The 70,272-nt window shown below is 36.6% G+C and overlaps 5 protein-coding genes across 6 annotated transcripts; 2 read left to right on the top strand and 3 right to left on the bottom strand.

Moving 5' to 3' along the window:
• Nucleotides 1-19,171: 19,171 nt before the first annotated feature.
• Nucleotides 19,172-23,766, bottom strand: LOC149393982 (ubiquitin carboxyl-terminal hydrolase 2-like). 2 transcript variants are annotated; one of them, XM_089616934.1, is made up of 3 exons: nucleotides 23,488-23,766; nucleotides 20,449-23,171; nucleotides 19,172-19,708 (listed from the first exon to the last, which is right to left on the bottom strand). In XM_089616934.1, exons 2-3 carry the CDS (start codon nucleotides 23,154-23,156, stop codon nucleotides 19,486-19,488), a joined length of 2,931 nt encoding a protein of 976 aa, XP_089473060.1. In that variant the 5' UTR covers nucleotides 23,157-23,171; nucleotides 23,488-23,766; the 3' UTR covers nucleotides 19,172-19,485. The 2 variants fall into 2 exon arrangements, with proteins under 2 accessions (XP_089473060.1, XP_089473059.1); XM_089616933.1 differs by having other exon boundaries at nucleotides 20,449-23,162.
• Nucleotides 23,767-30,548: 6,782 nt separating this feature from the next.
• Nucleotides 30,549-31,896, top strand: LOC149393981 (uncharacterized). The gene is made up of 3 exons (XM_089616311.1): nucleotides 30,549-30,666; nucleotides 30,876-30,978; nucleotides 31,568-31,896. The coding sequence occupies exons 1-3, from the start codon at nucleotides 30,660-30,662 to the stop codon at nucleotides 31,656-31,658; spliced, it is 201 nt and encodes a 66-aa protein (XP_089472437.1). The 5' UTR covers nucleotides 30,549-30,659; the 3' UTR covers nucleotides 31,659-31,896.
• Nucleotides 31,897-42,058: 10,162 nt separating this feature from the next.
• LOC149393980 (uncharacterized) lies at nucleotides 42,059-42,451 on the bottom strand. The gene has a single exon (XM_089618229.1). It carries the CDS (start codon nucleotides 42,449-42,451, stop codon nucleotides 42,059-42,061), a length of 393 nt encoding a protein of 130 aa, XP_089474355.1.
• Nucleotides 42,452-52,016: 9,565 nt separating this feature from the next.
• On the top strand, nucleotides 52,017-53,376 carry LOC149393979 (Integrase-type DNA-binding superfamily protein). The gene has a single exon (XM_089617259.1). The coding sequence runs from the start codon at nucleotides 52,077-52,079 to the stop codon at nucleotides 53,223-53,225; it is 1,149 nt and encodes a 382-aa protein (XP_089473385.1). The 5' UTR covers nucleotides 52,017-52,076; the 3' UTR covers nucleotides 53,226-53,376.
• An 11,256-nt stretch (nucleotides 53,377-64,632) lies between these two features.
• Nucleotides 64,633-68,272, bottom strand: LOC149393978 (E3 ubiquitin-protein ligase RSL1-like). Its single transcript, XM_089616345.1, has 3 exons — nucleotides 67,453-68,272; nucleotides 66,233-66,598; nucleotides 64,633-64,928 (listed from the first exon to the last, which is right to left on the bottom strand). The coding sequence occupies exons 1-3, from the start codon at nucleotides 68,064-68,066 to the stop codon at nucleotides 64,856-64,858; spliced, it is 1,053 nt and encodes a 350-aa protein (XP_089472471.1). The 5' UTR covers nucleotides 68,067-68,272; the 3' UTR covers nucleotides 64,633-64,855.
• Between the last annotated feature and the right edge of the window lie 2,000 nt (nucleotides 68,273-70,272).

Genomic DNA, 70,272 nt, shown 5'->3' with positions numbered 1-70,272 from the left:
CAAAGACTCGTCTTCGCGATTGGAGGCATACCTTGCGGTCATGGTTCGACATCGACTGCAATGGCAGCGTACAGGTGGCGCGGTCGCTGAAACCGAGGACCGTTAAGCTTGACACCGAATGGGAGACGCTGATACAACGAAGTCTACGGTAGTTCGGAGGCTAGGACATCGCATCCAGGATATATCTCCCAGGAGGTGTTCACGTCGACCCTCGCCTCGTTCGCAGAGGCAATACAGAGTAAGGTGTCCGGCCTCAACCTGAGCTCGTTTATGCCTCAATTTCCGCATAGTTCGCAACAGGCTCCGTCGACCCACAGCCAGCAAACTCCGACGGCCGGTGTCCAGACTCCGACGCCTGACGTCCACACTCCGACGGGCGGCCAACAGAGGACTCTCGATGGTAGCCAGCAGACGACGCCCGACGGTCCGAGTCAGTCGGCTGATGAGCAAATTGTAATCCAGTCGCACCATGCAGAGTTTCAGCGCCAGCAGAAGAGCGTTTCACGTCGAGACGGGGGAAAACGAGCGGCGGGACGACAAAGCAAAGGTCGCGACTAGTGTTTTATTACATATTTTGTATATAGTAGATTTTTATTTACATATTTGTCGATAATCGAAATCGGTAACCGTATTTTATATATAAGTTCATTTCGATAATATAATTTGATTTTTATTTGATTTTTCATTTTAGAATTTCATAAACGAAAAAAAATAAATAAATAATTAACGACGATAAAAACTATTAATTTAAAAAATCGAAAAAAAATTAATAATTAGCGACGACAAAGTCGTCGCTAATTATTAAAAAATTAACTTATTAGCGACGACTTTATCGTCGCTAATTCGCGCGCGAAATTAACCCGCGCAAATTAGCGACGATAAAGTCGTCGCTAAATAATTAAAAAAAAAACTCATCATTTAAACATTTAGGGACGAAAAAATCATCGCTAATATCGTCGGTAAATATTTAGCGACGACTATTTCGTCGCTGAATATATTTAGGCACGGACATTTAGCAACGATAAAAATCGTCGCTAAAATCGTCGCTAAATATATTTAGCGACGTTTATGGGGTTATTAGCGACGAAAAAAATCGTCGGTAATGGTGAGATTTGTTGTAGTGCCACCACAAGCAACGACACGATTGACCCTTTCTAAAGAACTTTGAAATTTTTTGATTCTCGGGTCTCGACCCCATAGCTTCATTTTTTTGGAACTAAGGGAAGACAATCGCTCCCTACACAGCGTGCGTAAGACTACTTGACGATACGTACGGCGGAAATGTTGTGCGAAAAACCTCATCAGCAAGATTTACTTAAATTACTAGTCCCTTGGCAAAATTCGAAGAAGTTCGGATTGTCGCCAACTTGAACATCAAGTTTTTTGGATTCCTAACCTGATAAAAGTAATTTCTAAAGTCCTAAAATCCCTTTCTAAAACTCATTTGTGGGTGACAAAAAATGTTTCTAAGAGTCCACTTAAAAAAAATTTAGAAGCGACATGTAGCTCATAAAAGTGAGTGGGAGACCAATTAAAAACGCCTAGTCGATTCTAAAACCTTTCACTTCTAATTAGTCGTTCCCGTGATATGCTAAAATATTTAGAAGCTATGAATCACATCTAAATATTTTTTATTATTAATTTTGTAACTAATATTATTTATTTTTATTCATTTGAAATCAAAATTGAATATAAGGAATGACTCAAAATTGATTATTTATGTATTTATAACACGGCGTGCGTAGCCGGATTCATCCACAATACGTACGTCGCAAATGTAAGAATAAACTAAACTGATACACATAACAGTGTCATATGATAACGTAAGAATAAATAGTAAACTAAACTTCCATTTATTTACATAAACTAAACCGATACACGTAATAATGTCAGAGTATGCTTGATCTTCTGCACCTAGACCCGAGCTATTTTCCTCTGCAATTACTGCTTGGTCGAACCCTTTGGTGTTATGCTAATGTTGGTGTAATAATCCCGGGTCATGAACAACTTGAAATATTCCGATAGGCTTACATTTAATATTGTTTATTTCTCAAATCAACCTTTTCTAGTTTCTTGCTACTTAAACTACAATTATTCAGTGAAATTTTAGTATTTAAATTTCAGTTTTATTACAAATTAACATGTAAGTTTATATTTCAAAGTAACCATTTTTTTACTATATTTTAGACCACTTAAAACTGATTCACTTAGTTTAATTTGCGATATTTTTGTATATAAGTTTGTATTAGTTATGTAAACTAAAATCAAATGCACGTACTGCAAATACTATCATGAAATATATCAAAATTTATACACGCGCGTTAAAAATTTTATTTTTTGCAACAAAGAATAGTAAATAAATAATAAAAAAAAAAAGAAACAAAAGAGTGGAAGTCTAAGACTAATTTGCGATATTTTTGTATATAAGTTTGTATTAGTTATGTAAACTAAAATCAAATGCACGTACTACAAATACTATCATGAAATATATCAAAATTTATACACGCGCGTTAAAAATTTTATTTTGCAACAAAGAATAATAAATAAATAATAAAAAAAAAGGAAACAAAAGAGTGGAAGTCTAAGACTATTGACCTCCAAGCGTACGGCACGAGTGGCTACTTATATGTCCTAATACTATGGGTTAGTCTCTAAGAGGGGCGCGTGTGATCTATCACAATTTCAGTCACGCGCGCACCCATATCCTCCTCACGCCGTACACGTGGCACTGCCTTATGCCTTATCCATTTGCCGCCTTATTGCCCCGCTAGGTCACAGGCTCACGCTACTTAGCCCGGCAATACCCATACTCGCTCATGCCATATATTAACACACTAATACGCTTCCATTTTTGCGATGTGGGACTAATTAATTACTAAATATTCGCTACGGTTTTGGAAACAAGACTTTTGGCTAGCGAATGTATAAAAATGTATAAAACGCACTCTTAAATGCATTCATACTCATATGAACACGTGTTAATATACCGTCTAACTAATTTAACAATTCTATTTCTTTTTTTCTTATTTTTTTTTATGTTTCAGCTATTTGTTTGGTGTTACACCGAATTCTTGCTTCGCGGCAACAAAAATAAGACTTCTATAATTCACGGCCTACCACTAAATTTTAAAATAATTTTAAATAAAGAAAAACCACACAATACTGTTATAAATTCACAATAGGGACTAAGACTGACGTTCAAAAAAATTCCAACTCTTAAGACTCTATTTTGAAATTATACCAAAACTAAATATAACCAAAGCACATTAATTAATTGCTTCTAAACTAAAAATTATAATTATTTATTGACATAATTGACAATAAATTAATGTATTTATTGATAAAATATCAATAAACAGTTATTGAAAAGTTCCGATCATAAATTTAAAATTAGGAGCAAGTAATATATTTTAGTCAAAAAAATTTTATATGATCATAATAAATTCAAAAAATTAGCTATATAAGCCACTTAAACCGTAGGAATTGTGAATTAACCAATCTTTAGTAAATACTCCGTAAATAGCCTTTGTGCATACGTGGCAGCTTATTAACTGCTTAATTTTTACATTTTTGCCCTTATTAATTTCGGCCACCTGTTTTTTATTAGGCAGTTTTTTTAAAAAAAAAATTGAATCAAATATGTCACCGATTGGGATGTTTCAATTTGAATAACCAGCGATATTCAAAAATTTAACCGCTTGCTTAATTTGAATTAGTTTCTATTTTCGGAAATTAGGTGTAAATGGAGTTCCCGAATATTTTCCCATTTATTAGCAATCTGTTATTTATTTTCGGAATATTTATTGATACCTTTTGAAATTCAAATTGAATTCCTTTTCAGCGTTCTTCCTAAAATTCCAGAATTTTAGGACGTCCAAAACAATCTACTTTATTTTACGACTTATTTACAACTTATTTACTATAATTTTACTATAAAGTATCCTAAATAGGAGGAGTATATGTTGAGCATTCTTGTTAATTGCTATAATTTCCTGATTTACATCTACCCAGACATAACGATTGCAAGTTGTTATGTTCTTTAAATAATAGATTTACTGAGCATAATGTCATATTTCAACCAACAAAAAATACACCATTCCTCCATACATGTTAATCTATGCATCCAAAAAATTTCTACACGCTCGTGTCGGCCGATCTTTTGACGGGGTGTAGAATCGGCACCTTCTTTGGTATCTTTTTTGGCAGAGTAGGATCAACTTCGGGCCTGTCAAGGGTCTGTCAATTTACAATTTATTAACAGTTAATAACTGGAAAAAAATTTCAAGACCAACAATTTTTCATAATTACAAACCCATACCGAAACAAAATTTATAAACCCATTTCAATCTTTCACTCGAAACCCATTTTCACACTTTTAAACGACAACCATTTCTATTTTCTATTTCGTCCCGAAATAAAGCAAATGGTTTTCCGATGAAAAAAAAATCTCAGAACAACCAAAATTCTTAAAAATTGTTGTCGCATATAAGTAAATCGTTCATGCATACCTTCTTCTGAGCCGTCTGGTTTGAACTCGGTCTTAGATCTTCAAACGCCGGTCAGATTTTTCCTTTGATTTCGAATCGCCGCTTAGGGTTTGTCTCCAGGGTTTTTTTTGTAGAGATTCGGGTTACGTGTGATGGTTTATTTCTGGTGTAAATGAATATCCCTCGATATCCACGCGAGCAGTTAAGGCCGAAATTTGATTTCTTTTTTAATTAATGGGCTAATAAATATCGGGCGGGAAATGGCTGGGATATAAGTGTCTTTTCGTCTACTGTAAATAAGCGGCTCTGGCTATTTACAGCATATTAACGAAAGTGGGCTATTTTAGAAAACCACTATAGCGCTATGGCTATATAGCTTAATAACCCTAATAAACTACTAAAAATTTGAAATCCCTAATCAAACCACGATTTTAATGTTTCATATTTAAATAAAGTATAGCTACGTGAAAGCCCCAATCTTCTCTAAATTTAGACACAATTCTAAACTATTTCACAAACCACATTCTCTCTTAGCACAATTACACAATTAAAATTACATTAACTACTTAACAAACCAAGATTCATAAGTAAGTCACTTTCAAAATTATATCAAACCATAATCAAAATTCTATCAGTTCTATCTAACCTAATTACGATTCAAACAAATCGATTTCACAATAAGCGTCAACATATCTACAAAACGATTTCACAAACCAAATTCATAATTCAATCAAATCAAATTCACAATTATTCAATAAAATCATGATCAATTCAACCATAAACTAAGATACAGTATATTCTCACACTCATAAATATCTCTAATCCCAAATTTCAAACAAACTTCACCAAAAACACAACTTAAGCAAGGAATTTGAAATTGAATATGTAATTCATAATCGGAATACTAAAAAACCAAGAACCAAATACCAATTTTAATATTCAAGCTTAAACAACATAAAAACCACAAATTAAAACCTAATTCGGCCAAAAACATCCCCATTTCAGATCTTGTAACTTAGAAATAAATTCAAACCAAATAAATCACATCCAACAACCATTAATCACATCCTAATTTCAAAAAACTAAACAAATCGAGTGAAAAAGTTTTTGGGTTCTTACCTTTGTAGAGAGAGACGTAGAGAAAGAAGGAGACAGAGAGAGAGAGAGAGAGAGAGAGAGAGAGATAGAGATGAGGTGACCATGGTGGAGACGAGCACAAAGGAGGACCGGAAGAGAGACACGAAGACAGATGGAGAAAACCTGAAAGAGAGATGACGGAGGCACTCGAGCACGGAGAGAAAGGGCAGAAACACTCGAGCACAAAGGAGAGGATGAAGGCGGAACACTCGAACACGGAGAGAGAATGAAGAGGTAGAGGAGCGGTGAGAGAGAGAGAGAGAGAGCTGGCCAGAAAAATGAGAGGTTTTTTGGGTGGTCACAGCAGAAAACTCGAGGGTTGTGAAAAAGTATAAAACCTTAATTTGTTTTTTTTTAAAATATAGTGTATACTTGACGTAGGCGGACTTGGCCACGTGCCTTGCTTCCCTGGAATTAGGAGTGTGGTGGTGTTTGCTCTTCGCTCAACTTCATGCCGAAAGTGAGTTTGCTCCTCTCTCGACTCCATGCCGAGAGTGAGTTTACTCTTCTCTCGACTCCACGCAGGGAGTGAGTTAGCTCTCGTAGTTTACTAAGAAAAGAGAAAACGGGAACCGAATGAGCGCAAAGGGTTTCTCATCGGCGCGTCCTCTAACGCTCAATATTTTTATTGGTGACATTTGTGCGAGTGGAGATGGTCTTGATTCTCTTGATTTTGAGTCTTAAACGTGTATGAATGAGAGAATTAATTTAGTAGAAAATTTGATATATTTTAGCCTAGAGAGAGAGAGAGACTTACCTTGAATGTTGTGAAGTGAAGGTGTATTTATAGTGAATTTGGGATATGTGGATGAGGTGAGGGTTGTTTATGTGGAACTCGGCCGAAAGTAGCTTTTGGAGGTCATTTATATGGATTTTGATCGTGTAAGACTTGTATTGGGCGAGGAGGCCACGTCGATAGACGATGAGCATTTTGGGAGATGAGCTTATTGTGGCAAGCAGGGCCAAAATGTCAAAAAGCCCATATTGGGCGAAGAGCTCATATTGGGTGAGGAGGCCACGTCAACGGGTGATGAACATTTTGGCTATGTATGCTTGGCTTTGGGCAAGGAGGCCACGACAACGGACGAGGAGCATTTTAGGCGAGGCGATATTTCCTTTGGGCGAGAAGGCTTTGGTATTCACTTATGTTGTCCTCGTCGTGCATGCTGTTTGGGCGATGAGCATTTGCATGTGGACGAGCCTCTCCGCTTTTTAGGCGAATAACTCATTGTGGCAGGTCGGGCCAAAATGGCGAGCTCATTGTGACAGGCTTGGCCAAAATGGCAAGGAGAGTCTTCTTTGGGCCAAGAGTATTTGGGCGAGGAGAGTCATCTGTGGGCTAGGAGTATTTGTATTTTGATAAGTATGCCCGCATCATTGGCCCAACTAGTGAGAAAAAGCAACCAAGCGCGCATCAACAATGAGGAGAGCACTCATGTAGGTGCGTAGAGGAAACTGGTAGGCTGGGCTGGCGGCCATTAAACCACGAATTACAAATTTCTGGAAAAGTCGTTGGGTGGGCCTTTTGGAATAGGCCCAAGTTTTTAGGATTGATGAAAAATTTGACCAAACATTAACGTCTCAGTTTCTTGTGCGATTTGTCGTGCGAGAAATTTAATTACTCATGGAGAGACTTTTCTTTATCGTTGGTACTAGTGCATTCTCGTCCAAACCTCGAGGAGTCTGACTTGGAACGTTTTGGGGATGTGTCGTCCAGATCGTGAGTGATCTCACTTTGAGTTGTTCGATTTGCTTGTCCAGACAATGAGGGATCTGACTATGAGCTTTTATGGTGTCGTGCTCGTCCAGACTACGTGGGGTCTGAATATGAGCTATTTGGCTTGCTCGTACGGATCACGAATAATCTGACTTTGAGATTTTTTATGTCGTGGTTGTCCGATTCGAGGGGTCTAATTTTGAGCTTTCGGCGAGTTCGTCCGGACCAGGAGGGGTATGACTTTGAATTATTAGGTTGAGTTGTCTCTAAATCGTTGGAGTTGATCCGGTATGGCTCTCGCCGGACTCGACTGTTTCTCTTCCGTTATATTGGGCCTTAACCCTTCCTACATCGCGAGATGTGGTTTGGCTATCGTCGGATCTAATTGGTCTCTCTTGCGTTCTGTCGGGGCTTAGCCTCTCCCGTGTTGTGGGGGATATCATTCGTCTCCTACCGGATTTTGACTATCTCGTTCGCGTAATGTTGGACTTTAGTCTCTCGCGCGTAGTGAAATGTCTTGTGAGTATTGTGGGGTTAGTCCTTTTAAATGTTGAGGTCTACGTGTTTGTTTTCTTGGCTGCTGTGGGCCATGAGCGAATGGCGAGCATGGTTCTTGCGCGATGTGAGCCTGAGCAAAGCTTCTAGCGAGCATTTAACGTGTTTGAGACACGCGTAGTGTCCTTCGCGACGTACCGAGCAAGTGATAGTTGAATGACTGCATTGATCTCATTTTGTGTCTTGACCCGTAGTATTTTTGCAGGTCTCGCTTTTGGATAGATGGAATATTTTTTTAAGATATTTGAGTGATTTTCTTTTCTCTCTCTTTCGGTTTGCTTGTATGTATGATTTGGCGTCTTGCGCGAGGTTTTTGATAACTTAAGCTTTTTCTCGTGCCTTACGGAGGCTTCGAGGTAAGTCGGGGTCTCGAATGTGCAAGTCCCTCACATCGCGTTTTCAATGTTTTGCGTCAAAGCTCTGTAAATAGAGTAAAAACTCTCAAATGGTAAAACTCTATATTTTGTGTAACTTTTATATCAAATGAACAGTGGTGCACTAAATTTTGTGTAACATTGTTCATTTCGTATAAAGAGTACACTAAATATTTAAGCATTATTTTAATCTAATTAATTCATAATCTTTAATTAAAAGTATATATTAATTAATCTAATTTTAATCAATATATTTTTAATTGTTCGGAGTTTTGTTTATAATCCAAATTAATTTTTTCAATACCACTTACATTAAGTCAATAATTAAAAAAATGGTGTATTGTTTAAGTAATGAAATTATTTAAGTTTCTATTAGTTATGCAACCTAAAATCAGATTCACGTACTACAAAAACTATTGCGATATATATCAAAATTTATATACGAACATTAAAAAAAATTATTGAGCAACAAAGAATTATAATAAAAAGAAACAAAAGAGTGGAAGTCTAAGACTATTGACCTCCAAGCGTACGGCACGAGTGGCTACTTATTATGTCCTAATACTATGGGTTAGTCTCTAAGAGGGGCGCGTGTGATCTATCACAATTTCAGTCACGCGCGCACCCATATCCTCCTCACGCCGTACACGTGGCACTGCCTTACGCCTTATCCATTTGCCGCCTTATTGCCCCGCTAGGTCACAGGCTCACGCTACTTAGCCCGGCAATACACATACTCGCTTATGCCATATATTAACACACTAATATGCTTCCATTTTTGCGATGTGGGACTAATTAATTACTTTATTGGAAACAAGCATTTTGGCAAGCGAATGTATAAAACACTTGCACATTCATACTCGTATATGAAGTATGAACACGTGTTAGTAGAACGTACAACTCGCTGACAGTTTATTTCTTTCCTTTTTAACAATTTCAGCTATTTATTTTGGGGCCGTTTGGTTTAGTTTTCTAAACTCATTTTCTGTTTTTAAATTCTATTTTCTGATTCTAATTTTTAAATTTAAAAAAACAGATTTAGAATTACGTTTCGGAATATTTTAAATGTTGTTTGGTTATGTTTTCCATTCAATTGTATAGAGATAAAATAGAAAACAACTTTTCATTGTTTTCTGTTTTCTAAACAAATTTCAAAGTAAACAGAAACATGATTCTAAATCTGTTTTCTAAATTTATAACCAAACAGTTTTTCTAAAACTGTTTTCTATAATTTAGAATCAGAAAACAAAAAACAGGAATGAAAAACTTAACCAAACGGGGTTGTGTTTTCACCGAATCATTTGCTTCATGGCAACAAAAATAATACTTCTATAATCCACGGCTTTTCACTAAATTTAAAAATAAAATAAAGCAAAACCATGCAACACCGTTTTAAATTCACAATAAGGACTGAAGATCAACAAAACAACCAACTCCTAAGTTTCTGTTTTTGGATTATACCAAAACTATAATTATTTATTAAAAAAATAATTAAGAAAGAAATTAATTTATTGACAAGGTTATCAATAAATAATTGTAATTACTGACAAATATGTCCGGGCATTGAGAAGGAAGGACGCTTTGCCATTGCAAAAGGCCATGGAGAGACACCGTCTGTGATCCATGGATCTCCTATCGGGAAACCGTATCCACTACTACAAATATAGGCACGCACCCGATGCCCAAAATGTCGCACCCAAAAGTTCTTCGTGTTGCATCCAAAAGTCCGTCGCTAAAGACTTCGGGGGCGACATGTCGCACCTAAAAGTGTCACATATTAGGTGCGACATTTTTTCGGTGCGACATGTCGCACCTATTTGGCTTCTAAAAAATCTAAAAAAATGAGTATTAGTTGCGACATGTCGCACCTAATACGTTATTTTAATTAAAATAAATAAATTTATATGCCGCTCATCCTCCCCCTCCTCTTTCGCCGGTCTCCCCCTCATCCCTCGTCAGGCCTCAGCCATCGCCGCCCCTTCACCCTCGCCTTCGACAGGCGAGGGAGGAGGCGTTGTGCTCTGTTGGAGGGCGGATAGCAAAAGATGACGGCCCTCGCGGTCTTGGACGGCGGAGGTGCGAAGGCCAGGACTGAGGTCGTCGGCCGAATGAGAGAGCTTACATAGGCTCGGCAGCGAGGAGGAGAGGTGTCGGCGAGGAGGACGGGCAGCGAGGAGGACGGGGGCGGCGGGGAGGAAGGGAGCACAGAGGCGAGGAGGAGGGGCGGCGAGCAGAGAGAGAGAGAGAGAGAGAGAGAGAGAGAGAGAGAGAGAGAGAGAGGCATGAAGAAGAAGGATTAGTGTTTTATAATTTTAACATAATACATGTCGCACCTGTTGCCCATATTGGGTGCGACATGTCGCACCTAAAGCAGCATCAGGTGCGACATGTTGCACTGGATACTACAACAAAAAAAAAATTCAATTCAGGTCAGTAAAAGTAAGAGGAGAGATTTTAACCCGCCTAAATTTTTTAAAACTTTTAGGTGCGTGATGCGTGTCGTTCCGCGACCAAAAATAAATTTCTTAATTGAATACCAAGTATAGCAGCAAATAAGGGTCGAACCCACAAGGACCTAGATTAATTAAATGACTAACTAATTTCAGGAAAAATAATTGTAATACAAAGAATCGGGGTTTTTTTTTTGGAAATTATAAATTTAGCAAAGAAAACCAAATGGCAAAAAGGCACGGTTAAGGTTTCATTCGCTCCCGCAACAATCCTATTCAATCTTGGTTTGACAATACTCGCACAACTCGTATAAAATCAACATCCACAAAAAATCGACACGCGCGGTCAATAATCTCCGCAATCCTTTGATATTAGCTAATCATGACGTTGCGCCGATAAAGAGCCCTAATTGTTAAACAACCTAATGAACACGCGCCTAGATTTAATCTAACAACAACAATGAATTCAGAAAGCGAGACGAACAGAACAATATAAATTCAACACGCGTGATTCAATTAATTCCGGTTACTCTTTTCACTACGTGCAGAAGATCCTTGCGAAACCCGTACCCGTAGTCGCACCACTAATTACTAGCAATTCTAACAATTACGGATTAAAATTGCAAGTATGGCTATGAATAATTATATTCCTATCTAGGTGATCAATCCAAACAGAAACACAACAATTCATGAACACTAAACAATTGGAAAAGAAATAACAACTTCAATATACGAAGTAAAAAGCAAAGTCTACACCAAGATCTTCAATTCATGTTTTGGGATTGAAGTTCCCCTTAACCGTTCAAAACCTAACTAGACATAATTAAATAAAAAACAATACAAGCAATAGAAAAAAGAAAGAAGATAGAACGAGTTTTGGAGTCGGGACGGTCTCCACGGGGAAACCGTCCGTACTCGCCGAAAGTCCTCTTCTCTCTTCGTAGTCTTTGCGGCTCTTCTTTTGCTCTGAAAATCGTAGTCTCCCTGTGCTAGGTCAAAATTCCGAAATCCCTCTTTTTAATTGGACTCTGAATGGGCTTTACTTGAGTCGTATTGGGCTTTTAAACTGTACCGCGGTACCCGTGTGCTGTACCGCGGTACTGCCACTGATTCTTACTCATGTACCTAGGTACTAGACTGCTGTACCGCGGTACAGCTACTATTTTGCTCCTCTTCAGTGCGCTGATCCGTTTGCCTCCAAAAATTTACATTTTAGCTCCAAACTCCCCCGGATTCACCTAAACACATGTACACACTCAAATCATAAGATGTTCAATTGTAAACGTGATTTTAAGTGATTACGATGAATAACGTGGTGAAGAATGATCACAAAATAACAAGAATTATGCACTTATCAGTGCGACATGTCGCACCCGATACCACTTAAAATTAGCGAAATTTTTGGTTTTCTGGGGAGGTATCCGGTGCGACATGTCGCACCCAATGCCAATTTAGGTGCGACATGTCGCACCGAATACCCTTCTGCACCAAAAAATGAAATTTGTAATAGTGATCCAAGCTCCTTTTTTGAATGTTTGTTTAATCAAACTAGCGATTTGACAGAGAAAACTTAGCGAACTGAAACCAAGGTTCGACTTCCCGGGGGTTCCGGTCGGGATCCCCTGAACCGGAGGGGACTGGGACGGGACTTGCAAAAACCGTTCCCGTGAACCGAACCCGGTCGAATCCCGATCGAACCGAACCGGGTCCCTTTTTTTGTTTAAATGATTTGTTCCTCATTTCGCGAAACCCTACTCTCCCGAGGAAGAAGTGAGCGCATCCCGTCTCGACCGGATCCCGTTTCTTCTCTTCATCGTTTGCTCAAATCCCGACCAGATCCCGCGAATTCCTTCATCTCTGATCTGCGTCCCGCCGGATCCCGCCAAGCCGAAGCCAATTTTGTCCAGATCCCGGGGAGCGTACCCTAGAGGTATCATCTGAGTTTTTCATTTTTTGGGATTTTTTTCAATTTTTTCTTATGAAATGATTATTGTGATGATATTGTTGAATTTTAATTAATTTCGAGATTAGTTGATTATTGTCATGATGAAGTTGAATTAAAATGTTGATTACAATTAATTTGATGATTATTGTGATGGTTATGTTGATTTATGTCATATGAATTGGTGATTATTGTGATGATATTGTCGAATTTTAATTAATTTCGAGATTATTTGATTATTGTCATGATGATGGTCTTGAAATGTTGAATTAATCTTCATTAGATTATGAATTGATGATTATTGTCATGATTAAGTTGAATTACTTGAAATGTTGATTAAAATAAATTTGATAATTATTGTGATGGTTATATTGAATTGATTTTGATGATTGTTATGGTGATTTGTGAATATGTGGAATTGAAATGATTATGCTTATGAAGTATGGCGTTCGACCCGGCATACAAGTATTGCGACCCCTCGAAGGACGACCGAATGCAAGGAAATGCAAATTTTGCGGGTACATCATTAGCGGTGGTGGAATCACTCGTGTGAAAAATCACTTGGCGAACATAGAGAAGACAAAAAGTGTGAAGATGTGCGACAAGGTTCCTCATGAAGTACAGGAGGAAATGCATGAGTTACTCTATGTACCCTCTCAAAAGAAGAAGGAACGTGAGAGTTTGTGTTAGTCGATGCGAGCTGACCTTCAAAAAAGTCTAGGGGACTCTGACGAAGAAATAGATGAAGGTCCCGGTGGATCTTTGGAGTCCTCTGATCCAAGAATATCGCACTCCGGGATCAAGAAGTTGGCCAAAGCCGTCGACCGATTCTTCATTCACGAGTGACGAGACACTCAAGACACTCCACGTATAATTAATTACTAATTAGTGTGCTTTATATTTTGTCGTACGTGTTGTAATCAAGGTTTGACTTTATGGTACTTTATGTTGAATTCTATCTTGGTTTGAACTTTGTGTTTTATATTTTGTCGTACGTGTTGTAATCAAAGTAATTTAGTTTTGCAAAATATTAAAACTTTGAAAAAATATGTTTATTTTTGCAAAATATTTGTCTGAATACCCATCGGGTTCCTACATTTTTTGTCGGTTTCATCTACGGTAAGCGGTTTCCTACCGGTACCGATTTCCTTTTTTTTCTGAATACCTCTCGGTTTCCTCTCCGGTAAACGGTTTCCCCCCAAAATTGGGGTCCCGGTACTGTAACGGTAACGGTACGGCGATCCTTGACTGAAACATCTTAGTAGCTAAAGGAAGGGAAATCGACCGAGACCCTGTTAGTAGGTAGACCGAGAGGGGATTCGGGCACATAAGAGATTAAAATAAAGAAACAAATGCATGTAATTATATACCCAAAAAAAAGGTAAAGCTGGGCTTATAAATAAGACGCAAAAGAAAGATCGAGATAAAAATAATTAGTGAAAAAAGCATGAGATTCCCAGCCGTGGTCATTATAGTAGTTCCTCCGGATCCTATAAAAATAGGTAGGAAAATATTTCCTAAGGACCAAATCATCCGATTGATCAAATTTATCCAGTCAAAATAACTAAAAAACCATAATTAAATATTAATATTTTTGGATTATTAAAAATACCTCTATATCTGTTTTTTTAGTTCTTTTCGAATTTGTCCAAACTTTGTTTTTATATTTCTTTATTTTTTCTGAATCGTTCTTTGCATTCTTTGTACATTTTCGCGATTTAAACTAATCCAAAGATCAATCTTTGATTGAAAATGGGAAATTCATGGAAAATTGAAGTCCCTACCACGTAGTAGTGCACCTACACGCCTACGTCAACGTTGTTTTTCAACCGGAAGGCCGAGAGCAATGTATTTATGGAATAATTTTATCATAATATTATAATTAAAAGCAATTAATAAATTTTGGTCAAAAGAAGTTTTTAATGATCATAATAAATTACAAGAAATTTGAAATCCCTAATTAAACCATGGATTGAAATACCGGAGAAACCGGGAGAAAACCGATCTGTATACCGGTTTTTGACACTTCCCGGTAGCGATATGAACAAAACCAATAAATACCGAAAAAATCGCCGGTTCCTAGCAAAACCATAGTAGTTACCGAAATCCCAAAAATCAGGTCAATTTTTTAAATTTCTAAAATTTCAGCTAATGATCGGGGGCCGAATTTTGAAAATTTTGAAATTTTAAGTCTATGATCGCGGGCGATAAATCATAGAGGGTTGATTGCTACAATGGATGTGTTGAATTGCAAAATGTGATGTATTGTAATGAAGATATTGTAGACTATTTACAATTTTATTCTATGTATATAAACACGTTTTTTTTATAATGATGTGTTCACCGGATACCCCTCCATAAATTCGATATTTGTCGATAAACCATAATAATAACGGTAAATTCATCAGTACAGTATATGATTACCCTCACTGGATACCCCGATAAACCATTGATATCTCTCGGTAACCCGGAAAAATCTGAATCTCGATACGATATCGGTAATGGTATTTCGATCCTTGAATCAAAATACGATTTTTGATGTTTCATATTTAGATAAAGTGCAGCTAACAGAAAGTTGTCCAAAAAGTTTACATGATTTCTGTGACAGCGAGATGGCGAAAAGAAATTAAAGCGACAAAAGACTCTATGTTTCACGCACCACAAGTCGCACCTAAAACTGGGGGGTTAATGTTAAGGCGTCATTTTTCGGAACCGGAGAATAATCCCTAAAAAGGCAAAAAAAAAAAAGAGAGACATTTAACACAGGTCTCGACGCAAAACCACGGGCAAATCTCGCCATAAAACGTCTTCTCCAGACCTATCTCCTCGGATATCCTCTACTACGAGCCCATCTCCTCGAAAAGTCTTGTTTCCAAGCGCATATCCTTGAAATCCTCATTTCCGAACACATGTCCTCCGCCAGGCCTTGTGATGGGGAAATGTCCTCAGCCATGCCTCTTGTTGGACCCGTGTCCTTGGCAAGACCTCATGCCGAGTCCGTGTCCTCGGCCAAGCCTCCTACTAGGCTCATGTCCTAAGCCAGACCTCATTCCAGACTCGTGTCTTCGGTCGGATCTCCAGTCAGGCCCATTCCTCGACCGCACCTCTAGTTGGGCTAGTATCCTCGTCCAAACCCTCGTGTCCTCGGCCGAACCACCAGCCGGATTCGTGTCCTCGGCTAGGCATCCAGTCGGGCCTATGTCCTTGGCCACACCTCTTTCCAGGCCCGTGTACTCGGCTGGGCCTCCAGTCCGGCCCATGTCCTCGGCCAGACCCCCATGTCCTCGACCAACTTACCCAAACCAAGCTAAAACGTCCAAAACCCATCAAAAATCCCCTCCCACAATTTTTTCATAAAAATGGGTCCCACAACTCATTAAAGGCACCGAATACTCCAAAAACTCTATAAAAAAAAACTCATACTTTTACCGTACACAAGGAGGCCACAAAAATTACACCCGTACACAAATTCTCTCTTATTCATATTCTCTCAATAACACACACATTTTCCAAGAACTTTACATCATCTCTCTATTCGCCCATCAACTCAACAACACCATATTATTCTCTCATTACCTCAAGAACATCTTATCTTTCTCTCATCACCTCAAAGACTCAATCTTTCACCATATTTCTCCCAAAAATAAAAATAAAAAGAAGAGAACTTTTGTTTCCCTTCCTTTCACTCTAGAATTGGAAGAAAATCACTCTCACCATCTTTTTCTCAAAAACTCTCTCACACACAACCTAGACTCTTCAAGATGCCATATCATTTTCCCTCTCAAGGTGTTTCATGAGCCTGTTAAAACACTATCCTTAAGCTCATCACTTCATATAAAAGGAACATCTCATTATTTTTCATATCTCTTCACTCTACTTAGGAAAAAAAAAAGGAGCAAGAATGAGTCAAAACCAACGTTATGATCTTCTCGTGGCTGAAGAAACTATCTCCACCACCAGCAACGTCACGATTGACCATTTCTAAAGAACTTTGAAAATTGTTGATTCTCAGGTCTCGACCCCATAGCTTCATTTTCTTTGGAACTAAGGGAAGACAATCGCTCCCCACACAGCGTGCGTAGGACTACTCGACGATACGTACGGCGGGAATGTTGTGCAAAAAACCTCATCAGCAAGAGTTACTTAAATTACTAGTCCCTTGGCAAAATTCAAAAGAAGTTCGGATTGTCGCCAACTATAACATCAAGTTTTTTGGATTCCTAACCTGATAAAAGTAATTTCTAAAGTCCTAAAATCCCTTTCTAAAACTCATTTGTGAGCGACAAAAAATGTTTCTAAGAGTCCACTTAAAAGCTTTCTAGAAGCGATATGTAGCTCATAAAAGTGAGTGGGAGACCAATTAAAAACGCATAGTCTCTTCTAAAACCTTTCACTTCTAATTAGTCGTTCCCGTGATATGCCAAAATATTTAGAAGCTACAAATCACTTCTAAATATTTTTTATTATTAATTTTGTAGCTAATATTATTCATTTTTATTCTTTTGAAATCAAAATTGAATATAAGGAATGACTCAAAATTGATTATTTATGTATTTATAACACGGCGTGCGTAGCCGGATTCATCCACAATACGTACGTCGCAAATGTAAGAATAAACTAAACTAATACACATAACAGTGTCATATGATAACGTAAGAATAAATAGTAAACTAAACTTCCATTTATTTACATAAACTAACCCGATACACGTAATAATGTCAGAATATGCTTGATCTTCTGCACCTAGACCCGAGCTATCTTCTTCTGCAATTACTGCTTGGTCGATCCCTTTGGTGTGATGCTAATGTTGGTGTAATAATCCCGGGTCATGAACAACTTGAAATATTCCATTAAGATTACATTTAATATTGTTTATTTCTCAATTCAACCTTTTCTAGTTTCTTACTACTTAAACTACAATTATTATTCAGTGAAATTTGAGTATTTTAATTTCAATTTGTAGTTATTACAAATTAACATGTAAGTTTTCATTTCAAAGTAACCACTTTTTTTAAATATTTTAGACTACTTAAAAAACAGAATCATTTAGTTTAATTTGTGATATTTTTTTTTTTAAGTTTTTATTAGTTATGTCACCTAAAATCAAATGCACGTACTACAAAAACTATTCCGAAATATATCAAAATTTTAATATTTTAATTTCAGTTTGTAGTCATTCCAAATTAACATGTAAGTTTTCATTTCAAAGTAACCATTTTTTAAAATATTTTAGACTACTTAAAACTGAATCATTTAGTTTAATTTGCGATATTTTTGTATTTAAGTTTGTATTAGTTATGTAAACAAAAATCAAACCAGTACTACAAAAACTATCATGAAATATATCAAAATTTATACACGCACGTTAAATTTTTTATTTTGCAACAAAGAATAATAATAAAAAAAAATAAAAAATAAAAAGAGTGGAAGTCTAAGACTATAGACCTCCAAGCGTACGGCACGAGTGGCCACTTATTTGTCCTAATACTATGGGTTAGTCTCCAAGAGGGGCGCGTGTGATCTATCACATATCAGTCACGCGCGCACCTATATCCTCCTCACACCGTACACGTGGCACTGCCTTATGCCTTATCCATTTGCCATCTTATTGCCCCGCTAGGTTACAGGCTCACGCTACTTGGCCCGGCAATATTCATAGTTGCTCATGTCATATATTAACACACTAATACGCTTCCATTTTTGCGATGTGGGACTAAATAACTAAACGCGTCTCTATAACTCAGCTCTATTTTGTTTTTGAGAAATTGTTCAATTTGTAACTAATTTCATAACATTTTCCCACTTTTCACCAAAAGACTAATTTTTTCCAAAATATCACCATCTATGTTAACAATGTTGACATCTAATTTTTCCATTCACTATGAGATGTCAACAATGTTGACACCATTTTTTGCCAAATTAATCTTTTGGTAAAAAATGAGAAAATGTTATAAAATTAGTGACAAATTGAGCCATTTCTCTTTGTTTTAATTTGGCTACGCTTTTGGAAACCAATCTTTTAGCAAGTCAAATAGGTGACAACACGCATTAAAGAGGCACGAAACTCTCCTAGACATTAAGACCTAATAAAACACTCTTATACCTAATTAAAAAAAACACACACACACGCATTATTATATAATCATACTCATCCGATGAACACGTTATAGATATTACCATTCATTGACAATTCTATTTCTTTCCTTTTAACAATTTCAAATAACTATTTGGTGTTCACCAATAAGTCGCTTCATGGTAACAACATAAGAGATAAGACTTCTAATTCACGGCTTTCCACTAACTAAAAAAATAAAATAATATAACGCGAAACCACACAACACCATTTTCAAATGACAAAAGGGACTATGAAGATCGAAAAACAGCAATCCAACCTCCTAGACTCTGTTTTTAGTGAGAAGAAGACTTGTGTTAAATACCAGAAATTTGAAATCCTTAGTCAAACCACATTTAAAAAGACCGGCAAAGAGAACGCTGTCCGATCTTCTCTAAAAAAAATGTTTGTTTTTTCTCGCCTAGATTTATCTCCTCCTCTACATTTGCTGGTAATAAAACGAAAAAAAAAACCCCTCAATTTGCTAGTTATCCAATTTCGAGGGAACATATTCGAAACGCCTGAAACGTAAAAAAGAATGAATGGTATAGAAGTGTATGGTAACTGTTGTACACTCACCTCTCTCCGTTCTCTCGCTTTCCCCTTTTAAATTTTTTTTTTTTTTTTTGGCAACTGCCCTTTTAATCCCAAAAACTGTATCCAATAGGTGAGAGTCAAGTAAAAAAACAAAAAATTATATTTGAACCCATTTCAAACCTTTTCGTAGAACAAAATATAGGCTTCACTTTGAAGGACCTCGCCTAAGTTGGTCTCGCGAACATAAGCATCGCTAGCGTGAAACCACGTTGAAGCATCGTTGTTTCTTTTCCCTCCTTTTCCTCTCACATACGCAACATAGTGACCTCCTCTCATAGTCCCTTGGTGTTCTACAACTCCGACGAGCCGGTATTCAAATCTTTCACCACCGACGGACCTGTTTATGAGAACCCACACGAGTGAATGCTCAGTCGTTAAGTCTAACCACATAGTTTCCATTCCCCACATAGAACTCGGGTATCTCGACTTATTTTAGGTTTCGAAATGATTTTCGTCATTGTCGCTGAGAGAACAATTATCCTCTAAATTTGGATTTGAAAAGTCGATCCATATATCTCAGATCATGAATCAGTGTATTTTTATATGTTCCCAAACAGTTGTTGCAAAAAAGGGGAAAAATTCATCAATATTTATTTGTTCCATTATTAAAAAATATAAATATTATACTTAAGTGGACCAACACGATCATAAACATAAATTATACGTAAGTGGGCTCTCAATACAACCTAGCATTTATCATATGAAGAAATAACAAAAAAAAAATCAAGTTTGTTGCAAGTATCATCAATCCAGTGACCGAACAAATATATATCCTATAAATGAAGTTAAGGCCACCAATGTTAAGGACTACATAACTAAAATATCCTATGAAATAATTGAACTTCTAGTCGAAAGAAACCACGTGGACCAAGAGAAGTTAATGATATTGAATGTTGAGTGAAGATGGTTCTTTTTTAATTTTCAGGAAATCAATATCACAACTGTAAAATATGGGGAAAATTTATTAAACCTTTCCAATAAATTTACATAATAGAGAAAAAAAGACTTAACACCTAAAATAATAAGATACTAACTTTGACAAATAGTTTGCCTGCAAAAAAATAAAATAAAGGGTACCTGGCATCCATGTAGGGTTTAATATCAACGATCTCACGGAAAGCGACATGGCCATTCAATTTACTCAAACGACCCCGAGCATCTTGGCTGAACCTCTTGAGATGAATGGTCAAAATCTGCGGAGCTTTCTTAATGAGGACCCTTTTTGTCGCATCTCTCCTGAGCTTGACGGTTTCTGACTTATCTTCGATGTCTTCGTGTTCGTGGTTCGCGTTCGACAGCTTGGATTCACCTTCCTCATCACCACACCCTGAATCGATTGCTCGCTCACTTAAACTCTCTTCCCTGCAAGATAAGTAAGAGGGTCCTGAGAAATTTGACTGCTCTTGCTCTTGCTCTTGGACTTGGACTCGGACTTCATCTTTCATCTCAATATTCTGCGGTTCACCACGAGAGTCCATTTCACCGTTTTCTTTCTCTATGTGGTCTTGCCCCGACTCGTTTATCGTCATATCTAACTTGTCTGAATCAGAAACCCTTTCAATACTGCCATTCTCGTTTCTGGGTTCGGCTTCTGCGAGACTCGTGTTCTTATCTAAAATCGCTATATCATTTGTGGTTCCAGTTCCGCATCCATTGACCGAGGTTTTGAACGGAGCTTTCGGCTGCTTGTTAGCTTCCCGTTTCCGGCCGCGGTGAGCTTTGGAACAGCTCTCACAATGCCAAGCGTTTTCATCGGATAGAAGCTCCGACTTTGTGAAGTGACTCAAACAAGTCTCCACTGACACCGGGGAATCTGAATTGTCAACTTCATCCGGGTCAGACTCGCTGCTGTGAGTCGCCATAAACCCAGTTAGCGTGACATCCTCATTTACCGAAGGGCCTATCATCTGACCCGAAGAGATGATCTCGGGCTCGTTGAACAAATCACCGAGACCATCGAATTCTTCTTGACCGTCATCGAGAATTCCCGAGGAAGCCTCGCCTTCCCCGACTTCTATATACGGAAGCAATAAAACCTCGGAGTTCTGAACCTGCATCGGAATCTCGTCTTCCCAAGGGTTTACCGAAGAATAGTGTGGCATTTGATCCGACAACACCTCGTTCTGTGGGAAAACTTGAGCTTCCGCTTCAGTACCGATCAGCGCAGGCACATCATCAAGCAGTGAATTCTTGTCTTCTGAGGCGGTACCACTAAGCAAAGGCACATCATCTACCACAGTATTATTCATGGGTTCTTCTTCTTCCGGACCTTGAAAAACAGAGTCGACAACAGTACTTGGAACGTGATCATATTCGATCGTTGGAGATTCTAGATCCACAAAATCCAACCACGAATCGGTACACTCGTCCAATGAAACACTCGTTTGCTCAACTTCGCCCTTGACTGCTTCATTAGTTCCGCTCTCTGTGATAGCCCCTGAGTTCTGTTCGCTGGAGCAGTTTTCTACAGCTGGCATCGTCGGGCCATCAGAACTCAACTGCGATTCGCGGCTCGATGATGACCTCTCGGGAACAGGCTTGCTAATTTTGGGCCGGTTCTTCACGACTCTTTTCGGCGGCAACTTCTGCTTCTTCGAGCGAGTGTTCTGTTGGGCCTTCTTCGATATTGGCTTCTTGGTCGGCACCGGAAGCGACAAATCCAGAAACGGCTCGTACACGGTCGAAGAGTGTCCACACTCGGTGCAACAGACCGTGCTCGAAACTTGACCCCCGAAAACCGCATCCACAAAAGTGGGGACCGGGCTCGGAGAGTCACCGTTGTCCTTCGAAGAATTACCTCGCTTCAAAGCCCCGAGCTCCTCCGACGACCACACGTCAAGCAAGCATCGAAGCAGCTCGTGACTGTCGTGCTGTTGGTATCCCTTAAACTGAGGAGCCTTGGAACAGATACACCCGAAAAAGCCTCTCGGGTTTATCACGTTGTTCTTCAAGCCCGCCTCGGGTTGCGTTTCGGCATAGATCTTCTTGAAGGCCATGGAAAGAGGTCCCACGGGCACGCCGTCCGAGTTCAAAAAGTGACCCCGCAACGGATCCATCGCCAGAAGATTCTGCAAAACCGAGTTGAAGAAGCAAGTGTTCCCGAGATTCGCCAACCCTCTCACCGCATGACCTCCTCGAACCTCCACCAAACCATTCGATTCGCTCCCGAGACCCGCCGAAGACCCTTCTTCCGGGCACCCTTGGATCAATTTCACGGCTTCGAAAAAGACGTCGTTCGACTCTCCGTTCTCTTCCTCCGTTTTCTCGGCGCCTCGGACGAGCGATTTGCACGTGAAGCACCACCGGAGCTGAGGCTTCTCGAGCTGGACAACGATCGGGTGGCGAGTCTGCCGAGCGTGCCTCAGCGCGTGGCAGTTATGGCTCGTTGGAAGCCCAACTCCTCCGCAAGCCAAATGCCCGCAAGCCAAACACACCCAAACGGCTTTCGAGTCCGCCGATTTCGGGTCCCCGACTCCGCTCCCTTTCTTCTTCCCCGGCTTCGCTCCCTTTCCCTTGCCTCCTCTCCGATCTCCCGCCGCTTCCCGGCAATCCTCGCACCGATCACCTTCGAAAGAAGCGAATTTGGTAGAAAGGGCAGTCAAATCGATCCCTTTCTCCAAATGCGAGCACGAGCAAGGATTTCTCTCTTTAACCGACAAGGCTTCTTCTTTGTCCACGGCCTCGCCGGTTTCGTTGGAAGTCTCCGATTCGTTTTTCGAGGAGTTTGTTGAAGCTCGTCTCTCTTTCTGCCCCGTTCGAGGCTTCTTCTTAATTTTTTTTCCCATCAATACCTAAAAACACTAAAAAATATATATATCACTAATGAACACGCAATAAAAAATAAAATAAAAAAAAAGTATCTACGAGTATGAGTAACTATAAACCCAGAGATGTACTAAACTGCCATAAAAATGAGAAACTAAAGCAATAAATCAGATAACTTCGATCGACAAAGATATAAACCAGAGGAAATGGAAAATAACCGACTACAGACTCTAGATTCAGAAGATAAGCGAAACGAAAACTCGCAAAGGATAGATTTCACTCCACAACTGCAATATAACAATCTAAAAAGCAAAATAGTTGAGAGTAGAGTGGGATTTGATTTTGCTTTACCGGAAAACTTGGATGACGAAGAATCGGATTGGTCGGAGAGGCTTCAGAGCCACAAGCCTCGAAATCGGCGTCGCTGATGGGCTCGGAGATTTGAGGATCGAAGAAGACACAGAGCGCGGAGAGCACTTGATAGTGCAAAAACCCCTTCTGCTTCCTTTTTTTTTTTTTTTTATTTATTAATTTATCTTTCTTAGTTTACACTCTCTTCTTCTCATTGGGAATAAGCAGGTGAAGGTTAACCGAACGAATCTGAGCGAAAAAAAAAAGTGTAACCGAACGAACGTTACGATTTACGGAAGTGAAGAGTTAGGGAACGAAGGGTTTTTTTTACCCCTTTTTTTTATTTCAAACAAAAAAGAAAAACAAAACAAAACAAAAAATTGTTCAGTCAACAACAAAACAAAAATCATTGGATTTGTATAATTTATTAGTTATAAACTTACTTATGTATTAGTGTTGGTTTTTAATTTTATTCAGATGCTTTCGTTTTGACTTACCCACATATTAGATTCTTTGAAATTTACTGAAACAAAAAATTGCGTGGAAGAGAATTCATCCACCGATCCATAGTCAAGTCCTCGAGTTTTTTATGTTTGAAAACTATTCTAAAAGAAAAAGCAAATTGAAACGATTCAACGATTCAAAGACAATAATAAAAATAAGGGGTGTGATCTCGTTATTTCATTGATTTGGTTGGTCTTGATACGATTCTAAACTCGGGTTACGAAAAGAAAGACTTTGTCTCAATCCCCTTAAAATGCCCGCTAATCTCTCTAAAATCTTTAAGTACCTAGCTATTTGGTGAATCGATTTGAGTTCTATTAAAACCGCATTTTCTATCAACTACATCCACCCCATAATCCTTCTATAGTCCTAAGGAAGTGAACGATGGGACGGGTAGAGCTCGCTCGTTTATTGCTTCTCGACATCTAAATAAGCCTATAATTCGCTAATTAGGAAGTTACTCTAATATAGATAACATACAACTCAAACCCATAGAGTTGTCACTCTCAAACCCAACCATGAAACACGAATCTATTCTAAGGACTTGACCAACCAAACTCAAATCATTAACTACATCACACCCGTTTAATTACTTATCTACTCATAATTTTAAACAAGCAAAGCAAAATAGAAATGAGTAAAAGGAGCAAAACAATAAACAAGGTAGATATTGAATGCTAACTCAACAAACAAGAAAACTTTGTATTAACTTCAACTAAAAACTTCAATATTCAATCAACAAGCTAATAAATTCAAATCTCACAATATTCGATGCTCATAAACTAAATCAAGTTCAAAACGACAACAAAGAAAAGTAAATGGGTTCAACAAAGCAAAAATAACGAAAGAGAAAGGAAAAATGGTGAACTATTGGGGATGATGATGATGGAGAGTGTCACTTCACTCTTTCTTCTTCTTCACCTCCAAGAACTTATCTCCAAGAACTAGGTTTTTCAATTTCTTCATTCAATCCCCAGCCTCATGTTCTTCTTACCCTAACTAAAAGTATATGGCATACCTAGAGGCATTTTTCGGAGCATTCTGGGCCTCTGGATTGAATCCAATGGTTGAGATCAGCTCAAAAGATGAACTTTTTAAAAAATTGTCTCTATGCTCGTACACGTCGCGCAGACTATCGGACACGTCGCGTATCCCTAAGCGCGTCGCGTCCTCCAGACACGTCCAAGCGTAAACGCCTGATCAAGCTGTGCAATTCGTACGCGACGCGTCTGTCGTGTGTTGACTTTTTCTCAGCTTTGAATTTTGACTTTCGAAAGCCGTTGTTTTCTCCGTTTAGCTTCGTTTTTGCTTGTTTTTGCTTGTTTTCGCACCAAAACCTCCTCTCGCTCTCTTATACCTGAAAATGTACTAAAACGTACCAAATAATGTCAAAAACACTAGGAAAAAACTTCGATTTATAGCTAAAAGGTCAAGGTAAGCGTGAAAGAATCACACTTATACACATATGTATTGTTGGTGCATGGATTTGATCAAATGTAAAAAGAAATATCATAAGCAAAAAGTACTAATAAAACCATACTTTATAGCGTCGAATAGTTAGAAAAAACGATCTTTAAAACACAATAGATTATTGACTATACATAAGCTCTATATCAAAGTCGTATATACGAAATGATAGCCCAATTAATTACAAACGAAGAATCAATTTTACAAAACTTAATCAACTAAAAATAAACACATTAAGCACATGTTCGTTTCCTATAAAATATCATAAGATAACTCCAATCCCGTGATTGAAATTCCTCGTAATCAAATTCCCAAAAGAAAAAAAAATGAATCCCCGATACAAAAGAGGCGAATCTAAGTAATTTTTTTTTTAAACGAGAACATCATTCTATTAAAACATGCGAAAACCGATTACATGAGTGGCTACGGGAAAAACCCGAAACAAGCCCCAAAAAAGGAAACAAAGAAAAAGAAGAAAAAGAAAAAGGGACACCCCAAAAGCAAACTTCCTACGAGCCTATTTGAGAAAAAACTTCCTAGAGTTGCAAAACAAAAGCCCGCCCGCTGCTCCCTGCTCGCTGTTCCGTAGGAAAACCAAAACACCAAACTGAAATCCACGAAAACCAAAATCATCCTCCGAACCTCCTCTCAAACCAAGCGAAAAACTTCATAAAAAACCGAAACGAATCCTCATGAACTTCGGTTTCCGTAAGCTGAGTAGATAGGCCATTTTCCGAAGATCTCTTTTATCCATTTCGATCTTCCTATCCTTCCCTTTTCTCCGATCGGGAGAAGACACCACCTGATCTCCGCCACTTTGCACTAACCCATTAGACTTTGGAGACTCGGAATCCCGAGAAAGCGCGAAAGGAAGAAGGATTCTGGAACCCGGGAAGCCGTCTTCCTCGCTGCAGGAGGACGCATCGCACTCGAAGAGAGCCGCCAAGCCATCCAAAGCCTCGAACGTATCATCACGAGCTAAAGCCGACTCCAAAATCAGCCCATGCCCAATGTCTGGGGGGGCTGAGAACTGAGCACATTCGCGGGAGTGAATAAGAGCGATGTGGTCACTCGTCCTTGAAAGAGTATCCTCACTCTTGAATCCCAAATCGAAGCCCTTTAGGATAAAAGAGTGATCAGGCTTGTTAATGCCCAAAACCTCCTCTGCTTCCCCAACTCTGAATTCATCAGAGATTCTCGAATTGAGCGGGGAGGCAGGAACAACTGGAGAGTTGCGAGTACTTCCTTCTTCTCCTAGAAGCTTAACTCCTTTCGAACCCTGAATCTTTCGAGAACACCTCCTGCAAACACTTCCTGCGATCCCCCGGTTTTCCCAAGGAGCGTGGGGGACAAAAGACTGTTCGGGCTGAACTTCTTTCCCGATTCTTTTCTGGCCAAGCACTGCCTCTGCAAAACTGACTTCCTTATTGACTTCCTTGTTGACCTCGCAGTGGTGACCCTTGTTGAAAGACAGATCTGCTGACCATTTTTTAAGAGTCGAACTCAGGATCCTTGCAAAACCTCTCCAACCGTTTCTCCGAGAGCCCTCTAGGATTAGGATCATCCTGCCATCTCCATGGGCCACCTTCAAGAGCCTCAAACAAGACCTCTCTTGTTGACCATAACATCCACAATTAAAGAAAAACCATTTTCGACATACCTCCTCCAAAATCTGACCTCCGAAACGAAAGCCATACATTCTTCCACGATCCCGACCAACCAACAAGCAGCAACCCTACTCAGAAGCAAACTGAAAGAGAAATTTCTTCTATCCTCCAAAAGACGAACGGTTCCGCCATCCCTTCCGAGAGACACCGAGAAACGCTTATCTTCTATCTCGCAGAAATCTACGTAAACATTGTCCCTTATAACAACCATGATCAGGCTTCCAGGTTAGAGCTAACAGAAACGAGGAAAAAGAGCAGCGGAATGAATCATTTTTTGACCCGGAGAAAAAACCTTCTTTTTTGCCAAAAACTCTGCTCACGAGATGACTAAAAGACGAGGACAAAGCAGAGGGAGCCGAAAGAAACTTGAAAAAAGACGCGGAGGGCGGCGCGTGGGGTACACGCGCGACGGAGACCCGGGCGCGTGGGGAGAGTGGCGGCGCGTGGGATCAGATCTGAGCCGAGAACCGGCACAGATCAGATCGGAAAAAGATTTCTGGAAGGACTACGGGGGTGGTGAGAAGTAAAAATCGTTATCTCCAATCATTTTGGGTGAGAATCGAAGAGAAGAAGAGAAAAAATAGGGTTTGGTTAAGGAGAGAGAAGAGAGAAAAAGCGGGATTTTCGAAAATATTATAACTTATGTCTTCTTTTATGTAATTACATATACTTATCGTGTAGTCTCATTCCACAGGTTAGGCGAATCTAAGTAAATTGAATCAAGTTATAATAAAAAAAAGGGAATAAGAGGAAAGTTCAAGAACCATCATATATATATATATATATATATATATATATATATATATATATATTTAATATAGATAGCTGAAATAAATGGAGAGCTTACCCGCCCACAAGACCAACTTGATCGTAGAAGGTCAAGGTGACTATTCACAACATTCAAATTGTGAGGAAAAAGTAAAAAAAAAAAAAAGAAAAGAAAAGAGAAAGAGAAGAGGAAAAAAAAAAGAAAAAAAACTTATACAAAATATTTTATCTGTCTTCTAAATTTATTAATATTTGTGTCCGAATTTTTTTTTTTGTAACAAAAATCTTTTAAACTCGCAATATTCACATCCAAATCCCAAATTTCATAACTAACATAAAACATTCATCATTTTTCATATTTCACTCATATTTTCAAAACATTTCTACAGTAACTGTTTCTTTTTTCCGATAAAAATGCTCTCATGTTTCAAAAATATTGTAAACACTACAGCTACTGAAATCTGGTGAACTGTTGTTGGAATCTGATAAACTATTATTAAAATTTGGTTAATTGTTATCGAAATCTGGTTAAAAATTGTTGAAATCTGATAAACATTTATTGAAAATATGGTCAACAACTATTGAAATCTGATTAACTGTTATTGAAAATAAAAAATTAGCAAAATAGCCAACTCAAACGTTGATATTTACTAAATAGCCAAGGTTTTGTAAATATTAATTAAATAGCCACTCGGATGACGTGGCACAATTATATGTTTTTTCAATTCTGAAATCTGTCCTTTTAGAGTTTTGAATTCTGAAAATATTTGAATTTGAATTTTTAGGCTTTCCGGAACTTTAAATTTGAATGACCGAATTTATGTGTGAACACGATTTAGTTGTTTAACTATTTCCTTATATGTAGCAACTGAATTAATGTGGTTGTGCATTGTTATTTTGTTTCCTTATATATTTGATTTTATTCCTTATTTACTGTTTTGATTATTTCTTTACTTTTTAGTTTGATCTTCCTTAATAGACGTTATATTGTCAAGCGCTCATAAATTATTCAAACGTATGAAAATATCATCGATCCACAAGATGTCTGTATTTTCTCTGAATGAATCAGGTAGTGTATTCTTCCTTCTTTTTTTGTTGTTGAAATTTTAGGCTATTTTCGCACCGGTTTACATAAAATTACTATATATTTACGTATATTTACTGTTAATGTTATGTTGCAGTTAAGCTTTTTGAACGTCAACGGCTGGAAAACCATAATCCATTATCAGGTGGTGTAAATACAGAATGTAATCAAGATGATTTACAAACTATTTTCGATAGACGGCATTATTGTGAGCGCCTTATTTCTGACGGAAATTATTTTTGTTCTCGCCATCGTGGTTGAGCCCTATTAACCATGTTTGAAGTCGATACGTGTTAATATTCCAATTTCATTAGATATAACAAATTCATAACTTGACATATTCAACAGTAAATACATGGAAATATCTTCGTCACAACTTTTTAATTAACATTTAAATACATGTTTTAACAAAGAAACAATAACATCTAAAATACCTAGACATCATATTCATTTTCAACAACATCACACCTAAGTCATTGACATCTACGTGCACACAATTTTCCTTTTAATTAGACCACAAGCCATGTATAACTCGTCCACTAGTAAATATACACAAGTCATTGACATATTATGCAGTAAATATGTGTAAATACACACACACACACATCAAAATCGGCAATTTTCCAACGCCATTCCCAACACCCTAACACAATACCAAACCTTGAACAATACATCTATTATTGATATGAAGACATCATAACAAGATATACATATCAAGCTATTTAAAACCCGAACTCCCAAATCTCGTATGAAAAATTTCTAGGGTTTAAGGCAAAAATCTAGGATTATGAATAAGCTATACACGAATATTAACAACTATTAACAATACATGAATCTTTATCCCAGAGGAAGATGTCTAACAAAATCCATGTTTTTCAAAAATCGAACCAAAAAACCTAGATTTATCTTTCCATTGTGTAAATCTTTGTCGGAAATTAGTAAATACTAGTTAAAATAGCAAGAACATCTACATTTGCATACCAGATATATTTGCTGCTGCCGAAATCGTTCGTCGGGGAAGAGACCAGAGGTTTCTTTTTTTTTTGGAGTTTTTTTTTCTTAACCGAGAGATAATGGAGGTGAGCGGTTATGAATGCGATTTAATTACCTCGATTCTCGGAAATCATGATTTCCCTGGATTTTTTTTTTAATATTAATCAGGAAATGGCAAGTGTTTGGGAAAATTATTTGGGTATTTTAGTAAACTTTGACGGATAATTAAATACTGCTGACTATTTATTTAATATTTACAAACTTTAACTATTTAGCAATTTTTAAGATTTGAGTTGATTATTTTACTAAATTATCCTATTGAAAATAAATATTAATGAAATTTAAAAGTTCAACTACTAATATTAAAAAAAATTATGTTTCCTCAAAAAAAAAAATATTAAAAAAAATTATAAAAAAAACTAATATTTTCGACTATTTCACATTATTATTCACATAAAATTATTCATGCCCATAATTATTTTTACGAGTAAAACAAAAACGATGACCATTCTTTGGGTTTGTTCGTAAATTACAATTGTACCCCCGAAGATAAAACGACTTGTTCACTATTTGGCTCCTTTTGACTTTTCATTCACAAGGCTCTTCGTCTTTAGTTGCTAAGAAAATCCTCTCTCTTTATCTCTCTCTGCAAATCTCACGACCTCCTCGGCGCTAAATCTTCACCAACGATGACTCATATCCTTTTCCACTACACAATTCATTAATTCTCGTTTCCATTAATTTTTCAATGATTCATCAGAAGCATATGTTTATTATTTAGGAGTAATTATCGAAGCACTGCGAACATTCAAAGCCATTTATTGAAATATTTCATTACTCCAATTCGAATCAAGACGTTTTTTTTGGTATTGTTTTCTTTGATCGATAATCTTTTTTTTTTTCACGCGGAAGTCAGAGAGAGCGCGACCGCGACAGAGCTGCGGCTCGAGTTGGCGGCAAAGGCAAGGGCAAGGAGGACGGCTTGACTCCCGAACAGCGCCGAGAGAGGTTCCGATTCGATTTTTTTTTTATTTATTCTTCAATTTTGTTTATTTGTGTATTTCGATCTATGATCCTCTTTGTCGAGTTCGTAATGGATTCGTGTTCCTTAATAAGTTTCTCCTGAATATCATGTTTTGAATGTTTAAAGAATTGAAATTCAGGCTAATCTAATCTAAATATTTATTTATTTCGATCTATTATGATAAATTGCGGTCCTCTGTGTCGAATTCGTAATGGATTCGCTCCGATTCGTCTGCTTTAGTTCCGTGGTTTTTTTTTTTTTTTTTTTTTTTTTTTTTTTTTTTCTACTTAATTAGTTTTTCCTGTATATCATGTTTTTGAATGTGTAAAGCATTGAAATTCAGGCGAATCTAATCTAAATATTTATTTATTTCGATCTATGATAAATTGCGGTCTTCTTTGTCGAGTTCGTAATGGATTCGCTCCGATTCGTATATGCTTTACTGCGTGGTTTTTACTCCTTGATAAGTTTCTCCATATTGAAATTCAGGCGAATCTAATCGAATATCGTTAATTTTAATTTTATTAATTTTTTTTATATTAAATTTGTGATTTTGTTTATGTGTATGGGCAGGGATGCGAAAGCCCTCCAAGAAAAGACGGCAAAAAAGGCGGCTCAGGCCGCGGGCAGTGGCTCGTCCGAAGGAAATAAGGCCAAGAAATAAAGAGAGAGAGAGAATTCGGTCAACCATGTAACTGTTCTTCTAGGTTTGATTTTTCATGTTTGAGTCTTGCTTATTTATGCATATTTGTTGAAGAACATGCATACGATTTGCTACAAAGTTTCTTCGTGATTGATTTGAAAAAGATTAAAAAAAAATATGCCTTTGTTTGTGCCTCTGTTGTTGTAGTTTGTGATTGAGTTTATTGGTTATTGAATGAATGATTTATTTGGATGACACATAGTTAAAGGCTGGGTTTTATGATCATTTATGTAAGTTGTAGTTCTTAGAACTTGGAAATTAATGTGAACTTTGGCTTTTAGAGCCCTTAATTACCCATGGCTCAAAATATTTTGGTCTGTGAAATATTAAATATTGGGATTAAATGGTGTACTTTTTGAAATATGACTTTTTACCTTCCGTCTTCTGGTTTTGGTCAAGGATAGTTTGATAGTTTGATGGTTTAGGTCAAGCAATGGTATTCGAGCAATCTAAGTATACGAGTGATTGTTATATGTTTTAGAGTTCGAAATATTATGTTATTGGATGGGAGATTGATCATTTAAAGTGTAGTTCATCCCGCCGAGGATGTTGTTCATCACCCGATTGATTTGTACCTTTATTGACTTAGTCAGACGACATAACTCGGTTTATTTATACTTCTGCAATTCAGGACTAAACTGCAAATAATTTTGACTTGGTTAGATCATCACATTTAGATCATCACATTTTGTATAGGGACCTTATGTGTTTTCGAAGAAATAAATTAAGTCGCTTTGGTTTTATTGAGGTTGATATCCTATACTTCACTCCTTGTAAAGTTTGTTTCTCTAGGAAAGCATTGCTTAGTTTTCTAACAAATTAGGAAGCTCTTAAAAATTCTAGGTTAGAAGTTGATTTGCAACTTAATACGCTATGTGGGTATTATTTGCAATAATTATTTCTCTCTCAAAATGCAAGAAGTAAGATGATGTAAAATTGTTCGTCGAAATTAACGAGAGAAGTTAGCATATCTGACAAAATAATTCAAAATATCAATGAGCAGAGTGAGGAGGTTTTTCTCTTTCAAATTTAGCGTATTTCAGTTCTCAAGTATTGATTGCAAGAGTTTATAAAAAAAAAAAATATATATTAATTGCAAGAGAAATGCAGTCTACAGAGTTCGGGAGGGTAATGGTGCGTAGTAGGATTTTAATATGCTTTGATATTATAATCAACGCGCATGTGACAATTAAAATATACGACATTATTAAATTATATTCGGGTGGCTCCTATGTCACATTAACAACACGAATGCTCAAGGAAGGTGATGAAGTAAAAAAAAAAAAAAAAAACAGAGATGAAGTGTTTAATGAAGGAAAATTATACAAATTGTAACTTAAAATGTTGAAATTGCAAAATAGTCAATATTTCTATATATGTAGCCATGATCGACGATGTGGCATACCAAGTTGTTTTTTACTCCCCTTTTATTTTATCCTTAATAACTTTCAATATTTATATATAATATAAAAAAAAAAAAAAACAAAAACTAATACTGTAAACATTTAGGAAAGTAGCCATGATGTAGTTTATGATGACCTGCTTGATCGTGTGTTCATGTTATTTTATGTAAAAAGATTAACATCAAACATTACATAAATTAAAAAAAAATATACATACATTAAGTAAAAAAAAATATACATACATTAAGTAAAAAAAAAAAAAGTAAACAAATTCTAACTCAAACAGTAAATGATCAAAACCACATACATGCATAAAAAAAATATACATGAATCAACAAAAAAAAATGCACACTTAAAAAAAAATGAAATCAAACTAGTTCTAACACAAACATAAAATTATCAAAAGCAAGAGCTCTACATTAACAAAAATATACATACATTAACAGTAAAAATTAACACGAAAACAAACTAGTATCACAAATTATCAAGAGCATATATCAAAAACATATTTAGGTGCATGGAACTTTATTGGAAACATATTCGATATCATTGAAAACCATTTCGATTTCATTGAAAACCATTTCGATTTCATTGAAAACAGATTATATCTCAGGCATCAAGCATATCCACCTTGACCTTCTCAGAAAGGGTGATCCATACGCCATCAAGCATAACCACCGTCTTCACCTTTTTCTCACTGGGAATGTTGCAGATCTTGATATCCTTGCTTGAACTGGAGGTGGAGGCGTTGATCGGAAAATGAGAGATGAGATTCTCGACTTGACTCAGGACGGTTTCTGATGGAGGCGTTAATTTCACGAGATTTGAACCAGCCATCGATATTGAGCTTCTTCTTTCCTGCTCTGAATTTGATTTCGAGCTTGAGGAGAAAACCAAAATGGAGGTTTCAATATTTTGTTACCATGTATAGTGTTATACCTTCATTTTTCTTATGGTAAAAACGACGTCTCAATTGCTAAAACGACGTTACGATATAAAAGGACAATTTAGTCAAACGAGCTAAAAATACGCATGACTAAGTCAAGCGCAAGGGACAAGCGCCAAGCGGCAAGCGCAAGCGACAAGGGACAAGCGACAAAGGACAAGCGACAAGGGACAAGCGCAAGCGCCAAGCGACAAGGGACAAGCGACAAGCGCCAAGCGCCAAGCGACAAGCGACAAGATTAATACTCTATAAATAGCTCAACTCAGAACTCATTCTCAACTCAATTCACTCTCAAGTCATTCTCTCGACTCAAAATCCTCTCTCAACTCAGAATTCTCTAAACCTAGAATTCTCTTAACTCATAAGAAAAGTCCGAGGATCCGATTCGACGAAAAAGAAAAAGAGAAGCATTGAAGATCTGATTACCCAACAAAGACGGCGAATAGAAGACGAAGAATCCAACAAGAACAACCAAGAAGGCAACAAGAAGATATTCTCTAATTATCCGAAGGACTCTCAGGAGGACAGCAAGTCGTCACGATCCTTTTTAAGAACCAAGGAAATGTGACTCCGACAACACAAGATCGAGAGACGTCGCAAGCTCGCACCTCGACACGTGTCCCGCAAATGTTATCCGAGAAACGGCATTAACATTTTGGCGCTAGAAGGAGGGGTTCTCGAGAAGGCGTGCCCGAAGGATTGCTTCCCGCTACCTAGGATCGATCAATGAGTTGATTCCACCACTGGTCACGAACTCATGAGTTTTATGGACGCATACTCCGGATACAACCAGATAAAAATGCACGAGCCCGACGAGCTCAAGACCACATTCACTACGGATCGGGGGCTTTTTTGCTACCGAGTAATGCCATTCGGGCTAAAAAACGCCGGAGCCACATATAAACGTTTGGTGAATCAAATGTTTGCAAAACAAATCGGGAGAACGATGGAGGTCTACGTCGATGACATGCTCGTCAAAAGTCTCAAGGCACATGACCACGTTAAAGATCTACGAGAAACCTTCACACTCCTTCAAAAATATAAGATGAAGCTAAATCCAAACAAATATATTAATTGTTATTAAATAATTAAATATTTCTATTATTCTCTCTCTCTCTCTCTATATATCTCTCTCTCTTTCCTTTCTTCTTCTTTTTTTCTCTGCATTTTTTCCTTCCATCAAAATACAGCATTATCAAACCCAGGTATGCCAAACATAAACAATCTTCATGAACCCTGTAACCCAACCAAACAAGAACACACTTCATATATAAGACTAAACCAAGAAATGACATATAAAATCAAACCCAGGATTTCAATACAGAATATAACAATATCAAAACCAAGCATGCCAATATTAGGTTCCACTGGCAAGCGCATTTGCAGATCCGGGAAGCACAGGTCACGAAGGCCGCCGGAGGGAGCTTCGCAAACCCGGGAAGCTTCATAGACCCGGAGAGAGACGTCCAAAGTCGGATCTCGCCGATCCTCATCGCGCGGTCCGAGAGACAGAGACGTCTCCGAGCGTCGCCCCTCCACACAGCACAGATCCAAGCAAGAAGAAGGCCGACCGAGTGGTGAAGTCCCGTCCACACCTGGGTCACGCAAAGAGATGAGCTCCGAGACCCTACAGTCGCGCGGACCGCAAGAAGAAAGCCGAGCGCGAGGAACCCCGAAGAGAGAAAGGGTCAAGCTTGAGGAATGCAGCGGCGCGCCGGCGAGCCGGCCGAGGGGACGCGAAGTCGCGACTGGGTCCGAGACGGTCTGGTCGCGCGAAGGAGATCGGAGCGAGGCCGAGAACTGCGCGGGCCGTGGGGAGCTTCGGGGAAGTGAGGAGAGAGAGAGAATAATATAAATATTTAATTATTTAATAACAATTAATATATCTGATAATATTAAAAATATTTAGAATAATAGAAAATACTATTATACCCTTTTAAATCTTGCTACGTCATCAAAACGTGAAACTTAACGTCCAAATACTGACGGAAGTGAGACCTTGTAACACGTGCTTGAGTTGTGAGTTGAGTTTTGCAACATTTTCGAGTTCAGGGGCGAAATGTAACTGAGGTACGAGTCCATGGGGTAAAAATGTGATTTATTCTTAATCTTATATAAGAAAACCGAATCAAATAAAAACCAGTACCCTAACTTCCAAATTTTCAATTTTGAAAAAATAGCCTTAAATTGAAATTAAATAATAAAATTCATATCTCCCAAGAGATGTCTTCATTTCGTATTGCGACTATTCTGGATTCTCTGTTCGAATTTTGATTTTGATGACTATCAACTGTGAATTTTTGCCCAGTTGTCTCTTTCTGTGTTCTTCATGATTAAGAGACTGTTATTCATTTTTTTAGTTTTTAAATAAATTACATATATGACGCAAATAAATAAAGATAATTGGCGTTTACATATAAATATTATAGTCAACGTCATTGAAAAGTTAATACAAATTTAATAAAAAGAAGATTTGTGGCACTGTTGTCTATTTCATGGTATATACCGTTATTTTAAATTAAACAGAGGGTAGAACTTGACATTTTTAAAAACTAAAGATTAAACGCAACATTTCACTAAAACACAAGATATATGTGTGTCATTTTCCAAAACTGATTTAGTGCATTATTTAATTCAAATAATGATAGGCCTTGTATAGACTTAAAAACTCAGTCCTAAATAAATGAGGGTATTTTAGTATGATATTTTTAGTTTATTTTGGTTAATGGCTATATAGCAATTTATACTAAACGTTGGCAATTTTTCTGATTTTAAGTTTTAATTTGATAACTCCTGAATTCTCATTAAAAATGAAAGATGAAATGATATGATTCGTCCAAAAAAAAGTATACTATCACTCTTTCTTGACGACATTGATTATATTTATATATTTGAATTTAAAATCATGATAAATGAAAAGCACCGATTTCGTTGACTTCTTGATGGTCATTTCAAATAGAATTCTTTAGTAGCTAATACATGTGTGTGTGACTTTTCGCATATATATAATTTCTTATAAATTAGGATGAAAATCAATATTTTCTTAAATTATAGAGTTTAAATTGAAAAAGTTTTTAGTTTTTTAAAAATTAATTTCACACGTGTTTGTCGGAGATCATCGGAGATTGTTATTGTTCGTTGGAATTTGTCGTAGTTCTTCCAAATTCGTGAATTTTGAGTCATTGAGAGAGAGAGATACAGAGTGGAAATGAGAAAAAAAAACACAAGTAACATTTTATATTTAAATAATTTTTGATTTTTTTTTTTGTTTATCCGTTTTTGGGTCAAAAATTTATTTTTAGATATTTTGCAAGTAAGAGGTCCGTTCTTAATATTTTCTAACTTATAAGGTCAACATTACAAAATTTTCCCCGTATATTTATTTTTTTGTATATTTTTAGATAGTAAAATGTAAATTCAATAGGTGACAAGGCACCTTCGACCTCCAACTAGAATTTATCTTATTGTTTGTTATTATTTTGAGAGTTAAAATGAATGGCAGTACATATGACTAAATGCTCAAAAAATGTTTGGAATATTTTCCCACTATCTTTTATATAGCTTTAACGGTTTCTTTATGCTTAAAGCTACATTGTTTGAATATTAATTTTGTCATTGTTTAATAAAGTCATAAGATTTAATGATTTAAAATCATAATTTGTAAGAGATATGAAATATTTGTTTATGTAATAAGATTATTTTCGGTTTGTTTAAAACACGAAATTAAAATAAATTAGAAGATGAGAAAAAGTAGGACCACCACTTCATCACAATTCGACTATTACGATTATCCATATTGTATTTTCTAATGCGTCATTGTTTTCCAATTAAATTGACGAAAGTAATTGCTAACCTCAGTTGAATGAATAACAATCTTAAATAATTGACGAATTATAACCTCTTGATAGCAAGTTGTTGCGATAAAATTACACACGCAAGATCACGTGTCGCCTAAGTATATAATGTACAAGATGTACAAGTATCGATCCCACGGAGACTAGTAATTTTAACAATTTAATCTAGCTTGGATGCGAATTGATTCCAAGGTATGACAAGCGAAGGTTACGATAAGCTATAAAAAATAAAAGACAAAAAAAAAAAAATTAGAATCCGACGAGTTTAATGAAAGAGAAAATGAAGGGCCATAATTTCATCATGAACCGACTACGTTGATTATCACTATTTTGTCTATTGTTGCATCGTTCATATGTTACCAATTTCACTATTTCTAACATATTCACTATCCTCTGTCGAGTGCTCTAGCAAACTTATGTAATTGACGGATTACTATACTCTCGGCTTCTAATCCGATTAAAACAATCACACGCATAAAGAACAAGAATTTAAACGATTGCACTCTCGCCTAGATTTTTCTACTAACCTAGGTCAATCATGATGATTATGGCAAAAGCACGATAATTTACTCTCTCTCGAAAACCAAACGACCCTAATCAATAATTCTAAGGAGGCTTATCAATGACCTAACATTAAGTACGTCTAATAATTCAAGCAAACATATTCGGGTACGAGCAATAGACAAATATTAGAGAATCATCTACGCTTTAACATCGGCTCGGGCTAACATCACAGTCCCATAAAAATCTAGCCTCTAAACGAGTTCATAAACATATTAAAGCAAAAAATAAGAATTGAAAGCAATAAAATCAATATGGAAAAGAAAAAAGAATTCATATTAAATTAAACAAGGCTCAACAATAATTTAAAGCAATAAAATAAATAAATAAAAAAGAGAAGAAAGAAGAACGATTGAATTCAGAGAAGAAGGATTCGTCGGGTTGTCAATTATGCCGAAGAACACTTTTTCCTCTTCCAAAAGTTCTAAAAAAACAAAGTACTATAACTAAAACTAAAAGAAAGGAAAATATGTGTTTTTAGGTTACAAGAACTCTTTAAATAGGTTTAGGGGTGCTTTTCGGAGCAATATTGACCTTTGGGTTAGATCCAAAGGCTCAAAGACGCTAAAAATCGGGTAATCTTATTCAACGCGGCGCTCTGAGAGTTACCCCAACGCGTTGGAGCGTTGACCAACTCCAGTCTTCGTTGACTTTGCTCACAAGCTGTCGTTCTGCTCCATTTTGACCTCCGATTACTTTCAAATGGTTCCAACGATGTCCCGATACTCAATTATGCACCAAAATACATGAAATTCACTATAAAAATACCAAATAACCTTAAATACACTTGAGAACTCGCTAGATTGTATGTATAAAATGCATTCATCACAAGTCAGATTAAGATAATTACAATGAATAAGGATGAGAAATCATAAGGTTTGCACAAAACATTTTAGAGTTTTTTTACTAACCTAGATCATCCATGTCAATTTTAACGAAAGTGCGATTATTTATGACCTCTCGGTCCATAAACACTCCTAGCTAACAATTCAAATGTAGCTGATAAATGAATATAACAATTTGCATGCCTAAAATCCAACAAACACGTATGCAAACAAGACAATTTAAACATACAAGGGAATCGTTCAAATATTTTGTATCGATCCAGGCTACATTGTAGGCCCAATATTAACACGGTGTATGATAAAAAAAAAACATGAAAAATACTTAACAAAGACATAGTTAAGGAGTTAAGGGAACGAGAAAACAAGAAACTGGTTAAAGAGGAAGAACAAGCTCCAAAGCTCCCAAAAAGCCAAAACAAAATAAAATAAACGGAAGTTGTGCTTTGAGAGGTCTAATCTCATCATATTTATAGCGCGCAATGATTTTGAATGGGCATAGTTCCTTGCTTCAATGATTTATTATCGCAATTAAATATACTTTGGAGAGCGAGAAAACTATTCAGTTATAGAGATTCATCCAAAATCTTCAATTCAGAATCTCAAAATCATGTATAAGAGGGCGCCATATTTCTTCTCTCGCTCTAACTTCTCCAAAAAATATTCGAATCACCCCAAAATTTCGTCATTACCCTCTAAACACTTGTGGCTATTTAAATAAGAAAAATAGAAAACACATCAAGAAAACCTAAAGACTTGCTCCGACTGAAGCTTAAAAGAACACAATAAGCGTGTATAAATGCATTTTCAAGTACCACCTAACTTGAACCGTTGCTTGCATGAAAAAACAAGAAAAAAATAATCAATCTAAAAGCTACATGCAAAACACACAAAATAAGTTATACGACAAATATGAATGGTGATCACAATGATGTTGTTGATTCCAAGTGTATGTTAGATGCCTTAATCTAAAGAAATTCTATTTTTTTTTCAACTTAAAGATAACAATCGAAAAGATAAGATAAAAAAAGCGCACAAAATGCACTCTTTCATCCAAAATTCTCGTATGTGTGTGCGCACGCGTGTGTGATGTAAAGATGTCATTGAAATAAAGAGCGATGAAATTATAAATTTTCTCATGCTTCCTAATGTCAAATTCTCAACCAATTACTCAATTACGCAATTCGAACATCATTATTCTTTCACTCACATTTTCCACTACTGCATGACATATGCCTCGGAACTCCATAGGTCTTTATTGGCTTGTAACATTAGGTTATGGTCAACAATATGATATGATATATGAAATGACTCAAACATCAACCTACTGACTCAAACCTCACCAAATACTCTCAACAACTAGTATGATTTATAATATTACTTATCGCTCTCCAATCGCTCTACGGTACACAGAACAACCTTAAGAACAGATCTTTCAGTAAGTTGTATCCCCCCAAAATTGGCTAATAAGCAATATAGTCTTTACTAAAGAAAACTATTCAAAACAAGAGAAAGTTGTGTTAAGTGAAGTCATATCTCATACTTATAAGCTGGACGGTGATTTCGGAGCTATATGAACTTTTAGATGAGATCTAAAGGTTAAAAATGCTTAAAACGGGTAATTCAAAATATGGAAACTGGGCTACGCGTGACGTATGGTGGTAGTGCGTGACTCAATATTTTTAAATGAGTCATAAATTCTTCATCCGATGTGTCCGATTATTGCAAATAATAATATTTTGGAAAGTTAAGCGAAAGATCGATTCAAAGCAGGAAAAGATTCATCCAAACTTTTCAATTCCGAATATCAAAATTATGTAGAAGAAGAGTCCATGTTTATTGTTTTGCTATAAATTGTCCAAAAAGTTGTTAACCACTCCGAAATTGCTCAATTAGCCTCAAAATACATGTAGCTTATTTACAATCTATAAAAATAAAGAAAATACAAAATATCAAAAGTACCTAATGACTCATTTTGATTTAAGCTTAAAAGTACAAATATGTGTGTATAAATTGCACTTGTCAAGATATTACCGTTTGCATTTATGGGGGCTCTCATTCTTTGGGCCTTTTGAATTGATATTCATGTTGAAGTTGTTTTCTCCAAAGTTAACAATCACGAATCCGATATAAAATTCGTTTTGTTTAATAAAAATGTAATGGGTTTAAATTCTTGTGTTGGAATTCTGAACTCTCTCGGATTGAGAATAAAACTTTCTTCATACAATAAAATCGGAAATAAAAATATAATCCTTTAAGAAAAACGAGTAGATAAAATGTTGTATGAATATCTCTCTATACAAGTGTGTAAAAATCTCTCTTCTCCAAAATCATCTGTCCGTTTTTAGCCTTGTCTACACATATTTATAATATATCAAACCGTTTCATTCATATTTACAATTATTAACATTCAAATCTCCATTATATCTTTCAATCTGTAACATCTTTCATCAGTGTTGACGGTTTTGTTGATGCTGATTTCGGGAACGTCAACAATCACAAATACTTCTATAATATATTTGCTTTATTTAATAATAGTTCTCAGAAGACTTCGTATAAGAAACAGAAACGAAATCCCAATTTGATTAGAAATGAATATTGATAGGAAATATAGGAGGAATAAGCTTTTATTAATAATGAAATAACTACAGTTGGGCGAAGTGCCGAGGTCGAGATGGCGAACTCAACAAAGATCAGAGAATTCGAATACAGATGTTAAAGATTGAGTCTCAGCTTGTACGTTTTCTTGGGGGTATCATGGTGTCGACATCCTCAGTTCAACGTTGTTGTTGTAGCAAAATTTCCTTAGTCTTTTAGATATAAATTGTGAGCCATTGTCCGCCATGATTTCGTGAGGCGTCCTATGCTGACAGATTATGTTTTGCCAGATGAAGGCCTCCACGTCAACGTCTTTTACTCGGACGAAGGCGCCTGCTTCCACCCATTTTGAAAAATAATCTGTCAAGATTAAGAGGAATCTTAGTCCGCCTGGGGCGACTGGCATTGGTTCCACGATGTCCATAGACCACTTCATGAATGGGTATGGAGCCGAGATGGAGGATAGCTCTTCCACAGACTGTTTTATGTTAGGGGCGTGTCGTTGGCACCGGTCACAGTGACGTGAGTGTGCCCCACAATCGGCTAACATTGTGGGCCAGAAGTAGCCCTGTCGTTTTATTTTTATGGCGAGTACTCTTCCACTCGCATGGTTTTTGCATTCTCCCTCGTGTACGTCTTCGAGGATTCTTTTAGATTCGGCCAATCCGACGCATCTGAGGTATGGTCATGTGAAGCTTCTTCTGAACAGGCTTCGCTTATAGTGAAAAATCTTGCACTTCGTAGTATGAACTTGCGTTTTGCCATTTTTTCAGTGGGGATTGTACCAGTGGTGATGCAATGCACGATTTCATCTCTCTAATCCCCCTTTCTATAGTTACTACTGCCGCGACAGTAGTAGCTATAGAAGGTTTGTTGATTGTCTCGACTGGTGTAACTCTTTTAAGGTCTGGGTCCGAAGTGGATGCTAATACGGCTAAAGCGTATGCAGAGGTATTTTCACCCCGAGGGATTCGTATGAGGAGATTCATGTTAGGCTTCCATTTGCTCGTCTCGCGTTTTGTACTCACCAGAATATTGATTAGCTACGAGTTGTGAGTCGTAGAAAGCTTGGACTTGCTTTGCCCCGACAGCTGTGACTAACCGTATCCCGGCTATTAACGCTTCGTATTCGGTTTCGTTGTTAGACACGATGAAGTCGAGTCTAAATTATTGTTCGATTATTTCGCCATGAGGGGATGTTAGGTGGATTCTTACTCCTACCCCTTGTTTTGATGACGCCCAGTCTACTTTTAGTATCCATTTGCCGTCAATTTCTGCATCGGTGATATTTTCTCTGGGGAGTTCGACTAGGAAATCTGCCAGAACTTATGATTTGGCGCATGTCCTAATTCGATACTCGATGTCATATTCGCTTAGTTTCACGGCCTATTTGGTGAGTCTCCCCGACGGGTTAGGACTATGTAGGAAGCTCCTAAGCGGTTGGGTCGTCATTACTATTATGGTATAGGATTTGAAGTATGGTCGGAGTTTCAGTGCAGCGGAAACGACGGCCAATACTAGTTTTTTCATTATAGGGTATCGTGTTTCTGCATCAACTAACGACTTACTTACGTAGAATATCGGTCGTTGGTCCCCTTGCTCTTCCGTGACAAGCACTCCGCTAACTGCTGCTTAAGACACAACGACGTATAGGTAGAGTGGTTCTCCCTCAACGGGTTTTGCAAGGATAGGGGGTGTCGACAAGTATGTTTTTAACTCTTTAAATGCTTCTTCGCATTTTTCATCCCATTCGAGCTTTTTATTTCCTTTAAGGAGTCGAAAGAATGAGAGGCATTTATCCGTAGATCGAGAGATGAAGCGATTGAGAGCGGCGATTCGGCCTGTCAATCTTTGCACCTCGCGCCTGCTGCGAGGTAAGGGCATTTCTCTTAGGGCATGCAATTGATCCGGATTTGCCTCGATTCCTTGTTGGGTCACCAAGTACCCGAGGAACTTACCGGATGAGACTCTGAATGAACATTTGGTTGGGTTAAGCTTCATTTGATACTTGTTGAGTAATTTGAAACATTCTTCCAAATGTTTGACGTGGTCATTTTCCCTTAGGGATTTTACGAGCATATCGTCGATATACACTTCCATAGTTTTTCCTATTTTTTCGGCGAACATTTCGTTGACTAACCTTTGATAGGTGGCGTCAACGTTTTTTAGTCTGAGTGGCATGAGCTTGCAGCCAGTGGCGGACTTACGTTGAATGATGAGGAGGCCTTGGCCCCCCCCCCCCCCCCCCCCAAGCCAAAATTATAAAATAATTTTTTTGGCCCACTAAAGCCCAAGCCCCAAACTCAGTCAGCCTATTAACACGTTGGCCCCCCCTGTCTCTCTTAATCGGTTGTACGACTCTCCAGCTTCCCTTTTCTTCAACTCCCGCGCAAGAAATCGTACACCTCCACAGTCGCAATCGGTTGTACGGCCCTCCGCCTCGCTGCCGCGCCATCGCTCGTCGTTCGGGTCCACCGTCCACACCGCTCGCCACCACCGTCGGTCGCTCGTCTAGTCGTCTTCGCTCAAAGCCTAACCGGATTTCAAGAGTCTTCAAGGTTTTTTTTTCTTCTTCTGCAAGCTGAAATCAAGTTTTTATTGAATTTCAGCTAGGTCACTCTTCAGGGTTTCAACTGGATATCAGACTTAACATTGTGTTGTGATATGTTGTTCAAGTTTTGTTTTTTTGTTGCCAAAGTCATTTGTTTTTGTGCACAGTGTGCGCGTGCTGAAATCAACCAAGTTTTATTGTGTTTGATTTTGTGGACATTTTTAGCCAGTTACATTGAGTGAGAGAGAGGTGTATTCATTATTTTTATTTTATTCCCACTTGCATCAAATAAAAGTCAAATTACTTGACGGAAGGATTCAATATTGTAGGAATTTTATTTTATTTTGGGAATCTATTTTCTTGTCAAGGACGTTTGAAATCTTTCTCTTATTGAAATTGTTGATATGAAAATGTATATTTTTGAAATCATTTTTAGTCAGTTAGACTTATTTTGTGGATTCATAATGACAGAAAAAATGTATATCTTTTGTGGATTTGATGATAAAAAAAAGCATATGATAATGTATATTTTTGTGGATTTGATTACAAAAAAAAAAAAAAAAAAAATTCGGCCCCCCTCATTGTAAAGTTCTGGGTCCGCCACTGCTTGCAGCAGTATGTGCCTCAGTCTGCTATAGATGCCATTTTTTCTTGGTCGTCGGGATGCATCAAGATTTGGTTGTATCCTGAGAATGCGTCCATGAATGACAGGATTTTATGTCCCACTGTTGCTTCGATTAGTCTGTCGATGTGTGGCAAGGGGAAACCGTCTTTTGGGCACGCCTTGTTTAGATCGATGAAATCGATGCACCAATCAATCCGGGTATTTTACTTCACAGATGGAGCCTGCGGCTAGGAGCCTGTCTACTTCGTCATTGACTGCTCGTGCTCTTTCGGCGCCGAACTTGCGTCTTTTTTGTTTTACGGGTTTGAAACTAGGATCAACGTTGAGCTGGTGAGATGTAACGTCGATGCTATTCCCGACATATCTTCCGTCGTCCAAGCGAAGGTGGACTTGTTTCGTTTTAGAAAGCAAATCAACTCCCGCCGTATATTTCTTTTAAGCCCGCTCCGATCCCTACGCATTTGGTGGGATCAAGGCCATCGAGCTGTACTTGTACTGTCATCTTGGTGCTTGGGGAGTTCGATTCCTCGGTTTTTGGGTCTTCTTCGTGAGTCGGCTCGATGTTCATTAATTGCTCTTGTTTCTCACCAGACGTCTCATTTTTTATCTTGTGGCTTGTGAGGTATCAACTGCGAGCAGTTGTTTGGTTCCCTTTGATTTCCCTTACCTCTTCGGGTATAGGAAACCAGATACACTGATGGAATGTTGAAGGCACTGACCTCATTCTGTGAATCCATGGCCTTCCTAGTATTATGTTGTATGGGGAGGGACATTCCAAAACTTGGAATTCCACTATTTTGTTTATTCCTTCTGTCTTTACGGGTAGCTTAATGGTTCCTATCGAAGGAGTGGCTACCCCGCGAAGCAATCTGTCAATATTGGAAACTTGCCTGAAATAAAGTCTGCACACATGAGGAAAGATGTCATACCAGAAGTAGAAACATATCGACCGACATCTTTCCACACAACTTGCACTAAAAAAGAGCCAACAAATAACGTAACAACAATATGTTCTAGACCTGACCTTGCTTATGCCATAAGCCTTGTTAGTCGTTTCATGTCAAATCCAGGATAAGAACACTGGAATGCTGTGAAATGGATTTTGAGATATGTTAAAGGGTCTTTAGATGTTGGTATACTCTATGGACCTAGTGAGACTAACAACGTGCAGGTAAAGGGTTATGTGGATGCTGATTATGCAGGAAGCATAGATACAAGAAGGTCCTTGACTGGATACATTTTCACAACCTGTGGAGGAGTTGTGAGTTGGAAGTCAAATCTTCAATCTGTAGTCACCTTGTCAACCACTGAAGCAGCGTACATTGCCATTACTGAAGCTGTTAAAGAGGCAATCTGGCTAAAAGGTCTTGTGTCAGAGTTAGGCTTCAAACAGGAACAAGTGCAGATCATGAGTGATAGTCAAAGTGCTCTACACCTTGCAAAGCACCAAGTCTTCCACGAACGGTCAAAGCATATAGATGTCAGACTACACTTTGTAAGAGACATGGTAAGTGAAGGCATTGTGAAGATTGACAAGATTTCTACTGAGGACAACCCTGCAGACATGCTGACAAAGCCTGTACCAAGTAACAAGTTCAGCCATTGCTTAGACTTGGTACATGTTAAAAGCAGCTGAGTGGAGAGGCCTTAGGGCCACAACAACAAGGTCAATCAATTACATGATGAGAAGAGGATTCTCAGCTTAGGTGGAGATTTGTGAGTTAGTTAAGCTCTCTTATCCTCTTCTACACGTGGCGTGCATCCGAAGGCAATGGAGAGTTACATCAGTTCAGCAGTGTGGCCGTTGGATCATCAACAAAATTGCTTAGCTGGCAAGACGTCTATGCTGTCGTTGATATAGAGGAGTTAAGTTGGGTTTTTTATGAAATCATCTTGTAATCTCTTGTACTTTTACATTTCTGAAAACACTGAGAGTCTTGAGAGAAAGTTTGGGGCTAGAACTTAGGTCAAGAAAGGGAGTGTTGAGTGATTTGTATTCGGGTGAGAACTGAGAGTTCTTTTTTTGACAGTTGATTGATCTTGGATGCTGGATGTAGGTCTCAAGACCGAACCAGGGTAATCTGTGTGTCTCATTTCTTTTCTTACTTAAAGATCCACGAACAACGCTAGATCATAGAGGTTACTTGCACTGGAAGTTATCGCTCGAGAAGCAAAATTGAAACCAACGAAGGAATTTTGCACAACAGACTCGTACAATCTTATAAGTTCATCAATTGATTACACGATAAGAAAAATGTTGTACCATTTGGGCCAAATTAGGTTAAAATGGTAGGTTATGTATGTGTACACTATGACACACAAAATTAGTGATATGATAATAGTGAATTAGTATAGGTCGCAATGTGTCCGTAGTCGGTATACACTTGTACCTATAGGTTATGATCTTCACGATTGTCATGTAATACAAAAAAAAAAAAGATATAAATTTTAATCATGTCACTACGGTATAGTAGTCGATTGCTAACTGGATGTTGTTTATCAAATTTTCTAAAAATTAAACTAGAAAATCTAAGTATGTATTATATATATATATATATATATATATATATTACATACATATAAATAGAGCACGTAGCATTCTTTGGCCTTCAGAAATATGGTCCCCCAATAACTTTAATTGAAGGTAGAGACAGAAAACGGGAAACGTATAATTGTATGGTGTGCTTTTCACTTTTTCATGAATATACATAGGGAAAAAGAGGGAAAAGTATAATTGTATGGTATGGTGAAGAGAAGAATCTAGAGGAGTCATAGTGGTCCTCTTTGAATACTTTAATTTAATCCACTGTGTATATTTGTATTTAAATTTGTCGTGGTTCCCACGCCTCTTACACGATACGTTATGTAGTAAAAAAAAATAAAAAATATCCATACGTCTGAATTACAACTCCCAAGCTTCTTTTCATGATCTTTCACCACATGCATGTTAAATATATGCATATATATGTACATACATTAAATAAACAATAAATATTATTAGTATTGCTTGCATGTATTGACCTAGGTTGATAAACACTGTTAAAATTTATGCTGATTAAAATTGCAAAATGGTTTTCAAGATGGTCAAATAAATAGACAAGAAGAAAATAAAGTCAAATGAGAGAGGAAAGTTTAAAATTAAGTTGCTAAACACTGTTTATGATTATAGTGGGGTTTCTATAATTGACTTTTAGTTAAGTGCATATACATTGAACATGTCAATGAATAATTATTTGACTAATAAAACACCATAAGTTGACACAAATAAAGCATCAATTGATAGAGTGCTTGAGACATGCCATTGTGAATTCGTAGGAAAAAATGGTGGGGTTTATCTTTCTTAAACAAATATTTTTTTTATTGGTGATTCAAGCTCTTGATGAGCATGATTAATAACTAATTATAAGGAAATAAATATTATGGGTGGTCACCATTTTAAGCCCCAAAGACACTTGGCAAAACATAATTGAACAGCCGTTTTGCACTTTTTGACATGTTCTCTTTTTTTCTCCTTCTAAAATTCCGGCTGGTCTCTGGCCCACAATTTCTTGAAACTATAATAAATAATTTAGATTTAATTTATTGTCTACTTTGTAAAGAAGATAAAAAAAATATTAACATTATATATAAATTAATGAATGACACAGAATAACGACATTGTAGTAACCACGCTTTGCTAAAATAACCAAAAAGTGCACTTTAATTTGTTGTATTCTTTCTCACTAAATTAAAAAAAAAAAAAAAAATTAACGATCATTTAATAATTTGTTTTGGTGGTGGTAGTCATGATGTTGCTCATTACGAGGAGATGATAAATGTATAGTTTTCAAGCAGGCTAGGAATAGGATAACGTTTTTTAGCTCATCTTCATAAACTGTTTGCTGGTTTTCTACGTATTTTATTCATTATGTGAATGGTAATGAAAGTTCATGTTTGAATAATCTATGCACGTACATGTTAGTACACATATGTCAGTATATTACTCGAGTATATATTAGGATGTAGACAAAATGACAAATATTATTATTGAGAACTTTTTTTTTTGCTAGAATTTATCGAGCACTTATAATTTTTAAATATATATATATATATATATATATATATAATTTATATATATCAGGTAAAATAAGGTAAAATTGACGCTAAATATAATCGTTACTCGTGTTATTATGAATCCCAATACCACCAAGATATTATTATATAACAAAGGAGTTAATCATTTGTAAAATATTATAATAATTAAGGAATATCACGTTAGTTTGCTTTTTGAGCTTTCTAGTGAACTTTTTTTTTTCTTCCTATGATGAAACTTTATGCATGTTTTCTATGTACTCTTTATCAAAACTGGATTAAGATGTAATGAAAAATCAGTTGGCACAAAATGAGAGGAGATTCTAAGAGAAGGATTAAAAAAATTATTTGGAAACCAAACTTAAAAGAACGAGTAGTGGGAAGAATAAAGGGAGAGTTGTTTAGTCAAATTTCAGGAGTAGTTGCACCAGAAATGAAACCTTTGTTTTGTTTTGTGCTATTTCATAGTCAGCTTATTATAGGCTCATCCATTAAACTAAGACAACTAAACATTGCTTACATGATATTGTATTAAAATCATTACTTAATTAAGAGGGTAGTTTTGAAGGTTAAGAAGCCAACGTCCAAGAAACTGTTGAAAGAAAACATTTTATATATTTAGTATAAGAGCAAGGACCACACAGAAAGAAGAATATTTTTGCAATATAAAAAATAACACACACACACACACACACACATACATACACAAATATATAAATAAATATATAATGAGACAGAGACAAGATTATGTTGTTTATATGCAATGAACACCAGTTGGGTATTCCCTTGGAAAATAATATTAATTTTATATTCCGTCATTGTTCCAACCCTTGAATAATAATAATAATAAATAAATAAATTAATAGTTAGCAATAAACTATAGTATATTGAGTTGGCAACTCAAGCCTTATTATCATCATCACTCACTCCCCAAGGGACCATATTCCATATAAACGGAATAAAAAGTTTGGCAATACATGTTGTGAGGCACATTTCTGTGTCAATATTACATTTTTATGCATGTATGTAATATTGGAATTCTAGAATCAATGGATTTAAAGCTGGGAAATCCAGAAAATAATATAAAATAAATAAAAAATCGAATTTGCTAGGGTTGTAATGTTCCTATCTTGCAGACTAGGCAACTGTGACAAACCCAAACAAAGTATTTTGTCAGAAAAGATAATTAGAGAGAATTGATATTTAGTACTGCTGTTAACGATGAATAATTCTCTACGCATATATGATTTGTCATCCACTAATCAATAGACCAAAAGCCGCTCTTTCACATGCCTATTTCTTCTTTCAAGCTCTCTATGTGTGTGATGTGTACAAAGGGAATGGAATTTTTCTATTATGTGATGTTTTCTTGTTTTCAGGCCCAAACACACAGGAAAAGAATAAAGATATATATGTATGTGTATTTATATATATTTTACACATGATTAGAAGATAAGAAAAGAAAAGAGAGAAAAAAAAACAGCAAACATGTGGTCTCATGCCTATGTGGTATCTTTTGTGAATAGGTATTACATAGGAGTTATTATAGCTTAATTTCCTTTGCCCATGTGCATGTCTATTAGGAATAAAAAGAAAGAATGAAAGAAATGAGAATATATATAAAAACACTACCAAAGCACCTACATCATTAAAGATAAACTTGTTCCTAAAATAATGCGAACTTCCAAAAGGTGTGAAATAAAGAGTTCTTTTAGATTCCCTCTCCTTTTGGGGTCTCTCATCAAGTCTCATTTCAAGTAGTGATTCCATTTCCTTCCATTGGTGCTAAAACTAACACCACTTTAATGAGGGCTCTCTTCAATTCTATCTCTCCCAAGTTTTAAGAGAGGGTTTATGGGCCCACATCATTAGGGTCCCACATGTTCTATTGCCACTTTTACCTTTTTTTAAGCTTTGAACTAATTAGGTGCTTTAGTGCTTGCCTCCACAAGACTACCAAAAGGCACATGTAAGTGAGTGGTTTATGCTCAATAAAAGCCAAATAAGTTGTACCATTTGGGTTTATTGAGCCCTTTTGAGGTTTTGACCGTTTGCTTAATATGTCTAGATCCACAAAATGACACACATATGATATCTGCTCTCTCCACTTATAATAACAAAATAATTCATTTCATACATGATTAAGGCGCTTGTCCAATTTAATTAATGATTATGTCCCACGATTATGGCCTCATCAAGTGTCTAAATTGGACTTGTCATAAAGCATATGGAACTCCGTGAGTTTATGTTATGTCAAACAAGTTTTGTACTAACCTGACTTGTGTCTATATGTATTTTATTTGATTTTGGATTTTTTTTTTATCAAAGTAAAAGGAGAGAATCAGGCATGTGGGCTTGAGAAAGCCAAATGATATCAATGATTGTTAACTCTCCACAAAAACAAAAAACAAAAAAGGAGAGAAAAGCTTACACACAAAATAGTGCCATGAAAATGAAGGTTTTTATTCAGGTTCGTAGTCAGTGTCAATGAGGGAATATACATTTTCATCCAATGAACCCTGGACTAGTACAGGTAAGCACAAAGAGCCTGCAAAATAAATGGTAAATAATCCTTGGAGAGAGAGAGAGAGAGAGAGAGAGAGAGAGAGAGAGAGAGAGAGAGAGAGAGAGAGAGAGAGAGAGAGAGGATCAGCTTATGCTTATTATATATAGTTATATACAACAAGTAGATCTGACTCAGACAATTTTACTTTAACAACAAACTAAAATTAGATAATAAAATGTGTGGGCTCCTCGAAATTCTTAAAATAAAGGTTGACACTTGTTCACATGATGGCTGAGGCAATTCGGTTTAGAGAATATATGTATATATATATATACACATATATATATATATAGCGTAGTTTTTCATCTTGTACCATGTCAATCTCTCTCTCTCCGATTTCTTGAACATCAATAAAACTACTCATGGAAGATCAATTTCCCAAGATGGAAACCTTCATGCCATCTTATTATCAAGGGATCTCCACAAGTGGATCAATTTTTTTTCAGGATATAGCCTCTTCTCAAACTTATTGCCAGGAAAATTCCCAATATGGTAGCTATTCACCTAGATCACTCTCATCTTCCCCTGATAGAGTACTCTCATCTTCAGAGTCTTGCTCCTCCAACAACCCTAGCCATGACTATTTGTCCCTCAATAGAACATCTTCTTTTGTCCCTCTAAACTTGTTCAAAGTGTTTGATCCTGAGCTCACCACAGCAACAAGACCTTCTCATCATCAAGTTTCCGAAGAGCCAAACTCTCCAAACTTTCCAAACCTAACACTGTTTCTTCAAGAACCAACTTCACAAAGTTCCGAAACTAGTCAATATTACCCTAATTACCCTTCCATGTATCCCTTGATACCTCAAACACTACAAAGCCAAATCCATTGCCAATCGAAATTAGGATTCAGCGACTACTGGCTGAGCACGACGAAGACTCAGCTGATGAAGAACACGGGGTTGTCATCGACGAGAAAAGCTAGCTTCTCGAACTCGGTCTCTTCTCCGGGGAAGCTCTTCCGAGGTGTGAGGCAACGTCACTGGGGAAAGTGGGTCGCGGAGATAAGACTGCCGAGGAACCGAACTAGGGTTTGGCTCGGGACCTTCGAAACAGCCGAGGAAGCAGCCGTGGCGTACGACACCGCGGCTTACATGCTTCGTGGAGATTTCGCGCACTTGAACTTCCCGGACATGAAGAACCAACTCAAGGCTAACTCGATGAAAGGTTCGTCCACGGCTTCGCTTCTCGAGGCAAAGCTTCAAGCTTTGTCCAAAAATGCTGGTACTACCACCACTGGCTCACATCACAAGAGTCATCAGAGCCATGGCGATGATTCTCAGTCCTCGGAGGTGACGAAGAAGAAGCACTCGTCCGGGGAGAAATCGAAGCTCAAAGGCTTGGAAAAAAGTGCGAACAAGATAGGGTTTGAGGGGGTGATTGAGAACAAGAGATCAATTATGAGCCATGAATTGGTGTCTGATGTGGAAGGTGTTCAACTTAGTAGGATGCCATCTTTGGACATGGATAGCATTTGGGATGCTCTTTTGGTCTCTGATACAATATTATAATTATAATGCTAAGTTAGTTGGTTGATCATTATCAACCATTATTTTGTGATTATGTGGAATAAATCAGTATTTGAGATCGAAGTTCCACATTATCAATATTGATCGGTGTGGTACAGATTACATGTCTCTTTTTACGTTTTCTTTTTCTGTAGTTTGAGATTTCTTTTCTTCTTAATATTCTTCTTCGGTAATTAATATGATATATATATATATATATATATATATATAGGTAATTAATATGATATATATATATATATATATATATATATATATTTATATAGCGTGTGTGTGTCCCTATTTTTTGTTGCCTTACATTAGGTTTGTATGATGATTCTTCTTACAGCACTTATCTATGCCCTAATATGATGTTCTCTCATTTGATTTTTATTTGGAAATATTCTTGAAGAGTACTTACGGTAATTATTTTCCTTGTATGAGGAAGCTTTGCGAATACGCGGTGTGACATTGATTGGTTTCAAAGTTTGAATAACAAAATGAATGGAATCTAAGCGATACCTAATGGGACAGTGATCTTTTGTGCTAAAGAAATGGATGTTGTATAGACAAACTTTATTACTCACCTTCTAGAGGTCAAATGTGTTACTTAATTCTGTTTATGTGGGCCAATATGAATTTAGAAAAAATAGCTTTATGGTGGATGTGATCAGAATTTTGAAGATAAGGATTGGTTATAGACTAATCATGTGTGTGTATGTCATGGCCCCGGCTCAACATATATTAAATCTAAAAACGGGACTTTATAAAAAAAAAACCAAATATAGCAAATTCATAAAAAAAATATATATAATTTTTTACCGTTATCTTTAATAAATATTAAAGTAATACATAACCTTCATAAAATAAAAAATAAAATGTATTATCATCATCTTCATAATCGCTCACTGTTTTATGTTTTATTCACTTATGATAGTTACTAAATCATTTTTCAATAAAAAATTTCAAGATTTAATTTTTGAAATTTAACCACCACTTCTTCTTCTTCTTCTTCTTCTTCTTCTTCTTCTTCTTCTTCTTCTTCTTCTTCTTCTTCTTCTTCTTCTTCTTCTTCTTCTTCTTCTTCTTCTTCTTCTTCTTCTTCTTCTTAACCCTAACATATATATATATATATATATATATATATATATATATATATATATATATATACATACTAGTGGACAAAAGTTTTCTATGTTCTAAAAAGCAAATAAACTAGTGTTTGAGAGTGGAATTGAGGGGATCTCATATTTAGGGGAGCCTGATTTGGAATTCACGAGTAGTAATAAGAAAAATGCATTGTGACATAGTTTATTCATATAAATCCATTGTTGTACTATTGAATACTTATTAGTATAATGAATTTTCTTTTAACTGGGCATAATGATCTCCAGAGTAGGTGACATTAAACCAAACTGAGTTATCATTCATTGTGTCATTTATATTTATGCACTGTCTTTTATTTTATCCATCGATTGCATCAGAACAGATTGTCGCATACAGATTGTATGAATGACTGCTAAAAGTATTGAAATCCTAATAATTATTGGCTTACTCAGTACAAGCCTACTGATTAGCACCGACAATAAGAAAAAAAAAAAGATCTAGCCTATTTGTTTGTCTCAATATTTCGTTGAATTAATACAAAAATTTAGGCTTTTTACTAAAATTTGAAGCCTAAATTGAGGCTTTTTCTCCAAAATAAATAGACTTTAAGCGATAGCTTACTTTTGCTTATTATAAGGGTCGGTCCTGGTGTATGTAAATATATATATATATATATATATATGTATATATATGTATATGTATATATATGTATATATATATATGTATATATATATGTATATATATATATATAAAATATACATATATATTTAAATAATAGAAATGTGCATGCCTTTTTATTTCTGTTTAAATTCTCAATCAAAATGCGCGGATCAGCTTTGTTTGTGTGGTACACTATTACTAAAAAGCAATTTAACACTTGGTGCTTGGTTCATATAATTTATTCTTGTAGAAAAAATTGGGGTGGCGACAATAGCTAGAAAGGGTAAGATTGAATTAAATAGTTGAAGCACTGTAAGCAGTACGTATGAGATTGTCATGCTACATCAAAATTAGAGTTATAGGATGTTTACATTTAGGCTGGGTAATAGTTATTTTTAAAAATAATTGTCATTCGAATTCAAATCAGTATATGTATTTTAATTTGATAATTTCACTACACGTATCATAAGAGAATAATAAATAAATAAAAACATGAAAGGGTCAATGAAAATAGAAATTAAAAATAAACACAAATTAATGATACCACAAGTAATGATGTCGGGTAAATTAAAATTTTTATATTTAAAAAAAAAATCCATGACAATTCAAATATATATTAGTATACGAATAAATTATTAAATAAATAAACGTATAAGAAAACGATTCTACATACCAGGTCAATGCTAATATATCAATTATTAACACAAATTAAATAATACTTCAAATTCATTAGAATATGTATTGACAAATTCGTTGCTTTTAGTATAATTTTCATTTTGCCTAAATGTATATTTAAGTGTTACTGATCTATCTAAGGTTTGACATTTACGTCTATTTTTATTATTTTTTTATTTTTCTAAAATCTCGTCAGAACTAGAAGAAATCGAATTTTTTTTATTCCAACGCCATAAAATATGTCAGCCATACTTCCATTGATATTTCCAGTATAAATTACTATTGACTCCTTTTGGCATAGCTTTGTTTAAAAAAAAAAGTAATTTTAGATTCAGTTTTTGAAAAGAAAAAAAAACTGTTTTTTTCAAAAACTGACAGGTGTTTGGTAAACTGTTTATAAAACAGTTGTTGCTAGTAACAAAAGCTGATTTAGCGTTTGGTAAAATAAATATATTATAGTAAAAAGACTAAAATAGACATGTTCTTAAAAATCAAATAATAATTATTAATATGCTTATTTATATGCATATATATGAATAATATTTTTTTCTTAAAAAAATCAAAGAGAAAAAAAGATAACGTAACAAGATAGAGAAAGAGTTGTTGTTTTTCGCCTCACAATTGAGAGAAATCCAATAGAGGAATCTCGTGAAATAAAAATAGAGAATATTCAAAACTAAATGAGAGAGAGAGAGAGAGAGAGAGACGGAGAGAGAGAGAGAGAGATTAGTATCGAAATGAGATATTCACACATTGATTGTGTGTGTGAATGACCATGTATTTATATATCGGTTGGATCTTTGCACTTGACATCAATTGGATAAAAGATGTAATTTAACATGGTATAACCTTGTCCATTCATACAGTTTGAATTTGACCAAGCCCACGCGAAGCGTGAGGGGAATTGTTACTCGGTTTGGTCACACTATGCGTGAGGAGGAGTATGGAAGTGGGATAATGCTGCATTGATTGTGTGTGTGAATGAACATGTATTTATATATCGGTTGAACCTCTACATTTGACACCGATTGGTTTTAAGATGAAATTTAATCATTAGTAGCAGTTAAGGTACTGAAAGAGAAATTTAACGATTTTGAAGACAACCACTTAACTACTTAAGTAGCTTTAAAAAAAAAAAATTCAAAGGCTATTTTGAAGTTACAACGTTTCAATTGAACTAGTTCCTATAATTTCACATTATTTTTTATGAATTAGTAGTTAGGTACTGTTGTCATGTGATCTTATCATGGGATGACACGTGGAGAAGCTTCCTTGCCTTGCCTGTAACAGTTTCTAGTTACAGCAGGATAGTTAAAGAAGTTTCTTCAGCAAATTGCAGGTTTTGGCCGTTGGATCTTCATGACGTGACTTGCAGCAATCTATGCTGAGGATTTTAAATAGGTCTAGTTTAGTGTTTTCGTTAGTGTTCATTTTGTTCAATTCATACATACTTTGTAGAGAGAGAAACTTGTTTAGTGAGATAAACTCGTTTTGGTTGGAAGACTTGTAATCTGTAACTACAAAGAGATCTTTTGAATATCATCGATATTGAAAGAAACTCCCAAGGCTGGATGTAGGTCTTTTATGACCGAACCAGGAGAATTTCGGTGTGTCTTTACCTTTTTTCACTGTTTTGTACTTAGTTCATCTTTGTGCGTGTGTTGCTTGTGGTGCAAGTTACGTCTGTCTTGATTTGTTTCTTTGACAGACTTGGAAGAAACCCAGGAATTACATAACAATTGGTATCAGAGCCTCCCTCATACACACAAGATTTTTCGATGGGACTCACGAAGATTGAAGTTGAAAGATTTGACGGCAAAGGCGATTTTGCCCTCAGGCGAGTCAGGATGAGAGCCATCCTTGTTCAGATGAAGATTGCGAAGGCATTGGAAGGTGAAAAAGGCTTACATGCAACAATGTCAGCGTCGGACAAATCAAACATCCTCGAAATGGCATATAGCACCCTGATTCTCCATCTTGGCGACAAAGTGATGCGAAAAGTTTCTAAGGAGAAGACAGCCGCTGGAATTTGGTCGAAACTCGAGTCGCTATACATGACCAAATCGCTCTCCAACAGAATTCTCCTCAAAGGAAGGCTTTATGGATTCAAGATCCAAGAGGACAAATCCCTCAGCGAAGGTCTCGACGAATTCAACAAGATCATTCTTGATCTAGAGAATATCAATGTGAAGATTGACGACGAAGATCAAGCCGTGCTTCTCCTCAACGCGCTACCAAAATCCTTCGCCAATCTCGTCGAAGCCATGAAGTTCGCCAAAGAATCCTTAACCATCGAAGAAGTTCAAATCGCCATGAGAGCAAAGGATCAGGAATCAAGATCGGAAAAGCGATCCACTGCTGAAGGCTTGAATGTTCACAGCAAAGGCAAGAAACATTCGAAATCCCAATCGAAGAATCGCCACAAGTCCAAGAACATCGATTCCAAAGATACCAAAGGAGACATCAAAAGGATTTCCCCTACAAATGTTATCACTGCCACAAGGAAGGGCATATGAAGAAGGATTGCCCTGATAAAGACAAAACCTTCGAGAAACCTAAGAAGCACGCAAACACATCCATTGCTCAAGACGGCTATGAAAGTGCTGAAGCTCTCAACATCACGAACCAAGATCCAAACAAAGCCTGGGTTCTTGACAGTGGATGTACGTACCACATGTGATAGGTGCGTTAATCACGCGGAAAACTCCTATTTTCCCGACTAAATCCGAGCTTGTTCTCGAGTATTTGTGATGTTTTTTTTGTGTTTTTAAGAGACTTATAGGTTTTAGAGTCCAATGAGGTGTAAAGGAGGTTAGTAGAGCATCACGTGAAGTAACGGAGCAATTTTGAGAAGATTCGAAGACTTTTCGCCAAGTTAGAGCAAAGAAGAAATACAGTTTCCTCTTGTGAATTATTCTGAGAGTTTTAAGTAAAGATTTTGGATGATCCAATTCCATGATTGGATAGATATCTCTCTTAGATTTCCAACGCATATTTATTTGCAAGAATCAGACATCGGAGCTAGGAGTTATGGCCGTTACAAAATCGGTGCGCGCGGGAAGAAAAAGCGCGCGGCGCGACCCAAGGACCTCGCACCGCGAGGTTCCGAAAATTGCCGAAATCAATCTCCGAGCATGAGGCGCGGAACGCGAGGTCAGCCGAGATGTCAACCTCGTGGCGCGACCCTCGAACCACACGCCGCGAGGTCTTCCGAGACAAAAAAAGAGGAAACGCGGATTTTGAGTTGATCTGAGCCGTTGGATCACTTTTAATTACCCAGTCTGCTCCGAACATTAAGAGAAACCCAAGGATTTCGACCTAGGCCTATAAATACACCTCTCAATCTCTTGTTTAGGGATCTTAGCACTTTTTTATTGTTTTCACTTAGTGTTTGGGAGAGATAGAGAAAAAGATGAGAACCGTTCTTCATCAATTCGCGCCAATTACAGTTTTATTCTTCTCCTTTACTCTTGAACTCCCGTATTTTAATTTACAATTGAGTTTTTAATTATGGTTTCTTCTTCTTCCTATTCTTTTATTCTCTTTTTGTTTTCTCGCTACGCCATGAACTAATTCCATTAAGGACTATGGCGTAGCGGGTTTAGGATTCAGTTATGGATATGATTTAATATATTGAAGTTCAATTTCCATTCTCTACTGCTTTGCTTAATTCAAATATGTTTTAATGCTTGATCGAATTCTTCCTATTCTTTTATTCTCTTTTTGTTTTCTCGCTACGCCATGAACTAATTCCATTAAGGACTATGGCGTAGCGGGTTTAGGATTCGGTTATGGATATGATTTAATATATTGAAGTTCAATTTCCATTCTCTACTGCTTTGCTTAATTCAAATCCGTTTTAATGCTTGATCGAGATTAGCTACCTTGTTCATGATTCTATACTTCAACTTGATGCTTGAGAAAGATTAGGTTGTTAGTGTTTGGTTTGAATTACTATGATGCATGCCTAGGCTAGAGATAGTTAGGTTGCCTTAGAATCGTGTGAATACACTTGACATTAATGCATGCCATTGTTAGGGATTGAGATCGAGAGAAGATTTTCCTAATTTTGACATAGGTTATTAGATGCTCGAGAGAGATTTAGCAATGTTGTTCTGAAAGTATGATTAGCAAAGAGTAGTGAGTTGATTATTGATTGTGCGTCAAATTTGTATATCCAAACCGTTGAATAAACCCGTGAAGCCTTGGTCCTTAGCCTCTCTTTCTGCTTACAACTATTATCTGAGTGTTTTATTATTTATTTGCGTTAGAACTTGTCAATAATTTCTGACATCTTTCCATCTCCTCTTTAGTTCAATTCGTGCTAGTTGATTTGTTTGTTAATTAAGCTTGTTCCTCGTGGGTTCGACACTCGTACTTAATTCACTATATTACTTGAGCGACAAGTGCACTTGCGCGCGTAAAAATCGCAACAACATGTCACCTCACAAAGCCTAGTTTGAAGACCTAAAGCTTGAAGATGGAGGCTCAGTTCTACTGGGAAATGATAAAGCATGCAGAGTCATGGGTTCAGGTAATATACGTATCAAAATGTTTGATGGCATTCAAAGGATCTTAACCAAGGTCAGGTATATCCCTGATCTAAAAAGAAATTTAATCTCTTTAGGGACCCTAGAAGATCTTGGTTACAGCTTTAACTCCTATAATGGTCACATCTTGATTAAGTGGAAATCTGAGACTGTTTTGAAAGGTTTTAGGAGAAATGGTTTGTACTTCTTGATTGGCAATACTGTTGTGGGTAGTGGGAATGTGATAAGCAGGGAAAATCTAGCTAAACTCTGGCATCTAAGGCTTGGACATGTCAGTGAAGAAGGAATGTCAGAATTAGACAAGAAAGGTTGCTTTGGTGATCAAAGATTGGGAAAGCTTGAATTTTGTGAAGACTGTGTGTATGGAAAGTCGTCCAGGGCAAAATTCAACAAAGCCACTCATAGAACTAAAGGCATCCTGGACTATGTGCACTCAGACATATGGGGTCCATCAAGAGTTGCTTCACATGGGGGTAACAGATACTACATGTCCATAATTGATGATTTTTCAAGAAGAGTTTGGGTGTATATTCTCAAACACAAGTCAGAGGCTTTTGACACTTTTAAAACATGGAAATGTGTTGTTGAAACTCAAATTGGTAGAAAGGTTAAGAAATTAAGGACTGACAATGGTCTTGAGTATTATGTAGATGTTTTCAATGAATATTGCAGGAATGAGGGGATTCAGAGACATCACACAGTGGTCCATACTCCTTAGCAAAATGGACTTGCAGAAAGGTTCAATAGAACCATCTTGGAGAGAGTAAGGTGTATGTTGTCCCATGCCAAACTTTCTCATACTTTCTGGGCTGAAGCTGTTAAAACTGCTTGTTATCTTATAAATAGATGTCCCTCTACTGCTATAGATTTGAAAACCCTATGGAAATGTGGTCTGGTCATAAAACTAATTACTCTAAGTTGAAAGTTTTTGGATGCACTGCATATGCTCATGTGAAATAGGGAAAGCTTTATCCTAGAACCATCAAGTGTATCTTTGTTGGCTACCCAGATGGAGTGAAAGGATACAAGCTTTGGTGTACAGAGACAGGTCAAAGAAGGTGTATCATTAGCAGGGATGTGATTTTCAATGAAGAAGATTTTCAGAATAGGAAAGAGTCAGATAAGGTTTCCTTTTATCCTCCAGATCAAACCACCCATGATCAAGTTCAGGTGGAGCTTCAACCAGAAGAAACTCCCCATGAAGGTCAACCTGCTCAACAAGAGCCTCACCCACATCCTGAGATACATCAAGAAGAAGATGCTTAACATCAAGGTAGAGCTGGTAATGATCCTCTAGACCAGCCTGAAGAAAATGTGCAGTGACAGACAGACTACAACCTTGTCAGAGACAGGGAAAGAAGAATCTCAAAACCAACTCAGAGATTTGGATATGATCTCACAACCTATGCCTACATGATAGGATCATAGATCCTTGAAGAAGAGCCAAGGAATTATAAAGAAGCTTGTCAGAGCAAGAACAAAGAGTTATGGAAATCTGCAATGGCAGAAGAACTGAGCTCTTTAAAGCTGAATCACACTTGGACAATTGTGAACAAGCCTCTTGGGAAGAAAATCATAGGCTCAAGATGGATTTTCAAGGTAAAGGAGGGTATTCCAGGTGTTGAAAAGCCAAGGTTCAAGGCCAGGTTGGTGGCAAAAGGGTACTCACAACAAGAATACATTGATTATAATGAAATCTACTCACCAGTTGTCAAGCATCGATCCATAAGGACTATCCTATCTCTAGTTGCTCATTTCAATTGGGAACTAGAGCAAATGGATGTGACTACAGCTTTCCTTTATGGTGATCTAGATGAAGATATTTTCATGCAGCAACCTGAGGGATATGAAGAAGGAGATGCCAGGTCTAAAGTCTGCTAGCTTCACAAATCTTTATATGGTTTGAAGCAGTCTCCAAGGAAATGGTATCTGAAATTTGATGACTTCATGATTGAACACCAGTATATGAGGAGTGAATATGACTGGTGTGTCTACTACAAGCATGTATCCAACGATATTATGATTTGTCTTCTCTTATATGTTGATGATATGCTGCTTGTGTGTCAAGATAAGTCTGAGATTTGTAGGTTAAAGTCTCAACTCAAGGAAATGTTCAAAATGAAGGATCTTGGACCAGCAAAGAAAATACTTGGAATGGAAATCAAAAGAGATAGGAAAGCTCACAAGCTCTGCCTTTTTCAAAATAGCTACCTATCTAAAGTTCTTGACAGGTTAAATATGGGAACATCAAAATCTGTCACCACTCCTATGCCACATCACTACAAGCTCTCTACCACTCAGAGTCCAAGAACTGAAGAAGACACAAAATATATGGCCAAAATACCTTATGCAAGTGCAGTTGGCAGTCTAATGTTTTCTATGATTTGTACTAGACCAGATTTGGCCTATGCAATCAGTCTAGTCAGCAGATTCATGTCTGATCCTGGCAAAGAACATTGGAGTGCTGTCAAGTGGGTTCTAAGGTATTTGAGAGGTACAGTTAACCATGGTCTTATATATGGTAAAAAATGTCTCTAACACAGTGTATGTACAAGACTATGTGGACTCAGATTATGCTGGAAGTATAGACACCAGGAAGTCTGTAACAGGTTATATCTTTACAGTGTGTGGAGGAGTAGTGGGCTGGAAGTCTACTCTTCAGTCAGTTGTTGCCCTTTCAACAACTGAAGCAGAATACATGGCTATGACTGAAGCCGTGAAAGAGGCTTTGTGGATGAAAGGCTTGCTGTCAGAGTTAGGCTTCAAGCAGGAACAAGTGACTGTCTTTAGTGATAGTCAAAGTGCCATGCATCTAGCCAAACATCAAGTTTTCCATGAGAGGTCAAAGCATATTGGTGTGAAGATGCATTTTGTCAGAGATGTGGTCAACTCAGGAGGCGTCAAGGTGATGAAGATATCAACTGATGACGATCCAGCAGACATGATGACCAAGCCTCTTGCAAACACAAAGTTTCAACATTGCCTGAAGTTAGTCAATGTTGAAGACAGCATCAAAGAAGAGTAGATGGATCCGGGGGTTTATGATCTAAATGACTTGAGAAGATAAAGATCAAGGTGGAGAATTATTGTCATGTGATCTTATCATGGGATGATACGTGGAGAAGCTTTCTTGCCTTGCCTGTAACGGTTTCTAGTTACAGCATGACAGTTAAAGAAGTTTCTTAAGCAAATTGCAGGTTTTGGCCGTTGGATCTTCATGACGTGGCATGCAAGCAATATATGCTGAGGTCTTTAAATAGGTCTAGGTTTAGTGTTTTCGTTAGTGTTCATTTTGTTCAGTTCATACATACTTTGTAGAGAGAGAAACTTGTTTAGTGAGATAAACTCGTTTTGGTTGGAAGGCTTGTAATCTGTAACTACAAAGAGATCTTTTGAATCTCATCGATAGTGAAAGAAACTCCCAAGGCTGGATGTAGGTCTTTTATGACCGAACTAGGATAATTTCGGTGTGTCTTTACCTTTTTTTCACTATTTCGTAATTAGTTCATCTTTGTGCGTGTGTTGCTTGTGGTGCAAGTTACGTCTGTATTGGTTTGTTTCTTTGACAGACTTGAAAGAAACCCAGGAATAACATAACAGGTACATATTTCTTTGCCGATTTCATGCATCATTTAGCCTTGGGATTTTTAGTTAGTAGGAAGCCTATGTCACGTACTCTTTCCTTGTAACCATCTTACATACATTTGGCAACGTTAAAAAAAAAAAAAAACACGTCCAGATCAATTCGAATTTTCTTATTCACGTTCCTATTTATTATTTATTATGGTCAAGGACAGAGTCAGAGATTTAAATAAGGAGGCTAATATGTAAAATGATTTTTGGGGAGGTTAATATGTAAATTATTGAGATAAAATAAAATTAAAATTAAGAAAAAGTACATGATTTTAATTTTGAGGGGGCTACACAAAGTGTCTCCGTCCCTCCCTGATTATGGTATTAGAGCTTTAGTTTAATTTTCTTTTCTAGTGGTTTATTAAAAAAAAGAATAAAGAAAAACAAACTCGTTCTCATAATTTTTTTTCATGGTCCTTTATCCGGGGATAACTATGGCCCATGGAGCGGAGCTCTTTTGGTGCTTCGTGCTACGAACAACTCAATTTTGCCGATGGTTCACTTCCATAGAATGAACCGTGCTAGCTGATATTGGGAACGTTGCAATGATCTTGTTGAGACTGCGATCATCGTCAATGTATCCTCTAAAATTCGTCCGAATATCCAATATGCTGAGGGAGTGTTTCTCTCAACCCAACGCCCCTAGAATCTATCAAGTGGAAGGTAAATCAACCTCCTTAGATCGCACACCATTCAAATCCTTACGAGATGAACTCAGAATTCCATTGACGTATATTTAGGTAACGCGTCGCAAAACGAAGTTCTTTAGCACTCAAAAGAACATTGGATTAAAACTTAAGCTTCCGATAATTACTTAACATTTGCCCCATCAAGGATGTCAAAAAATAACATCTCTAAGTTGGGCAGGAGTCACATTTTCTTGTGACACAATTAACATCAATGAAACAGGAAATAATAGGCAGAAAAAAAATCCATAACCAGACCACGAGTACTTAATCTTTTTGAGATAACTGCTCACAATTCACGTAAATTTATGTAAATTACAGTTCGCTACTCTGTTTGGCAACCGCCGTGAGTTAGAGTCCAAGTTTCGCCGCAACTGTAGCAAAACTGGAACGCGCATCTGCATCCAAACAACCCATAGACCGAAAATAGACAATGAAAAGGAATTTAGTTGCAAAAAATGTATTTCCTCATGTAACAAGAAAAACAATGTTCAGCTCGAAAACGAATACATGGATTCAAAGAGTACTATCGTATCAGCTAAATACATATTAGTTCCTTTTAAAACTTTTAAATAAATAAATAAATATTGTCAACTTCTTACTACAATAAATAAGAAAAAATAGTGTAGGCTGCGTGGCGATATATATATCATCAAAGTTCCAATTTACAAACGCAAAACGTCAATGTTCAACGAATTCATGAACTTACTGGAAATTAACTTTTGATAAAAGTAAAAAAAAAAAAAATAATAAATAAAAAAAAGACGTACAATCATTCGAAACTAAATGATTAGAAAAAAAAATACCAAGGAAAGTGATCTAACAAAATAGTTTAGATTTTAATTCTTTTAGCAAAATAAACAAATTTTAAGACTCTCAATAAATTATCTATCTCCTATGCTCGGGCGGGCTTAAACCTTTTTTTTATTACATTTATTTTACATGTATTTAATAATATATTTTTTTATATATAAAAGATATACTAACATAAGCTAAAAAGTATACATAAATCCCCCTCAAAATTAGACTAAGCTAGTCCCTAATTGAGTTGTCTGGTTCCCTCAACACCGATATTAGATATTTTATTCACACATGACTTGCTATTTTTAAGACATTCGGTATTTAAATTTTTGACAAACCTTGCCTATTTTACAAACTCATAAGTTTTGATTCGAATTTAGAAAAAAATAAACAATATATTTAGAAAAATTCTAACTAGAATCCTACATAATCATTTTTCTCATAAATATAATTTAGATTGAAAATCATTGACATAGTTCAAGGATTATTTACATTAAAAAAAAAAAATCCTTAACAATACTAATAAAATGACTAAAAACATAACAGAGCAGTGTAAAACAAAATGCAAAGTGAGTCCATTCCATAACCTAAGCAAAAAAAAATAAAAAAAAATAAAAATAAAAACCTGCACGTGATGTGCAAACAGCCATCATTAGTTTCGATTCGAATCTAGGAAAACCTAACTAATATATTTAGAAAAATTAGAATCCTACATACTAATTTTTCTCATAAATTTAATTTATAGCGAAAATCATAGACATAGTGCATGGATTATTTACATATAGAAAAATAAAAAATAAATCCTAAACAATACTAATAAAATTACTAAAAAAAAAATAACAGAGCAGTGTCAAACAAAATGCAAAGTGAGTCCATTCCATAAGAAAAAAAGAAAACAAACCTGCAAGTGATGTGCAAACAGCCATCGGTTTTCTCGACGAAGAAGAGGCATTTGGGGCACCTCTTCCATTTCTTCTGGGAGGCGAGCTCTCGGACGAGGAGGTCGTCTCTGCCGCGCTCGTCCTCGCTCAGTCTCTGGAACTCGTCGCAGCCAATCCCGGCGTGCCACGGGGCGTGCTCGCACCTCGCGCAGAACAGCCTGTGGCACGCCGGGCACTCCGACTCGGCGATCTCCTCTGTGTCGTCTTCGCGGATCATCACCGCCGAGCAGTCTCGGAAAGGGCAGTAGAAACGCTGCCCCGACGACACCAACGCCAGGCACAGCGCCTCGTCCCATCTCTCCGCCACTTCCTTCGGCAGACTTTGTCTGCCAATGTGTTTTCGAGGTCACAACCAAATTGTAAACAATATTTCTCTTCTCATTTTTTAAGGGAGATTATTAAGCTGTCTGTTTGGAGGCTAAGATTCATTTACAAGTAGACAATTCAATCCTGATTACCTAATTTGAATCCTAAATTCTTAATGATAAAAATACAATATTAAAATTATTGAATGCAAGATTTAAATAGCATAATTTTTTATTTTTTTTTACTATTTTTTCGTTCATCATTATATATTTTTCATTACATGAAAGATTTTTAAGATCAGATTACAAAGAATTTGTAAATTGCGTTTGCGGGAGCTTGAACCCATGTTCTCACGGGCAGGAAGTAGTGCCACCTGCTTAAAACCCCTATATTGCGTTTGTATACTTCTTTTATTAACAAGTCAAATTTCCATAATTAAAACCTACAATCTAACAGCAAATTTATTGATCAATAACATCATTGAGTTTGAAATACTAGTATATATAATAAATACTATGGACTAAAACTACAAATTATATATGTGTACTGCCTCATTGTGATTCATTATTTGAAATTTTATATTTATACCCCTCCTGAAATTTTTAAGTTGGGCATTGCAAATTTTAGAATAAGGCACAAATATAATAACAACGTAGCGAATCATGAAACGTTTCTTTTGTAAACATGAAGTGGCGCTGGTGGATTGAATATTGGAAATCTATATTATCTTTCACAAGAATCTAATGATATATGGATGCAATTTTATTCTAGTTATAAATAAAAATTTATCCTAAATATCATATTGCAGCATAGTATTATACAAATAAATCTATATTGGGCTTTTTCAAGGCCCAAATAAAAGCTCTATTCTTACCTGCACTGGTCAATTTCAAGGACATGGACGCCCTTACAATCCGGTGCCGGGCACGGAATCACGTGCAGATTCTCCTGAAGCTTTGCCGACACGTGCTTCCCTATGCACTCCAAGCAAAACGAATTGTCGCACGCGAACTCGCCGTTGTCGTTTTTCCCCGCCGCGGCGAACTTTTCCTCGGCCGGTTTCACGTCCGCGCAGATCGCGCAGAGCATCTGCGACGAGTCGGCGAGCTCTTCGACGGAGAGGTCTTCGCCGACGGACAAAATGTATCGGAAAATCGGCGGCGGCGACTTCGAAGTGGAAGCGACTGCGAGCGTCGTCGTTTTAGGGTTTGAGCTTTGGAAGAAGGAAGCGATCGGTGTCGTTTCTGTGGTGGTTGTTGTCGTTTGGGGGTTTGCGGTTTGTTGTTGTTGTTGTTGTTGAGTTGAGGACATGAGAGCTTCTTGGAACTGTAACTCCTCGGCGTATTTGGAATCGGAGATTGGGAAGATTTCGGTCTCAGGCTCGTCGAACATCGCCGAGAAGTAGAAATCGTCCACGGTGGATTCGCCGGCGTCGTTTTGGCTGCGGAAGTGATCGGCGGAGACTAGTTGTTGGTCCAGTTGCGCCATTTTTGCTGCTTTACCAAAAGCTTTGTTTGTTTCTTAGTTTAGTAACTTTAGTTTTGTGAGTTCATTCACTCTCTGGGTGTGTCTGTTTTGAAGAGAGAGAATTTTCATATATATGATATTATAATGGTTAGTTTGGTGATTTTCTAAAATAGTATGTATGTATTGTTACAAAAAGACCTTCGCGGAGAAGATTTTTGGTGTGAACGTGTGTGATTGGTGGGAGTGGTGACAAAGGTGTTGTTTTTACTACTTCCTTCGGAAGTTTGCATTTTTCTTAAAGTGGCTTTTTTTTTAAGACGATCATATCCCTTACACCTACAAAACCCCCCCTTTTTTTTTGGATATTCCTTCTGTGATGGTTTTTTAAACTTATTGCGGATACATTTCATCGAATTTATAGTTGGTGTTTGTTTTTGTTTATTAATGTTAGTGTATGTTAATATATAATGATATTTATGTTAATTAATGTGCTCATATAAGCCTCGTAAACTACATGAAAATTGAACTAAAAAAATATGAATTCATATTAAGGCTTATTAATGATCAATTTTCTGAAAAATAACGCTATATATTTATGTTAATGCGTGTTAATATGATAATATTTAAAATGAGATTAATATCCGATTAATATTATATCTTATTTGTGTTAGTGCTTTCTTGATATGTACAAACGATTCAACCTCTTGGGTAATCGGTAGATTTGTGCGAGATCTAGTTTTGCACATGTTGTTCTAAGATGTAGAAAACGACTTTCCTAGTAGACAATACAAATTCGGGTGTTCCTTAATCACATTCTCTATAAAAATGGAGAATGTTCGTTTAAAAATTAATTAACATCAATTCAATTTAAATAACATTTTTGGAAAATAAAGTGAAGACTGTTAAAATTGATTTAAAATGGAGTGGTCAATCAACTATTTTTGAGGAAAATAAAGATATGCTGAATCTTGTTTAAAGCAAACATGTCAATAATATTAATAATTATCGTGGTAGCTAGCTTGGTCTAGCGGTAATCCCACACACACCTCGATGGAGAGGTCATGGGTTCAAGCCCTCATGGGATGCAAAAATGCATGCCCCCTAGGATTTATTCTAATAAGTATGTAATCTTGGTCAATAATGTCACCTACTATGTAATCTTGGCCGCCACCTGCGCTTTCCACTGCTAATATATCATGTAATCCTGGCCGATAATGTCCCTACTAAAAAAAAGATTAATAATTATCCATTCCGTCAAATAAAGTTTTTGGAAAAATAAAATATAAAAAGTTAACTATTGTTTAAAACGGGCGGGTAGATAAATAAATCTGGTTAATCAACAAATTGGGCAAAATAAATGAAGAAAATGTTTATTTGAAACAATTAAAAATATTTTGCGAAAAATAGAGGTTTAGCTGAAATTAAAACGCAAATTTGAAAGTTTAGAGGGGGGTGTGAGACATTTACTAAAAAAATTGACATATTAACCCAAAAATCTATATATTTATTTATAATGGTTAGTTTGGTGATTTTCTAAAAGAATATGAATGTATTTTTACAAAATGACCTTCGCGGAGAAGATGTTGGTGTTTAACGTGTGTGATTGGTGGGAGTGGTGGCAAAGGTGTTTTCCTACTTCCTTCGTAGGTTTGCATTTTTCTTAAAGTGGTTTTTTTTTTTTTTTTTTTTTTTGAAGACGATCATACCTCCTACCAAGAATTGACTTTTCGGGGAAACCGACCGAAATCCGCCTTACCGGAAATGATCGATACCGATTTGACATTTATCGTTTTCATTTCAATTTATCGGTGCTTTCCGGGGGTTTTCGTTCGTCACAGGTTTTTTTTTTTTGTCAACTTTTCTTGATTTTCGGTAAGTAAATTTCGGGGGTTTCTCAAATTTTGGGATTTTTTTTTTAATGTTTTAAATAATTTTTTTTTACTTTAATCTATGATTTCAAGGATTTGAGCAATGAATATGAGTTTATTGGTTGTCTTGTATGGTTTTCTATAAATTTTTAGGTTTAATCCGAATTAAAATGTTGATTTTTAATCCGAATATGAGTTTTTTTTTTTATGTTGTAGATGATAATTTGATGATGAATATGGTGATTAAGATATTCTTGAGTGGATGTTCTTGAGATGAATATAATGCTTATGATGTTTAATGATGATGAATGATGTTCATGAGTTGAATATGATGATGAATGATGTTCATGAGTTGAATA

The sequence above is a fragment of the Urtica dioica genome, chromosome 6, assembly GCF_054948205.1.
Source record: "Urtica dioica subsp. dioica isolate 48M chromosome 6, U.dioica_male_clone48M_v1_H2, whole genome shotgun sequence".
Lineage (NCBI taxonomy): Eukaryota > Viridiplantae > Streptophyta > Magnoliopsida > Rosales > Urticaceae > Urtica > Urtica dioica.
Note: the sequence above shows the minus strand (reverse complement) of the source record. Positions and strands in the feature narration are given on the sequence as shown.

Coding starts and splice junctions, on each gene's coding strand:
- LOC149393982 (XM_089616934.1), bottom strand. CDS start 23,156: ATGGGAAAAAAAATTAAGAAGAAGCCTCGAACGGGGCAGAAAGAGAGA. Junction 19,709..20,448: donor AAACCCTACATGGATGCCAG/GTACCCTTTATT, acceptor TCTCATAAACAG/GTCCGTCGGTGGTGAAAGAT.
- LOC149393981 (XM_089616311.1), top strand. Junction 30,979..31,567: donor CCCGAACAGCGCCGAGAGAG/GTTCCGATTCGA, acceptor GTGTATGGGCAG/GGATGCGAAAGCCCTCCAAG.
- LOC149393980 (XM_089618229.1), bottom strand. CDS start 42,451: ATGTTAGCCGATTGTGGGGCACACTCACGTCACTGTGACCGGTGCCAA.
- LOC149393979 (XM_089617259.1), top strand. CDS start 52,077: ATGGAAGATCAATTTCCCAAGATGGAAACCTTCATGCCATCTTATTAT.
- LOC149393978 (XM_089616345.1), bottom strand. CDS start 68,066: ATGGCGCAACTGGACCAACAACTAGTCTCCGCCGATCACTTCCGCAGC. Junction 66,599..67,452: donor CTTGAAATTGACCAGTGCAG/GTAAGAATAGAG, acceptor ACACATTGGCAG/ACAAAGTCTGCCGAAGGAAG. Junction 64,929..66,232: donor TGTTTGCACATCACTTGCAG/GTTTGTTTTCTT, acceptor GTTTGGATGCAG/ATGCGCGTTCCAGTTTTGCT.